Source organism: Grampus griseus, assembly GCF_964374135.1.
Source record: "Grampus griseus genome assembly, chromosome: 20".
Lineage (NCBI taxonomy): Eukaryota > Metazoa > Chordata > Mammalia > Artiodactyla > Delphinidae > Grampus > Grampus griseus.
This window is the reverse complement of record NC_139014.1, coordinates 50782597-50852443: the sequence shown is the minus strand read 5'-3', so window position 1 is coordinate 50852443 and position 69847 is coordinate 50782597. Positions and strand designations below refer to the sequence as shown.

At 51.5% G+C, this 69847-nt stretch overlaps 3 protein-coding genes across 7 annotated transcripts in view; all 3 read right to left on the bottom strand.

Annotated features, from left to right (window-relative positions):
- MYO1C (myosin IC) overlaps positions 1-6179 on the bottom strand; it is a 24018-nt gene extending 17839 nt beyond the window's left edge. The window contains exon 1 of one of the 3 annotated variants that reach the window (XM_082678579.1): positions 6047-6179. In XM_082678579.1, coding sequence (XP_082534705.1) covers positions 6047-6121 — 75 coding nt within the window. In that variant the 5' untranslated portion in view covers positions 6122-6179. Of the gene's footprint in view, positions 1-5; positions 93-5128; positions 5258-6046 lie in introns of those variants that run through there. The other 2 variants (XM_082678581.1, XM_082678580.1) reach the window with 2 other exon arrangements.
- A 3422-nt stretch (positions 6180-9601) lies between these two features.
- INPP5K (inositol polyphosphate-5-phosphatase K) lies at positions 9602-27475 on the bottom strand (the record flags this gene model as incomplete). Of its 3 annotated transcripts, XM_082678459.1 has the most annotated exons (12): positions 9602-9866; positions 10058-10162; positions 10332-10415; positions 10684-10821; positions 11690-11876; positions 19680-19789; positions 20494-20605; positions 21180-21355; positions 21706-21822; positions 24971-25079; positions 25411-25518; positions 27320-27475. In XM_082678459.1, 12 exons carry the CDS (start codon positions 27364-27366, stop codon positions 9807-9809), a joined length of 1353 nt encoding a protein of 450 aa, XP_082534585.1. In that variant the 3' UTR covers positions 9602-9806. The 3 variants fall into 3 exon arrangements, with proteins under 3 accessions (XP_082534585.1, XP_082534584.1, XP_082534586.1); XM_082678458.1 differs by lacking the exon at positions 27320-27475 and having other exon boundaries at positions 25411-25643; XM_082678460.1 differs by lacking the exon at positions 9602-9866 and having other exon boundaries at positions 10113-10250.
- Positions 27476-31106: 3631 nt separating this feature from the next.
- On the bottom strand, positions 31107-69331 carry PITPNA (phosphatidylinositol transfer protein alpha). The gene is made up of 12 exons (XM_082679661.1): positions 69159-69331; positions 65041-65071; positions 59898-60043; positions 55432-55523; positions 50123-50130; positions 48949-49023; positions 46337-46420; positions 44181-44258; positions 43907-44017; positions 42676-42798; positions 32292-32360; positions 31107-31241 (listed from the first exon to the last, which is right to left on the bottom strand). Exons 1-11 carry the CDS (start codon positions 69257-69259, stop codon positions 32316-32318), a joined length of 894 nt encoding a protein of 297 aa, XP_082535787.1. The 5' UTR covers positions 69260-69331; the 3' UTR covers positions 31107-31241; positions 32292-32315.
- Positions 69332-69847: the final 516 nt, after the last annotated feature.

The window sequence follows — 69847 nt, the reverse complement described above, 5'->3', positions numbered from 1 at the left end:
CTCACCGACGCTCGGTAGCGCATCCTGCCCCGTCGGCCTGGCGCCCCGCTCCGCTGCCCGAGCTCTCGCCTCGGGGCTCGGCGGCGGCGGCGGCGGCGGCGGCGGCGGCGTCACGAGGGAGGGGCCGACCCGCCCCCCGTTCCGCCCCCTCCGTGAGCCTCGGAGGCGCGGGACTCCCCGGACGCCCCCGCCTCCTTCGGTGCTTGGACTCGGGGGTCCCTCCCCAGCTGGTAGGGGTGGGGCAGGAACTAAGGGGGATCTCGCGGCGTGGGTGGGTACAAGGGTGGGGGTGGGGGCGGGGGCGGGGGCGGAGCTCCCCGCCGGGCAGGGGCTCCGCCTGAGTCAGGTTTTCCAGGAGGGACTTCGTTGGTTCCAGGGTGGGGCCCGGAACCCGCGCGGCCGCCGCGTCTACACTGACCCGGAACTCACTTCCGGGCTTGTATCTACACTACGCACTAGGCCAGGCGCGGGACTCACTAGGCAGAGGCCCGTGGGTCCCGGAGGAAGCAGGATTCCCACCCCCACACTCCAACCTCGAGTCCCGGGAAAGTTAAAAATAGAACGAAATGTCCAAATACGGCCGGCGCGCCCGGGCGGGCGGAGCCTCCGTGCGGGACACTGTCCACCCCCGTACACTCTCTGGAGGGTGGATCCCGTGTCTTTAAGTCTCTAGGAAATCTCTTTAGTTTCCCGCGTCAGCACAGAGCGCGTACCCCAGGGACGAAGGCAGCCAGAGCACCTTTGCCGAGCGCGGTGCGTGCCCGGCCTCCATGGAGGGCTCAGCTTTCCATCTGGGGAATCCACGTCCGACTTCCAGCATTTGGGGCAATACCTTTCTCCCCTATCGAGGACATCCCGACTAGGGCCCCTGTGCCCAGGGGCTCTTCACCTCTCTCCTTCCTCTGGAGAGGGTCTCCCTCTATTGTCCCTCTGGATCCCTCCATACTTTCTGCCCAGGACATCCTCCCTCTACCCAAACCAGCCCCCCAGCAGCCCCGCCCTCGCTGGGCTCTCAGTGGGCAGCAGCCTGGGGGGCAAGCTCTAGCTCAGATCCCAGCGCTGGTGGGGGTGTGATGGCTAGTGCTTCTTCCAAAAGGCTGGGCTGCTTCTCACAAGCTGTATGACTGCCAGCAGGTCAGTTAATTTCTGGGAGCCTCTCCTTCAGCCTTAAAACGAGGCTAATACCTGTCTCAAAGGGCTGTTGAGAAGGCTAAGATAAGCCGCCAAGGCACCTCCCAGGCCTTCAGTAAACACCACTTCCCTCTCGGACAGACACTCTTTGCACACACGCTTGGAGCAGACCTACTAAGAGCCAGGTCCTGGGCCAGACAGGTCACACTTCTTCTATAGCGGGGAAAGCCCCTCAGGCGTGTCTGCCTGCCAGTTAACAAAGAGCTCTCGAACTTTACTTGTGCCCCACCTGACACATAAGGAACCCGAGGCGCAATCGCCGGATGCTGACTTGACCTAGGGGGCAAAAGGGCAGGGCTGGCACCCAAAGCCTCAGTGTGCCCCTCTCTCAGACCTGGGCTCCCGGGAGAGGGAGGGAGGTTGCGGCAGGTGCGGGTTGTAGCCTCGTGGGGAAGGCTCATTACCTCGAGAACAACAGCCCGGCCGGAGCCGCGGCCCTGGGGACCCCGCGGCGGGGGCGCCAGCTGGGAGATGGGGCCCTCTGGAGGGAGCGAGGGGACTGGGTGCCACCGCGCGCAGCTGGGAGATGGGTGGGAGCGGAGGGGGCGGGGGCCTTAAATGCCACCAGCTTCGGGCTAAGGGCGGGAGGAGGCCCCCTCCGCGAGGGGCCTCAGCCTCCCGCTCACCCGGAGTGGGAAGGGCCTTGGAAGACTGGAGGAAGGGGGTCCAGCCGGTCCCCACCAGGAGCACGGCTCCGGGGCGGTACAAGGACTAGGCTGGCTCGGCTGGCGGCCGCCCGCGTGCCCGAGGCGAGGAGCTGGCAGAGGGGCGGGGCCTCGCGGCCGCAGTGCCCGCTCCGGCCGCCGCCGCGTCAAGCGGCAGGAATGAGGGGAATCCGCGTGCGGAGGGGTACGGCCGGCCACCCCCGCCCGAGCCCCGCCGCTGCATTCCCCGGATGCCCGCTGACTCCCTTACAGCCGCCGCCCGGCGGCGGAAGGAGGGGGCGTCTCCGCTGCCAGGCGGGCCAGAGGGCCTGCTCCCCGACCACAGCCCCTGGCCACCGCCACCGGCCGCCTCGCCTCACTGGACGGAAGCGCCCGCCCGGGAGAGGGGGTAGGGAGGCGGGGGACAGAGCGTGTGAGAGACACCGCGGCCAAGACTGCAGCGCCGGGCGCTTCCTGCGTTCGGAGCGCTGTCCTCTGGTACTGTACTCCTTTCAATGCCCTCAGCCGAGCCATGAGGTCTGTATTATTACCCCCATTCTACAGACGGGGAAATTGAGGCTGGGCAGGCGAATGACGTGTTCAAGATCCCAGGACTAGTAAAAGGAGGGGTGGGATTGGAACCGGGAAGTCTACCACTGTCTACTCCTGCAGGGCTGCCCTGAGGGAAAGACGCCTGCCTAGCGGCTGGAGGATTTCCCAGCTTCTCTGTCAGGGTTAACATGCTACCGCCAGGCCATGACCTTCCTTAGCGAACCCATGACCGCAGTGCCCAGTACCCACCCTTGGCGGTGTTGTGTGATTATTGACATGTAGGCCTTAGGAACGGCAGCTAGGGAGTGGGCCATGACCTGTGCCCCCAGCATGGCCCTGGACCTAGGGGCTGGCCGCAGGCTGGGGTGCAGCTGTGACCCCTGAGTGACCCAGGACTTATTTCCCAAGGATGCCTCTGAGTCTCCTCCCACCTGGGGAGGTGTTTCCCATAAAGGTGGCGCAGGCCCAGCAGACCTGGGTCATCCAGTGCCCGTTACCTAGTATGGGCCAGGTGCCCCCAAGCCTGCCCTCTGGAGGAGTGGGGAGGGCAGTGGGCAGCCTCAGTTGTTCCCCTGGCTCAGGTCTATGCGAGTCTGGAGAGGGTGTTCTGAGGACCCCCAGATTGCTAACAGAAACTGATTTCCACTGAGGCAGCCTCATGGCCTGTTGGGGCAGCGGAAAAAACCATAGCCTAGAGCTTCCCTGGTGGCGCAGTGGTTGGGGGTCCGCCTGCCGATGTAGGGGACACGGGTTCGTGCCCCGGTCCGGGAAGATCCCACATGCCGCGGAGCGGCTGGGCCCGTGAGCCATGGCCGCTGGTCCTGCGCGTCCGGAGCCTCTGCTCCGCAACGGGAGAGGCCGCAGCAGTGAGAGGCCCGCGTACCGCAAAAAAAAAAAAAAAAAAAAAAAAAAAACCATAGCCTATCTCACCCACAGCACATGCTGGGCACAGAACTGGTGTTCAGCTTTTCTATTATCAAACATATCTTAGGTCTGGGCCCAGGCTGCCCCACCAAGGACTGTTCCAGACTGAAGGGAACTGTTGCGAGGGGGAATGGAAAGAAAAGTTGGAGACTTAGGGGTTCTACCTGATATCTCACTGGGCCCCAGTCAAGGGCTGTATACTCTGGCTCCAGAACCATGGGCCTTTTGCCTGCCAGACACCTCTGCCTGAGGGTCCAGCAGAAGTAAACAAAGCGCCTTGCCCACTAACCCATCCTCCTTGTTCAGTATCCTGTAAGATGAGAGGAGGCGGGCCTCCAGCTAGTCATCACCGCCTGGCATCAAAAGGCCCGCCCGGGCTTCCCTGGTGGCGCAGGGGTTGAGAGTCCGCCTGCCGATGCAGGGGACGCGGGTTCATGCCCCGGCCTGGGAGGATCCCACACGCCGCGGAGCGGCTGGGCCCGTGAGCCATGGCCACTGAGCCTGTGCGTCTGGAGCCTGTGCTCCGCAACGGGAGAGGCCACAACAGTGAGAGGGGGAAAAAAAAAAGGCCCGCCCTCCTCGCTCCACTCCTCACACCAAGGAGTCACTACCTGCTAAAACCTCCCCTTGGCTCCTGCATCACTGCTCTGCCCCTGGACCAAGCAAGCAGCCTCCAAACTGGCCTCTCTGCCTTCCTCCCGCCAATCCATTTTCCCACAGCCGCCTGTAGTATTTACAAATGCAAATCCGATCAATTAACATCTCATGTTAATAGAGTGAAGGTTTATAGGGCACCTGTCCATATGCCAAGCACACCCACTGCTTCTCGCCAGGCCCCTGTATGTGGACTCCAGAAGCCCCCTGTGTCCTCAGTTTACCCCACTGCTCCTGTGCTCCTATGTGGCTACAGGGGCAGCCGTCTCCAGTCCCTTCTCTCCCCATGTCTCCCTCACCACCACAAACAGCCAGGAGGAGCTGCTTCCACCTTTGCCACCAGCCGCGTGGCTCTAAGCTTCAAGCCTTTGCACCTGCAGCTTCCTTGGCCCTCGCACCCAAACCCCTCCCCACCTGACTGACTCTTAGTCATCCTTGAAGATTCAGCTCAGGTATCACTTCCTCCAGAACCCTTCCTGACTCCCCGCAACACACAGCCCCCTCCTTATCGCATTCCGCTCTGATCGAAGGTTTCCTTGTCAGTCTCTCCCAGGAGACTGCTCCCGCTCCAGGCCGGCACACAGTGGGAGCTCAATAACCCCTCGTGGACGCCTGTGTGAATGAATGAATCACAGAGCCCGGGAGTGTGAGCAGAAGGCCGGAGCGTGCCGGGCGTTGAATAGGCCGTGGGCCAGCCATTCATTCTCTCATTCATCTCGGAGCCCCCCAGCCGCCGCACTCACACGCAGGGGCCACTGCCGCGGCTGGGCCGGGGGGCGGGGAACGGGAAGGGGCGGGGCCCGGGCGGCTTCTCCGGAACCCGGAGGCAAAGCCGGCAGCCGGAGGGCCCCAGAGGGCGCGCAGGGCGCCTGGGTCACGCGACCCCAGCCGCTCCTCTCCGCCCTCACGTTACCCGCAAGAAATCTAAGTCTCTAACAGACCGAGTCCCGGAGCCACCGGGTCCTGGGACCCCGCACGGGCCGGGCCGAGCCCACCCTCGGCCCCAGCGATCCCTGGGCCGGCGACCCCCGCCTCCCCAACCGTAGCTCCGGGCCTGGCTCGCCGCCCGGCCGCTTACCCTCTCCTCCATCCCGTCCGCCAGCGGAGCCCCCCCACCCCCGGGGCCGCGCGGCTGCGGCCCTCCCGGAGTTCCCCGTACCCACCGGCTTGGCTTCTCGGGTGCGCGGGCGGGGGCCAGGCTAGTCGGCGTGGCCGGCTCCGGAGTCGGCGGCCCAGGCACGCTCTCCCCGCCCAGGGCCCGCCCGGGGCCGGGCCGCTCCCTGTCGTCATCCCGGTCAGGGCCCAGGCCCCGGCGCGCGCGCGCACCCTCCGGCCCCGCCCAGGCCGCCCCGGTGCCGGCCCCGGCCCCGGCCCGCGTCCGTGTCCGCGGGGGCTTGGTGCAGCACACTCCGCAGCCAGCTCCCGGGGAGGAGGCGCGTCACAGTCATTCACACACATGCACACACGCACCCTCCTCTGGCTGACGACCGGGCCCACTCGCTGTAGTGCTGGGCGGCGTGTGTCTTCTGGGGTTCTCCCTTATCCTAGGGCGCCTTTGCATCACCAGAGCAAACCCGACCCTGCCCTGCGTGCCAGGCCAAGTCAGTTCTTCCCCTTTTCTGACCGCCTCGCTCCATTCACCCTCCTTCTCCACCCACGCTACTGCTCTGAGCCGGCCAGTGTCTGTTCTTCAGGCCAGACGGGAAGGCAGCGGCATTAACTGAGCCTGTACTATATGCACCTGGAGCTTTGCATGCGCTGGTCCTTAGATCTCAGAGCGGCCCTGTCACCTCGGTGTTGTTAGCCCAGTTCATAGGCCAGCCCACTGAGGATCAGGGAGCTGGAGGAGAAGGGATTCAAACCCAGATCCCCGCTTTGAAACACTCTGCTCCTGGTGGGCTTAAACCCTACACTCTTCCTTCCATTTACCCCTTGTTGTCCAGTCTGTTCCTGTCCCACCAAGGATCAGAATGCTTCCCCCACTGCTCACCTCTTTCCCGAGGGGTTTGCTTGAGAGGAAGCTGCTGGGCCCTGGCGAGACACTGCCACCCTTCCTCCCAGCCCAGAGCATCCCAGCTTACAAGCTTGCAGGGCCTGTGGGGATGAACCACACGGATGATCTCCCCGGTGGGTATCAGCTCCACTTGCAGGGCCATTCCGTCTGTGGATAGCCAGCGTGCAGAGCACTGGGGCCTCTGAGCAAAAGCCCGTCTGCCTGCCCGCCCGCTGGTTCTGGCTGCTCCCGGAACCAGGACTCTAGTCTCACGCTGGGATGGCCGCTTGGTTCAGCTTCAACTCCAGCCCCGGGGGATGTGTCTGGTCCAGTGCCTCAGGACACAGCTGGAGCAGCCCAGGTCTGATTGGGAGGCCTCTTGGCCCAGCAGGGTTGGGGCAGGAAGAGGAGGGGCTGAGGGACGGAGGAAATGCTTGTTGTCCCAGGTAACCAGAGGAGCTGATGCAGCCACCCATGGGGGACCCTGGGCTCCAGGTCAAAGGGTAGGAAGCCTTTCTCCCCAGCAGCTCCATGGCCAGGCCTCTCCAGCTGCCCTCTCGCTGGTATCAGCTGGAGAGCACAGTGACCACTCCCCAAGTCAGAATGTACCTCCTCCCTAAGCCAAGAGGATCCATGAATAGGCACAGTCCCCCCCAGCTTGTCCGCCTCCCACAGCGGCAGGTGAGCCCCTGGAGTTTGAGGCGCCAGGCTGCTGGGGACTGGCCATGTTGGGCAGAGGGGTTAGCTGGAGAGGCAGGAGGGCATTGTGAGGAGGCCCCTGTCCCACCCTCCTCTGGCGCCTCAAATGCTTGAGGTTGGTTCCTGGGTGGCTTGGCGTTGGGGAGCCTTAATCTTGTTTGCCCCTTACTTTTCCGTAGCACCCTCAGGTGCTCCCCACCCCCAAATGTTCCTGTTTTCCTATCTTTATTGTTGCTAAATCACAGCTGACACTTTCCTGGCCTGGGACTGAGCCCTCAGGTCTCCGGCCATTCCTTATAGGAAGTGCAAAGGGGGAAGTGGATGGGGAAAGCGATCTTTCCAGAGGAAGATGCTGGCAGGGGAGGGGTGGAGTCCAGTGGGCCTGCGCCGCCGGCCCCTCGGGCAGGCACTTTCCCTGGGCACCCTTCCTTCCCTCCCCTCAGCTTCCCCCGCCCAGGAAAGGCCAGCAAAGCTTCCTTCCTTCCTTCCTCTGGGAAGCACATCTATCCAAGGCAGGATCATCCCCGGCGGCCACACAATGGCCCTTATCAGCCGTGGAGCCAGGCACAGAGACCCAGCGCACACCAAGTCTCACATATTTCCTGTTTCCACCCAGCGGGTCAGGGCTGGGCCCAGAGCGGCCATATCCTGACTGGGGCCAAGAGGAGGGAGAGCACCCCCCCCTTCCCCTTCCCGCCTCTCAATCATTGCTGGACTCACCCCTCCCTGCTAACAGGAGGCAGGGGTAGGGGTGTGTGAAGACTTAAGGGCAAAGGGGAGAGGTGGGCACCTAGAAGACAAGTATGATCCAGAAACAGGAGAAACGGGGACCCCTGGAGTCAGGAGCCCTGAGGTCCAGCCCCAGGGCTACATCAATCAGAATGAAGAGCTGGATAGACTATTGTTTTTTTTTTTCTGCGGTACGTGGGCCTCTCACTGCTGTGGCCTCTCCCCTTGCGGAGCACAGGCTCTGGATGTGCAGGCTCAGCGGCCATGGCTCACGGGTCCAGCCGCTCCGCGGCATGTGGGATCTTCCCGGACCGGGGCGCGAACCCGTGTCCCCTGCATCGGCAGGCTGACTCTCAACCACTGCGCCACCAGGGAAGCCCTGTTTTTGATTTGTAATTGTTCTTTCACAATAATCTCGTGAACCGGAACACTGTATTTTACAGAAACTGAGACTCCTAGAGCAGGTGGAGGTGGAGCTGTCATTCGAACGCAGGGCTTGACCCCACTCCTGTGTTTCTGGTCTTGCCTGACACCACAGCTCCCTGGCTAAGTCCGGAGGGATCATGCCACTCCTCTGGGCTTTGGTTTCCCCGTCTACAGATGAAGGGTGCTCTGTAGCAGCACCCACGATGGTTGTGCGTGAGAAGGAAACAGGTGGCAAGTTCAAGGGTTCAGAGTCCCTCGGGTATGTGTGTGTTGGGGGCAGGGATAGAAGTTATCGTGGGGACCTCGGGGTACAGGGATCTGGGGGGAGAGGTGGGGCGGAGAGAAGAGATGGTGACATTTTTGGAGAGCTTAACCCAGGAGCAAGGCTCAAGACTAAGGTGTGAGGGAGTGCCGGGTGAGGAGGGATGAATCGGTGAGAGCAGAGTTTGCACATTTTCTGAGACTTCAGCCCCAAGAAATCCATTCTACCTGCTCAGCAGCAGAGTAAACGAAGTGCCCAACAGCATAAGAGACATGCCCCACCTGGACCAGGGACTAAGAGGGCCGCCATCCCAGAACCTCATGCCATTCCCATCTGGGCAACATCTGTCATCCTCAGACATAGTCTAGTCTGGATAACAGGGCCCTCGTCCTGGAGTCTAGCAAGGGCCCAGGAACGTGTGCCCGTTCCCACCACTATCATGAAGGAGTCACAAGTGTAAAAGCCATGTTTCTAATTATCCCCCAATGCAATAGCCGCAGAACACAGATGGCCATGGCCTGCTAGAAGCCAGAGGGATAGTTCCTGATGGCCCCCAGGGTGAAGTAGGAATGCAGAGCAACTGGAGTGTCCCCCAGTCTCAGGTCATAGGTTGGGCGTTAATAGTCACAGAGCAGGCTCCCTGAGGTGTCTTCTCCTTGGAAACAGGATGTAGCGTCAACGGCGGCTGGAGGCAAATGGTGGGAGTGGGGCTGGGCCGTGTCCACACAGCATCTGGAGAATGCTCTCTGAAGACCCCTGGGCCAGATTCTCCAGAACATCTTGATTCTGACTCTCCTCTCCGCCTGCCCCCACTTCTAGGTCCCAGAGTGGTCTAGACAAAGGGCAGGTTTCTGGCCTGTGATGGCAGGCGAGGGTAGGGGAAGACGACCTGGATGGGGCAAGGACGACCCTGGAAAAGTCTGTGGCCGTAGGTCCTCTACCACCTTCCAGCCCTTCACAAGAGGGCAGGTTGGGGGCATGGAGCCTGACCCACTAGCAGAAGCGAACCTGGGTCCAATCTTCTGCTCAGACCCTGGGACTTCCTGAGTTGGACTCCTTGGGCAGGCGGTGGGGGTGGGGGTGGGGTGTGCTGCTGGCAGAAGGACACACATCAGCCTGCCCACAACCCCTATAGAAGAGCCTGGGCGGAGGGCTCCTCCATCCTGCCTACTTAGTCACCTGCTTCTGCTGAAAGCAGGGATCCCAGATCCTCTGCCCACCCCTCAGGGGGACAGGCGATGAGATGCCAAGACTCCTGGAACCCAGTGCTATGTGGGCCAACCAGTCTCTGCAGCCTGTACAAATGGGAGCATCTCCCCCTCCCAGGCAGCCTAAGGCCCAGGGTGGCGTGACAAAGAATGCAGGCCTGTGCCAGATGGGGCATGTGCCTGGCAGGCCTGCTGGGGCGGGACTGGAAGTGTGTGGGGGGGAAATCAAGAAACGAGACGCGAGCCGGAGGGTCCTTCCCACATCCAGTGGACTGTGTAGATCTTCACTGTTGACAAACTAGCTGGTTTCACTCACACCTCAGCAACAAAAACCTGTATTTAAGGGGCCGATTCCAGAGATCTGGACTGGAGAGAGCAAAGGAGTGTGGCTAGAGGTCCCCCTGGGAGGTGGAGGATACCGCTGCCTCCTCAGGGGGCTGGGCTGGGCCCCCAGCACTCCTGGCAGTGGTAGGCAGAGCTGGCTGCCAGCTCCAGCCTCCGCCCTGGATTCACTCTATCCCGGCTCAGATCTGTGGTTGGGCTTCATCCAGGGGGCCCTCCGCCAAGAAGGAGCGAGGCTGGATCTGCAGGGGTAAAACAAGCAGTGAGCGGAAGGGGCGAGGGCAGGCTGCACTCCGTGCCTTCTGTCTCCCCCGTCCCCCAAAGGCTTCGGCTCCATGGTAGGGGTCGGCTCCTCGGCCCGTGACCTCAGGGAACCGGTGATGGGCTCAAGTCTTCTGGGCTACCCTTCCTCTTACCCACCAGCATCCATTACCTTGAAGGGTGTGCTTATCCCCACCACAGAATGTAGGTTGTTGCTATAGTAAAAAAGGAGAAACTGATCCTCAGTCTCTCGGATGTCACTAATGTCGATGTACACCTGGAGGGAAGGACAGACGGAAGTGGATCAGCTCCATGGCCCCAGGCCCCATTCAGCTCTCAGCGACTAGGTATCCAGCTCTCTGTTCCTTCCAGAAGACAGGGGAGAGGTCAGACAAGCCCCCCTGCTGGAGATGTGGAATACCTATCTCAGGAAAGGGGGCAGGTACCTGGTTCAGCCCGTCGCTGAAGGAGACCTGGTTGTCCCTGACCCAGACATACGACACGTAGTCATTAATGTGGCGCAGCCCCACCTGTGGGAGGGGGATCAGGCAGGTGGTCAGTGGTCTGGGAGGACACGGGACCCATGTCAAGTCCTACGGAGAGGATGGTCTCATTTCTAAGGCTGGCCATCATACCACCTGCCTCTTCCCCTTCACTGCTAGCCCCTCGATGGGCAAGGACCCTTGGGGTGGATGAGGGTAGCTCTGCAGTCTCTGTGCCCAACTCCCATGAGCACTCAGAATAGATAAACCGGTGGGGGGTGCGACTGATGGGCTCCCTGCCCGCCTGCCACGTCACCTTGTACAGGCCAATCCAGTCCCAGGGGCTGCTGAGGAAGTCTGCGGTCAGGGAGTAGCTGATCAGCATGTCGCTCTCCGCGGTGCACGGGCTCTCGGGCAGCAGGGTGATCAGTGGGGCAGATACCAATGGCTTCAGCTACACACAGGGGCGGGAAGGGGTTGAAGTCCCACAGCATCATTCCCTTCCCTGAGACGAATGTCCTTACTGTGCCCTTGCAACGGTCAGGGTCAGTGGGGAGGGATGGAGGGGCACCCACAGGTGAACTCTACTAGGCTGCCCTTAGAGTATCAGACCTTGGCTGGCCAGCTGGAAAGAAGGGCCAAAGGCTGATCGGGGATGGCTGGCCCTGCCAGGAGGACGAGACTGGGGGCCAGCTGGGTAATCAAGCAGAGAGCCAAGTGCTGAGCAATGTCGGGGTGGGGGAGATCAGGGGCGCCGCTGGCGGGTTGAAGAAAGAAGCCAAGGAGTTGCTCGCAGGCCCTTCACGGTTCCTGACCCAAAGGCCCAAATCCAATTTGGGGGCCTCTGGTGAGAACAGCTATAGGCATGTGAAGGGACACTGTGGTATAAAGACAGACAAACAGTAAGAGGGCAGCCAGCAGCTCAAAGGAGGTGAACACTGCCTTAGTCATGAGATGGCAAGATACAAGGATGGAGGGGGCTCCCTTTGCAACCTGAGCCCGATAGGTGTAGGACAAATGAAAGCAAGTCCTATTTCACATGGTAGGTAATAAGCATAATGGAACTCAGGAGCCCCAGGGGACAGTACTAAGAGGAAATGGAAACCTACTGACAAAGGGTTTGAACACATTTTTGACGGACAGAGCCATCAACAGCTCCTAAGAAGAGCTGGGATACCTGACCCGGGAGGAAAGGCAATCATGTCCTCCCACAGGTCTCCCCTGGGGCATCTGCTGACATGAGAGCCCAGGGCGGGAGGGTCTGGGGATGTGGCCCAGCATGGCTGCTCCTCTGCCGAGTGCTGGGCAGCCCAGAAATTTACCTCCAAGTCAAAGGTGCTGGTGACAGGCTTATGGTCACTGACGCTGTACAGCATGTGGCTGACGTAGCTCCTCAGAAACAGGGTGAAGTGGGGGGCTGACAGCGTCGGGGTGTGGATGGCGGCCTGGGGCTGCCGCTTCAGCCTCCACAGGATGCGGTCGGTCCACGCGGGCTTGCGCTTTTTCTCACTGGGGGTGGGAGGAGAGGAAGAATGGGGAGAGAAGGGGTGGCAGGTGAGCAGGAAGGGACCCACGAGCTTGCTGGATGCCCTAACACCAGGGCCTGTCAGCAGTCACGAGATCACCCTGGGCCAGAGCTGGAGACCAGCATGGCAGCAGGGTGTCCAATGGAACCAAAAGTATGCTGGCCTTTGTCAGACTTAGCCAAGGACCCTCAGTAGACTAGAGGGTCACAATCAAATCGTGCCTCAGAAACATCCCATTTAAGCCTTTCTTAGTTCTTGAACAAAAGCAGCAGAACATCAAAGAAGCTGAGGTTTGGAATTTGGAGTGAGACAGACCTGAGCTGGAATTTGGCCTCCCCCATACTAAAGACCCGACCTTAGGGAAGGAAAGGGAAGCATTTAGGGAACGCTCACTACATGCCGGCAACCAGAACTATTTATTTCACTCTTCACAAGTGGAGAAAATGAGTCTTGGAGGGGAAGTAACTTTCCCAAAGTCACACAGCCACTGAGTGGTAGAGCCAGGACTCAAGGCCAGGCAGCATGACCACAGAGCATGTGCCCTTAATCACCAGGCCAACCCCTCTTAGGCCTCAGCTTCCTCATCTGTAGAAAGGAGATAATAGCAGTTATGTCATAGGGTTGCTGAGATGATTAAATGAGATGAAACACAAAAAATGTTTAGCACCATGCTTCGTACAACATAAACTCTGCATATACTGGCTATCGTGATGCTTTGTTCTCAAGAGTCAAGACCTCCCACCCGTTCTTTACTCACCAGCTTCCCTGACGGGCATAAGAGAGACCATATAGCCTGGTCAGATGATTCGCTGCTTTAAAACCTTTAAGGAGTCTTCACTGCTTCCAAAATAAAGCTCAAGTCTCCAAATGTGGCTTTCAAGGTGCACAGGAGCCTGACACCCCTTGTGCTACCTTATCTCCCTCCTCTGCCCCAGACCCACCTCCCCATGGTGAATCTCTCGAGCCTCTGGGCCTCTACTCTTACAGCTTTTGCTATCTATAACTCCCTTTGTCACAGGGAGAGGCCCAGTTCCAGTGCTGTTTTTGTCATAAAGCTGTCACTGACCTCTCTGCTTCCAAAGCATTCTACATAAGTACATCTCCTATTACAGTATATTGTAGTTCACTGTTTCCCAGTCAGCCTGTCAGTTAGCGTGTGAGCTTGGAAGGTAAGGACGGACTCTTGGCGTCTCCTGTGTATCCTCAGCATTAGCACAGAGCCTGTCATGCAGTAGGTACTCAAGAAGTGCTCGTGAAACCCAAAGAATTAAAAAAAACAAACCCAAGCTCATTCTCTTTCCTCAAAAATGTCCACCTAGGGACTTCCCTGGTGGCGCAGTGGATAAGAATCCTCCTGCCAATGCAGGGGACACGGGTTCGATCCCTGGTCCACGAAGATCCCACATGCCGCGGAGCAGCTAAGCCCGTGTGCCACAACTACTGAGCCTGTGCTCTAGAGCCCGCGTGCCTAGAGCCTGTGCTCCGCAACAAGAGAAGCCACCCCAATGAGAAGCCCGCGCACCGCGACGAAGAGTGGCCCCCACTCGCCGCAACCAGAGAAAGCCTGCACGCAGCAACAAAGACCCAATGCAGCCAAAAATAAGTAAAATTAAATCTTAAGAAAGAAATAAAATGGTTTAAAAAAGTGAAAAATGTATTTTAAAAAAATGCCCATTTATCCCAAAAAATGTCCACTTAATCATTTTTTAAAATAATTTATTTTATTTTTATTTATTTTTGGCTGCATTGGGTCTTCGTTGCTGTGCGTGGGCTTTCTCTAGTTGCGGCGAGCGGGGGCTACTCTTTGTCGCGGTGCGCGGGCTTCTCATTGCGGTGGCTTCTCTTGTTGCGGAGCACAGGCTCTAGGCACGTGGGCTTCAGTAGTTGTGGCTCACGGGCTCTAGAGCACAGGCTCAGTAGTTGTGGCACACGGGCTTAGTTGCTCCACAGCATGTGGGATCTTCGTGGACCAGGGCTCGAACCCATGTCCCCTGCACTGGCAGGCGGATTCTTAACCACTGCGCCACCAGGGAAGCCCTGCCCACCTAATCTTAACATATACAGTTTCATATGCTTATAATCAGTTTGAAATTCTATTTTTGTCTTCTGCTTTATTCACTTACTATTTTAAACAAATCTTTCTGGTATACTTCCATCACTTCAATAGCAATATGGTTTTCCAGCAATAGAGGCAGAATGGTGCCTCGGTGGTGAACTGACTCTAGTATCAGAGACCAGTTGGGGGAAGGTTTTGCCCCTGTTAATTAAGAGCTATGCGGTTCCAGGTTAGTGAATCTGGGGAGTGGTGCCTTTGGAGAGGGCACGGAAGCTCCTTCCCCTTCCCCATACCTTGTCCTATACATCTCTTCCATCTGCCTGCTTCTGAGTTATATCCTTTTACAACAAACCAGTAACGTAGTTTAAAAAAAAGCTCTGCCCTTGGGCAAGTGACTTCATCACTCCAAACCTCAGTTTCTTCCACTCTTAAGATGGGGTGCTAACAGTGCTTACTTCAAAGAAACATTGTCGAGGGAGTGGTCAAGAAGTGGGAACTGGCTAAACCACCTCTGCTCGGGGCTCCTGGGTTGTTTGAATCCTTCACTCTTCTGAGAAGTGTTCAGGGGATAATCGGAATGTGGTATTCCCATCCCAGAGACAACAGACACTCAATCTCCAAACCAATCTTGGACATTCAGTGCCTAGCAATTCTTAAAACTTGGTAATGAACCACATGAATGTACCACTCTCCCTTTCAAAGCATCCTCCCCGCCTCCACTTCCCTATTATGGTCAAGAGCCCATACTTGCTGTCCCGTCAGGATCCTCCCCAAGTCCTGACCACAGCCTGACTCTCCTTCCCCCTCAGTACCTCAGCTTGGCTCTGCTTCCTCCTTGGGACTTCAGCCTGTCTCCCTTTCCTCCTTTTCCATGGACTGGTCCACACTCATCACTGCGCACCTGTATTGTTCATTCTTTCAGTGAGCTTTACTGAGCCCTTATTATACGCCAGGCAACTGGGGATCTGCTAAATGGGATTGTCAAAGTCGTTGACGAGCTCGTTTAACACACAAGAGGAACAAATAAGCAAAATAAATATGTACCAACTAAATATTATACATTTCCCCCAGTTCTCCATTCCTAATAATAACTAAACACGGGGTCCTTCTGTGCATCAGACTGTTCCAATCCTTCCAACACTGGAAGAATGCCACGGGTCACATTTTCCTTCTTCTCCAGGACACTGAAGTTGAGCGAGGTCACCCTATGCAGGTGGGAGCTGGGTGCCTGCCCACGTTGCTGACTAGAGAGTCAGTGCTCCTTCCACTGCACCCGTCTCCTCCAGCTTGCCAGTGGTGGCCGATTCCCACTGTGTGTCACCAGAGCCGGGTCTCACTAATGCTTTTATTTTTTAATAAATTTATTTACTTATTTATTTTATTTTTGGTCATGTTGGGCCTTCATTGCTGTGAGCAGGGGCTACTCTTCGTTGCGGAGCATGGGCTGTAGGCATAGGCGTGCGGGCTTCAGTAGTTGTGGCTCGCGGGCTCTAGAGCACAGGCTCGGTAGTTGTGGCGCACAGATTTAGTTGCTCCGTGGCACGTGGCATCTTCCTGGACCAGGGCTTGAACCTGTGTCCCCTGCATTGGCAGGCTGATACTTAACCACTGCGCCACCAGGGAAGTCCCATCACTAATGCTTTTTTTGGCTGAATGGTCGTGACTGAGTACAAGAATTGTATCTGGAGATTACAGGCACACCTCGTTTCCTTGTGTTTCGCTTTTCTTGTACTGCGCCGATATTGTGATTTTTACAAATTGAACGTTTGTGGCAACACTGCATCGAGCAAGACCATTAGCACAATTTTTCAAACAGCATTTGTTCCCTTCATGTCTCTGAGTCACATTTTGGTAGTTCTTACAATATTTCAAGCTTTTTCATTATTGTTGTAATTGTTACAGTGATCTGTGATCCTTGATGTTACTATTGCAAAAAAAATGACGACTTGCTGAAGGCTAAGATGATGGTTAGCATTTTTTTACCAATAAAGTATTTTTAAATTAAGGTATGTACATTTTTTTTAGACATAATGCTATTGCACACTCAACAGACTACAGTATAGTGTAAACATAACTTTTTTTTTTTCAAACATAACTTTTTTATGTATCAGGAAACCAAAACATTTGTGTGACTCTCTTTATTGTGATATTCGCCTTACTGCGGTGGTCTGGAACCAAACCCGCAATCTCTCTCAGGTATGCCTGTAGTATGTCTTTACTTTCTAAAAATTAAAACCAAATAGCTCTGCAGGATTCTCCTGGCTTAAGAGCCTAGAAAACTTGAGCCAGTGTACTGACCCAAAAGTAGTGATGTGTTCCATTTTTGGGTCTGAGAGCACTTTTCCTTTCGGCTCCCTATAGATGGCTTCTAAGTGTCTCGCTGAACTCTGGACTCGAGCCTTGAATAGATTGATCATAACATCCTCTGCTCACTGCCTAGCAGAGAGGTGGACTGGGTTCCTGTCGACTGTAACAAAACCACTGCAATCCCTGACTTTAATAGGATTTCCTGCCCTCAGCCCTTTCACCCTCCCGTGTAATGGAGCTGACCTCGTTTCTCATTACATCTTGGCTCCGGGACGCTGCCGAGGCTGGGCAGAGCTCCGTACCATGCCCTGCATGCAGCTCAGTCCCTCTGTGCAGCGGGTCAACTCCACTCGAGATGCCTCTCAGCAGCGCTGCTGACTGATCAGAATGCCTGCGCTCCTTTCTGCCTCCCTGACAATAACTCTCATTGACTCCTCCTGGCTTCAGCTGCCCGCCTCCTTACCATTTGCTTTACCCTCCTTCGGCACTTCCACACAGAGTTCTGGAACCTTCTATGGGCCAACTCCTGGACTTGAGAGTGTTTATTTGGCTCTCTCACTCTGGGTGGGTCCCTCTGCTCCTTAAATACCTTATCTTTTCCTTTTGTCCTCTCAGGCTCCCAGTTTAAACATATGCCAGGCACTACGCTACACACCAGGGACGGTCATAAATCAGATCCAGTCTCTGTGCACTGGGCATTCATAGCACAGCAAGAAAGGCACACTGTGTCTTAAAAGCAACACTGAAAGCATGGTGTGTGCAAGGCTTGCAGGCAGCATAAGGGAAGGAGAGAACTCTCAGTGAAATGGGCAAGGGTCAGGAAAGGCTTTTCAGATGGTTCAGATGTCTGAACTGGGCTTTCAGGATGAATAACAGACTGATCAGACAGGAATGTTTCTGTTCACTATGTGGGGCTCGGCCCTGCCCACCGCAGGAGCTCCCAGATGGGAGTATTTCAGTTACGATGTCCCCCCATAAGGCCCCCTGTTCCTGTCCAGACATTCCTTCATTTCCTGGGCTCCAGGCAAGGGGAACTGGATTCACACAGACTCCAGTTCAAATTCCTGCTCCGTCACTTACTCTGTTACTACCTTACTTAGATCTTCCGAGACACAGTTTCCTTATATGTAAAAAGTCAGTATCAATGGAGCCTCCCTAATGAAGATACAGTATGAATGAAGTGGAGTGATGCGGGCAAAGCACTCTGCACAATGCCTGGCCCATGGTCAGCACTCAATAATGTCAGTCACAATGTGGATTATACCTATTATGTGGAAATAATATCTGCCTTCTCCTTAGCAAGGCTTTGCTATCCCAATCCTGCCCTCCTTTCTGCTGCTGCTGGCAAGACTGGCTGTGAACCCAGAGGCATTGTGGGCTAGAGGAAGGCATCGTGGGCAACACAGTCCAGAGAATTGGGTCTGAGCCCCAGCTCCGCCATCGCTAGCTGAGCCACCTGGGTAAGACCTTGAACAACTCTGAGCCTCTCTAGGCCATCTCAGTAACTTCCAGTCTCCTGCTGATTTCCCTCCCATAACCAGGGGTGTGGGCACAGGGACACCTGGCCATACGGTCTGTCAGCAGCTCTCTTCCTGCTGGCAAGTGAGGTTTTGAAGTCAACTGGTAGAGGGTCCCAGCCCCCAAGGCCCCAGCCTGTCCCACTGAGGCCTGACAATTTCCACAGTGACTCCATTGGACCTTCATTTCCAATGGATGGCTGGGGAGACTGTCGGCTGTGGACCCGGCCAGCAGGCCAGCTGGAGCCTGACCTCCTCCCTTCTTTCTGGCTTATACTGTAGCTCAGGCTGGACCCTGTTTCCAGCGTTCGTGCCCTCTTCTTGTGTGCACTGCCCTGGCTGTGACCCGACTCTGTCTTGCTCCACACACCTGAAATGGCTCATGCTCTCCCCCTTGCTTGGTGGGGACATCGTGGCTCTGCCACACGGCTTCCAGCACTGGGCCAGCAGCTCTTCCTCTCACCCCAGGCTGGCTGTGGACATACCTACTCACCTGCTAAATCCCAGAGGCCTGCGCCGCCCTGGAGGCGCCTCCTACCTCCCTCATAAGACAGTGTTGCTAGGGGAATACGTGAAGGAGCTGCTCCAGCTGAAACAAAGAGCCTCATAACATGTAGGGGGTTCTTTTTCTTCAAAGAGATGAGGATCCTTGCCCTAAATTGGGCCAGGGACCTCTTGCCAGAGCTACTTTTGCCCCTCTGCCTAAGCCTAAGGTTTTGGTGGTCACTTAGTCCTTTCTCAGCTTCTGAGAAAAGTTTTCAGTAAAACTGCCACCTAAAGACACGAATCTAAAAATAACAATAGGGACTTCCCTGGTGGCGCAGTGGTTAAGAATACGCCTGCCAATGCAGGGCACATGGGTTCGAGCCCTGGTCCGGGAAGATCCCACATACTGCGGAGCAACTAAGCCCGTGCGCCAGAACTACTGAGCCTATGCTCTAGAGCCCACGAGCCACAGCTACTGAGCCCACGTGCCACAACTACTGAGCCCGAGCGCCTAGAGCCCGTGCTCCGCAACAAGAGATGCCACCACAATGAGAAGCCCATGCAGCGCAACAAAGAGTAGCCCCCCGCTCGCCGCAACTAGAGAAAGCCCGCTTGCAGCAACGAAGACCCAACACAGCCAAAGATAAATAATAAATAAATTTATAAAAAAATAAATGATAAAATAAAATAAAAATAACAACAGCAGTTATCACAGTGCTTACCGGGTGCCAGGCACTGGTCTGGGCACATGCAAGGTCTCATTTAATCTTCAGTCTCATGAAATAGGTATTGTTATCATCCCCGTTTTATAGATGACAAAATTTAGACTTAAATACCGTGTCCAAGGTCATACAGTTGATGAAGGGCAGAGCTGTGCTTCTAACTACCAGATGCACTATCTCTACATCGTTCCCCATTAACTGCTCCCCTGACAACTACTACTTCACCTTCCTAAATAGTACCCGACCCACTCACAGCTGGGGCAGGGCTATGTAATACCAGTAATTGGCTGAGCCAAGCTTTCTGCCCCCTGTCTGGGTAGGATCAGAAAGTCCTGGGGAGCGGGGACAACAGGGACAACATTCTGGGGCAGGGGTTCCCAGAATGCTGAAGTACAGTCCCCTCAAGTCAGCAATCAACTGTCTTCCCTCCCCTTTGGCTCTACCTGCCCTGACCCCAACCCCTATTCCTAGTCTCCCCTTCCTGCTCTCTCTGCGGACAATCTGGGTCAGCTCCCACGGTCAGCATCTCACGAGGGGGGCGGGTGGTGCCACTCCTGAGAGGTGATGGCTGGATCTATTCCTGCTTCCCCGACACTTCTATTCGGAGGCAGCTCCCACTGCCACTAGGGCCAGCACGATCTGACTTCCCAGGCCCAGATCTGCGACAGGCTGATCCTCTCCTGGTGGAGCCCCCTCACCTGGTGTCATAGTTGCTGGAGTTCTTATCAAACTTGTAGGTGGGCGGGAAGAGCAGGGGGCCCTCCTGGAACTCCCGGAGCAGCGGGTCGTGTCTCTTGGCAATGCTGAGCTGGAGGGAAAGGCACAGTCCCATCTCCCAGCAGTCCTGCCCCAACAGTCTGGCACCACGCTCCAGTCAAGGGCTGGCACATGCCATCGCAGTGGGGCAAGAGTCAAACCCGGCCACTCCACCTCCTCACTGCCCCAGCGGCAGCCTCGGCACCCCAGCCCCCGGCGCCCTCACCCCCGGGAGATCAGCTGGATCCTTTTGCAAACATTACCCCACGGTCCCAGGGGAGGCAGCTGCCTGCCCTTTCCCAGTTCTTGGACTACAGGGACCAGGCTCTAAATTCCATCTCCCTGGCAGCCACCAGCAGACGTGTGTCAGAGGGGAGGCTGGGGTAGCCAGGGTACCCCAAAGGGGTGGTATCTCATCCTCTAGGAGGCAAGCCAGGCTGGGGGTGGGAAAGACAACAGGGACACAAGAGGGCTGGCGATGGTGCAGGGCCACAGCAGGCCGAAGCCCTTCTCGCTCCCTAATCTCATGCACACCCTGCGTCCTCGCTTCTCCAGCTGGAGACCGGGGCGGCCGGACAGGACTGGCTGCCCTACCCGCAGAGGTGAAGCCCTATTAGACCCCACCCTGCCTGGGAACAGGGACTCGGGCGGCCTGGGAAAGCAGAACAGGCACTAGAGAACCTCCCCACATCTCATGTTGACCTCCACCCACCACGGGCTCAGACCACCCTTCGCGGCCCTCCCCTCATCAGATACCTGATCCTTCTCCCACAGGTCACCGTAGCACCGATTTTTTATGGATTCCCGAACAAAGTGCAACCCAAAGTCCTCAATCCGAAAGTTCATGTCTCCAAACCAGAGAATGAGGCTTCAGAAAGAAAGGAAAGCAGGCGGTCTGAAGGTTTGTGACGAGGTCAGAAAAGGCAGGACCACAGGGGTTCTGGCCACTCACTGCAGGGCTGCGGGAGAGCAGAAAGCTCGAGAGGTGGGTGAGAAGATCAGGTGAAGACAAGAGCAGGGCCCAACGGGACTGTTCTCATGGCCCCCACCCCGCCACCATTTAAGCTGAAGAGATGAGCCCCAAGGGGCACGCGGCAAATATGGAGCAGGCTCTAGCCCTCCCTCCTCAACTGGGCACCAGGCAAGGCTGAGAACCAGCCCTTCCGGGGACCTCAGGAACCACGAGGTTCTTGACCTGGGATGTTTGGAAGTGCCCAGAGTTTCCAGGCAGGGCAGAGGGGCCAGGGAAAGGGAAGGTGTTCCAGACCTCAGGGAGGCAAAGCTGCATAGGAGAGCAGATGGGGTGTCAGGAAAGAGGCTGGGAGAGGGTGGGAGATGGGGCGGACTGCCTCCGGCTGGGGAGCAGTGACCGGGCAGAGCGTGCTTGCCTGGGCTGGCCTGGGGGAGAGGGCAGGGGCTGCAGTTCACAACGGCATGCTCACTCGTGGTCCAGGATGTTGGGGACATCCTGTGCCTCAAAATTCTGCATCTCCAGGATCCGGTCAAAGTGCTCCAGCCGCTGGTCATTGTTGGCCACGTGGGGGGGCAGGTGGCAGTTGACGATGCTGACATAGTAGCCGTAAAACTTCAGGAAGATTTTGACACCCCCTTTGTTCCCCTGGTAGGTGGGCAAAAGGGTGGGAAGCCATTCTAGGGGGGATACACCTCTCTTTCCCCATCCTAGACCTGAGGGCAGATGGTCTCACCTCCTGTAGGATCTCCCAGAGTCAGACACTCAGCTCCCAGAGTGGCCTCTCCATCCACAGAGCCCAGCTCATCCACCTGCCATCCTAGGGATGCTAAGCCCCCCTGAGGCGGGAAGGTGGCTATGCAGGGCACTGGCCTGGACAGAGTGCCAAGATTCATTTCACCCCCTTTTTCATTTGCCCAGCTCTAAAGCCCCCAGCCCTGCCCATCCCAGTGAGACGGCCCCCCAGCTCTTGACTCACACAACAGCTCAGTCCTTACCCAGTACCCGAAGAGGCCAGTGGGGGTGGATTTAGTAGAGAGGATCTGGATAAAGGGCAAATGCTGATACTTGGCAAAGATCAGTAAGAGAAGCCCCTGCATGCGGACACTGGAGACCTGCAGGACAGAGGGGCAATGGTCATTTGTGTCCCTCCAGGCCCTGTGCTGGGCGCTCTAGAGAGCCCTGATCCACATGGATGTCCTGCCCCAGGGGTCTATGGGATCTCTGCAGATGGAGTCTCAGCTACCAAATGATGCATTCTGGAAGCTAAGCAAGTTCCAGTTTCTGCTCCTGGGCTTGGGGGTGGAGGGCAGAGAAGACAAGGCTGCCAGGGACCCACTGCCATCAGGAAGTCACCGACTCCTCGGCCCTGGCCCAGGCACGGTCAGGTGCTCTTCTCCTCAGTGTCCTCCTGAGTTTCCATTGGGTACTGTGCGCCGGGGCTCAAAGAACTTCAAAGATGCTCTATGGGACAGTGGCTAAGGGCCAGATCTGGGTTCAAATCCCAGCTCGGGCTCTTAGTATTTGATACTGGGCAAGTCTCAGCCTATCTTCTCATTAATAAAGCAGGACTCTATCTCAAAGATGCTGGATTAACTGGCAGCTATTATTTTTTTGGTTTAGGGATTCTTGAAAGTAAACGCAGGGAAGAAGCATGAGAGAGCCTTCTAGGGTGCTGAAAATGTTCTGTATCTTGATTTGACCAGTGGTAACATGTTCTGCGTATACATATAAAAATCCACCTGGGGACTTCCCTGGTGGTCCAGTGGTTAAGACTCTGAGCTTCCACTGCAGGGGGCACGGGTTCCAACCCTGGTCAAGGAACTAAGATTCCACATGCTGTGTGGCGTGGCCAAAAAAAAAAAAAAAGAAAATCCATCAAACTGTAGACTTAATTTCTGTATACATTATAGCTCAGTGGAAAAAAATTAAGAAAATGCTACTGAAAAATAATATAGACTGTGGGCAGTTGGTGTGTACGAAGGCCACGCAGAGGGGATGAGAGCGAGCACAGAGGACGTGTGTTCACAGATTGGGGAGAGTAGCTACCGTCCACTGACACACTGCCTTGCTCATTTAATCTTCTAGCCAACCCTTCAAGGCAGCACCGAAGGACCGAGGCTCAAGGAGACTAAGGAACCAGTAGGACTACCTGGATATTCAAAGGACCAGGACTGCCAAAATCCCTGCTCTCTGTGGCCGCGGAGGTGGGGTGGGAATGGGCCAGTGACCCTCTCTCTCAGCTGCAGGCTGTCTACACCCACCACCCGAGTAGCTATTTCCGGAGCATGAGGTGCAGAGGCCAAGGAGGAAATCCCCGGGTGGGGAGTGTGTACTGGGGCCTTCCAGGAATTATGAAACTTGATCCCACAGGCCAGGAGCTCTGGGACGGTGGAGGAGTCAAAGCAGGGGGAACCCCAAATCCAAGACCGAGGAAGGGAGGTGTGAGAAACTAGGGTTCGGCAGAGGTTGCTACAGATGTGTCCCCTGCCTCACTCTCCATCCCCGGTCTCGGTCTCTCCCCTTCGCATGCAAATATGACAATGGAAGTGGGCGAAGGGCTGGACTAAGAGGGACTGACTCCCAGGGAGCTGATAAAGATTCAGGAAGAGTTTCAAGCTGAATCTGAACCCATAGAGTGGGTTGGGGCGATGGGCTCTACCACAAAGGCACCAGCTCGCTTTGAGAAGCCGCAGGGAAGGGGGCGTGGTGCAGGGAGGATGGAGGTGGGGGTGGGGCTGTGGGGAAAGGCAGGAGGCTCGAGGGGAAGTTCCAGTGGAGGAAATGAAGTAGGAGGAGCTAAGGAAGGGACTAGAGGGAGGTGGCTGGGAGCCTAGGAGCCGGCCAAGGGGGTCAGCCCCAGGCTTCTCAACCCGTGGCTGGCAACTTCTGGCTAAGGAATAGGCTGCAGGCAGGGCTCGCCCTTCACCTCCACTCTCGGCCTGGGGAAGAAAGGTCATTTGCTTTGGGTGCCAGGCCCTCAGGCTGCTCTCCCAACCTTGGGAGGCCGCATGGATAGAATGAGCTGTGTCCATGCCGCAAGATGAGCTCACTTCCTTGGCTCAATTCCATCCTGCCAATCCCTTGCCAGTTAGCCAAGGTACAAGGAGGCCGCCAGGCTTGGAAAGGGAGTGGGTGGTGAGAGAGAAGCAGTTCTGCCCTCCGAGAAGGTCCAGCTCCAAGTCTGCAGCAAGAGGCCCGAGTGTGATGTGGAGGGAGCCAAGGGCTTGGGGGCTAGCATTTTTTAGCCTCAGCAGCAGGACCAAAACCTTGTCTGCCGTCCTCCTGGCTCTGCCCTCCTCGGGAGGACTCACAGCTCTTGCTTCAGCACCCTTAGGCAAACTAGGGTAACAGAATTAATTCTGAAGAAATCCAGTCACCCAGGGAAGGGAAGAAAGGAATTCTGGTATTTCCAGGAAGCATTGCTTCTTGGAGGTATTTTGAGTGGGAGTGTGTTTCATCCCTTGGCTGTGCAGGGCAGAAGGGTGAGATCCAGCAATCTAGAGCCTTCCTGTAGATGCTCCTATGGTCTAAAGATTCCCCAAAGAATACTGGCCCTACAGACTGAGAACCTTTTCCCTCCACACCTGTGTCCCCTCTCCTAACCTCTTCGCCCCTGAGAATTTGAGGTGCATATCCCTTATGATCAGAGGATACCCTCTGATACCAGCAGGCGAGTCGTGGGATACCTGTCAGCCTTAGAGATCATCAGTACAGCAATAAAGTGCAGAAGCCAAGAACATGGGTTATTAAGTTTGAAAGATCTGGATCTGAACCCCAGATATCCTGTGAAACCTCTGAGTCTTGGTTTTACCTGTATAATACCCATATTTCAAAAGAGTTAAGATTTTTAAATAACGCATATAAAGAGTTTGCTTATAATGCTTAACACCAAGTAAGCACTCGATAGATGGTGGCAGGTATTATGCTCTGAGATTTCAGGCTGGGCCTGAGAGTAGAGATTGGAGGCAGGGGGTGGGGTAGGCACTGAGGTGTTACTAAGCCCTGCTGCACCTCCCCAAGGAATTCTCCTAACCTGAAAAATATCAAGGTCTTAAACTAGCCCCTGGGGTTCCAGCTCAGCTCCAGCTACCTCTGAACACACAAGGCAGGCAGGAGCCCCAGGGAGCCACGTGCAACTGAGGTTTGGGCCTTTAAATAAAAGGGAAACAGCATGAAAGCTGGAGTGGGAGACCAAAGGACTAGGGATTAGTGATACGAGGTGAGACACATTTCCCAATGGCCCATGAACTTGTAAGTTACCTTGACGAAGCTCAGAGGGGAAAGCACATCCATGAAGAAACTGCTCCATGGGTCTTCAAAGGCAGTGTCAGAAAGGAGGCTCATGATCCCACAGTTCATTTCCTGCAAACTGCCCATCCCAGGTCAGAGGCTTCCCCCTGGCCCGGAGGGCGCTGCCTATGCCGCAGACATTTAGCACTGCCCTCAGCCGACTTTCCAGCCTTGGGCTCTCATGACCATGGTCTCTCCCTCCCCTGGCTGTTGACTGCCAACCCCTTGCCATTGCTGATCCAGGACAACAGACACTGCCTGGCCCTGATGCAGGCTGAAAGCTCCTGGCCTTCAGACTCCAGAGTGAGGGCGTACAGGTTACAGCGGTTCCCCACAGGGACAACTTGGGACTGGTCAGGCTTACCTGATCTCAGATATAGGGATGCGTGACGGGCCCTGCAGACACCTACCCAATGACATACACGTCCAGATTCAGGTTCAGGTTGTTCAGCTGAAGCAGATCACTGAGGTCTGGAGGGGGTGCTGCAGAGGCCACGTTCCATGTCACGACATGTATGCTGAGAAGGGAAGCCATGGAGGAAGGAGGATGAGCCCTCATCCAGGTAACAGACAGGGGGCTGCGCCTGCTAACGGCTGCACCACAATCCGCTGTAGTCTGAATGGGAAACGTGTGTTTCTGCATCTGGTGGAGGGAATAGGGCCACTGAACTACAAGCCCTTCATCTTCACCTCTGTCCCCAAAGCAGTAAATTCCCACCCTGGATTGGCTCCTCCGTGCAGGCGTACAGTTCCCTACACCTGGCAGCACTGGTGCTGCTGACACTAGGAGAGCTGCCAAAGTGGGGCTGAAGGTTTCGGAGTCAGGCAAGGGAAGGGGTGTGGATGGGGTGGACCGTCAGGAATTTATTAATTCCACCAGCCCTTCATCTATGGCTCAGTAAGCAACTTTCCGCCCCCACTCTTCAATCCACGGGATCCTACAACCACCAGAAAGATTCTGGAGGTTCAGTTTTCACCTTGTGAGAGGCCTTAGTACTGCAAGACGGGAATTTCAAAAATAACAGAGATAACAGCACCACATTTCCTTCCTCACTCATCTCTGGAGCACAACCAATTCTGCCAAGCATTTCAGAAGAGCCTAAGAAGATTCTAAATAACAGGTTTCTCAACATCTCTCTCAAGACTCTACCCTCTTTTGGGAAAAGTCATCAGTTAGATAACATCCACCTCAGCTTCACATAAACCCTAGGGAAACAACAGATCTAATCAGCAGCTCAGGGGATGGACAGACTTGCAAATCTCTTCATTTGAATAGTTACAGTAATGCTCCCAGGAAGCCCCCAGATTGTGCTGAGTACAGAACAGGCAGGGGCTACAAACCCTGCAGAGACCAAGAAGAACCACCAAGCCTCAGGTGAGTCCTAGGCACACCGTAAGGAGGAGGACCTGTAACAGTGGAAGATGCAGAATGGGGGCAGAGGGCGGAAGGAAAGGTTAGGATGTCCTTAAACATCTTTTCTCCACCAGACCCTGTTCTTAGAGGTCCATGTTCTAAAGAGCACAAATTGAAGAAATTCTTGGCCAGCTTAAAGCAACTTCCTGCCCCTCCATATGAACATCAACAAAACAATACAATAACCACCTTCCCAGGCACTCAGCCAGAGGTTCCGTGCTTCGTTTGCTTACGGTCTCCCCCTGCTGTCCAACGGAGGATTAAGAGGCAGCTCTTTTACTCTAAGGCTCCTTGTTTTCCCAGGGACCTGCTCTAAGTGGATGGAGAGCCAAAGCCGGGATTTCTTGTTCCCACTTTTAGGTCCCACGATTAGCAGCAAATCCTTGCATCGTGACCGGCACTAAGTTGGTGATTAGCGTTGTACCTCGTTAAAGAACAAGCATGAGACCAGGCTATTATCACTTCACTAAAGGATCTTATCTAAATCTGATTTTGGGTTTCAGGAGGTCACAACGGGGTCAGGCAGACCCCATGATGTATGTGCTGATCCAAAGTAAGAACAAGGTTTCTACTCTAGAGCTAAGGGGAGAGTGCTTCGTTGTTTTTAACTTCTAACAGCCCAACACTGCTGCCTCCTCCAGAACCCAACTGGGCCACCTGCTTGGGGCGTCCAAGTGGGCAAGAACTTGGTGGCCTGAGTTTGGAGGGGGCGCGGGGTTCGACCCAACACAGCCCTCTCGATACTGGCCTGGGAGAATGTGGGAGGCCTCAGAACCAGAAGCAGCCCTGTAGGTCTGGCCCTTTCTCTCCCAGTCTGGTTCTGCCCCAGACCCGCAGCCCCGATTGGGTCGGAGGCAGTGATCCCGCCCCGAGCAGGCCGGCCTGCCCGCAGTCGCCTTCCTCACCTGAGCGTCCTGACTCTCAGCTCGGTCTGTGGGTTCATGGCCGCCATCGTCCCCACGCGGTGGCCCGGCCGGCTCGCGTCTCCCCGCCGCAGCCTGTCCTGGCCCAATCTGCCCCCCTCTGGCAGCAGGTGCCGCCGGCCAGCTCCCTCTCCCGATTGTTTTTCTTCCGGATTTAGGCCCTCCGCTTCGGCTTCCGTAAGAGGCGGGGTCTGAGGGCACGGAGGGCTCTGGGTGGCGGGCTCGGGGAGAAGAGGCGGAACTCTTCAAGGAGCGCGAAACGGTGAAAGGCTGAGGGGAAAGGGGCCGAGGGGACGGGGACGTAAGAGAGGCGTGTCCTCGTGTCACCAGACCCCGATACAACACTGCCCCGCCCAGGGGCCGGGGCGCGCCGTGGCCCAGACACCGCCCAGGCGGCTCCCAGCGTGCCTCGCGCGAGGTCGGCCTGGAGGGGCCGTCTTCCGGCGGAAGCTGCCGCCTCGCCCCGCCCCGGCGCGTCGCGTTTCACTAGCACAGAACGTGAGGTCTCGGCCCTCGGCGTCGTCTCCCTCCAGGTTCCCAACGTCCCGAGGGGCAGAAGGCGAGGGGAGGCGGCGCAGCCACCCACTGTCCGGCCTGTAATCCAGTCTCTTTCCCAACTACAGGTAATCTCTCTCCTCTTGGTCAGTGAGCGCCTCCATTCTCCACTCTCACGTTCAAGTGTTTTCCGCTCTTCAAACTCATGCAAGCTATTACACATTGGACGTTTGGGGGCTCCTGGACTCAGAAGGCTATACATCAGTGAACGAAAAATAAGTCACTGCCTCTATTTACGACCAAACATGAAATGAAGATTATTTATTGTGCCAAAGACTAACTATAATTTCCTTCAATCACTGGTTCTTAATTTTTTTGGGGGGGGCGGGGGCAGGACAGTGCATGGGATTCCTTTGAAGAACTGATGAGAGCCATGACTCTCCCCAGAAAAATGCACAACTTTACAAACAAGCTTCATGAGGTTTACAGACTCGGAAGCCAGGGTTAAGAACAACCTTAAATAAATGTTTTCCTTGGTAGGATGGGTAAAAGAGGGGGATGTGGAGAGGAGGGAAGACAAAAACAAAAAGGAAATACTGCCAGCAGAAGATGGCCAAATTACTTTCAGAAATGTGATATTTGCATAAGTAAAATGATAAGGGGATTGTTTTAGTTTACAGAAATCAACATGCAACAATTTTCAGAGATATCCTGTATCTTTCTAATCCTTCTCTGGTAAAACTGGGGAGATCAGCAAGAGTTTGAGGATACCTAAGTTGTAAAATGGACATAAGGACATCACCAATAAGCTGGACTCCAGAAAGCTCTGTCTAGGATTTTATTAGACTGCTTTTTCCCCCAATATAACCCATATTGGAAGATTGAGACAAAAAGGCACAAACTCACATTAAATAAACAAGGTAATCTAATCAGTTCTACAAAGTGTATTTTGTAAAAGAAGTAGCACTAGGAACCAACCAAAATATGTCAGGGAGTCCCAGCAGGGACTGTAAGAGAATTTGGGAAGATATACACATGTCCACAATACTGACCCTGTCCCCAACCTCTCTCCATGAGAAGGCCAGAGCCCAGCACCCCTCCTATAGAGGCACTGCTGCTTCCAACTGGGACAGCGGCCCTGAAAGCAGCTGGTCTGAAGGGGCGTGGCACATCCTAAGGTACTACCCCAGGAGCTGAGCCTTGCATCATAAGCCCCTCTGAGTGCTAGTCAGTTTGGGGGGTGGGTAAGGAGGGAAGGGGGATACTTAAAAGAAGCCAACACTGCTGCCCAGCAGCGACACTATCCATGGGGACGGAACAGACCAGGCACGTCCCTTCTTATGTTGATGTGGGCTGGAGCCCCAAATCCAGCTGACCTCAGGAAACACCAGTTCAGCTCTTGTGGAAGCTGAACTGGGGCAACAGGTGGAGGTGGGAGGAGCCAGAGAAAAGGCCGACAAGGAGCGAGCCCTGCCCCTAGAATTGGAGTGATATGTGTGGATCTCAGAGAAGAGCTGAAGGGAGGAGACTGACAACTGCTGACCCTCAAACCACATAAACAATAGTCTGCCTAGAATATCACCGTTTGTTTCTCCCAGGCTAACCCACATCTGGACTTAACTTAGTTGATGAATGTTAAGAAGGGAAAAAGCTTTAAGCACAAATATAATTATAGCTAATACAGAGCTTGTAGGAAAACATTTATATTTTTCTCCAGTAGGAATGTCTATTCAACTTTCCCAGTCAAATAAATGCTACCAGCAGTTGGGATGCTAATAACCAACTGAATTGCCCCAGATCCACTACTATAGACCCCACAAGGTGAGGAGACTGTGACAGGATATCTCCCGGCCCCAGAGGTGGCCTCAGTGAAGGTGGGAGCTAACCACGCTGAGTCTGTCCACCCTTACCCCAGGAGGGCCACAGGAAAGCAGCCATCAGGAAGTCACAGGTTTCATCCTGTGTGACACTCCCTTATTGCACTTAGAAATGAGTAAGGCAAAACAAACTGACAAAAACCTAAGGACATATCATCCCATCCTACTTCTCACTCCCCAAACAGAGATTTGGTCTCGCATTAGCAGTTGCACCCAGGCTAGCATGGGCTTGAGTCACTGCACACTCGGCCAACAAACTTCACAAGGTTTGGGAAATGTCAGGTGACACCACAGCTATCTCAGATTCTCCCACTGGGAAGGCATACTCGGGCTCTGCCAAGTCACAGGGAACCGTGAAGCACTCGGCAGCTTCTGTTCCCCGGAGCCTGGACTTTCTCACCAGCCAGCTTTGGGAGAGCTCCGTACTATGATCGCTACTTGCTTTTGATTGTCCAGGGCAGAACTCAGCATGGGGGCAGGACAAGCTGAGTTCTTGATCCCCAAATTCCTTTCCAGCAACTGGAGACGTGGGGGAACATGTTCTGGGAAGAAGCTTTTTGCATGCTTGTTTTGTGCAGCATGAAAAGATCAAGACCCATTGCGTCCTGACCAGCCTCAGACAGAGGACAGGAATCTAAGAAAGCACAGAGAAAAGGGGATTATTGCTGAGTGGCAGCACCAGCCCAAAAGGAAAGAGGAGCGTGGACATACAGAGCTCCTCGGGGGGCAGACTAGTAGGTAGGTATGGGGCAGACTCAATTCTAAGGGCCACACGGGACAGTTCCCTCCAGGTAGAGTTGACCCGGGCACATTACGGGCTCTGCGGAGATACACAGTGGGCAACAGGAGGGCCAAGAAACCATAGGTATTTCTAAGACTAGTGACCAGAGATGCAATGCCTGGGGCAGGGGTTATTTGTATTTGTTTAATTTTCAAAACAGGCTGGCTGGGCCTTGGGTACTTCCATGGTGCCTAGAGCACTCTAACGGTGGGTTACTGGGAGCAGAGGTCAGAGTTATGAAGCCACATTGCTGTTCTGTGGAACTGGAAGGGAAAAAAATATGTATTTCTAACTCATCCCTTCTCCCCAGGTGAGCACTCAAAATTGCAAAGATCTGCCCAGGAAGCAAAATACCTCAAGTTTATCCCAAGGTTGAAAACTAACAAAGTAAATCATTTAAAATCACCACATCACAAAAGGCAGCTATTTTGAAAGACTAAAAATGTCACTTAGAAGTAAAGGGGGCGGGGGCACACAGAAATGGGTCAAGAACACAATGGTTGGAGAGGGAGGAGCTGTAAATACAGCCACCTACACGCCACATATCTCAGAGGGGCAGGCTCCCGCACACACGGGCTTCGTAATACCAGACAGTCTATTTGTTCACAATGTTAAAGGGCATCTAGAATTAACTACAGTAAGGGATCAAAGTTGCCTGAAGAATGGGCACAGAAAGGCTGCGTCCGAAGATGGCCTGTCACTCAGGAGGGTGGAGCTGCTGGGCCTTCCTGTTGACCACTGTCTTGCAAAACTAGAAGAGAAATACAATTATTAAGGAAGCAACAAAGGAAAATAGAAACGCACTGCAAATCATTCATGGGGGAATTGCAAAAGGAGGAAGGATGCCAGGCGGTGTAGTGAGGGGCTGTGGGGGGGAGAGGAAACTAAGGTCCAAGCAGTGATGAGAAGCTGGCATCTCCTCAATCCACTTTATCCTACCGTTTTATCTCCCAGAAGTTCTCCTCAAGCACACAGGGCAGGGAGAGCGCGCAGTGGTTTGCTTCACTGCTGGTGAAAGCCCAGGCCTCCTTAGCACCGTAGTGCTAGAGGACAACTGGGCTGTATTTGATAACATAATTTTCCCTCAGAGCCTGATGGGAGCAGGACCAGGCTTCTCATTCCATGCCTAATCCCCTCTGAGCTGCTGGAATAACAGCAAGTGTGGAGGTGTGCAGGACACTGGGTGCTAATACAATGTAGGGTCTTGGGAAGGAGTGACCACGTGAAACAAGAGACATCCCATCCTGGTCCTATGACCTGGGCAGAAACACTCTCCAAGTATCTGAAAGATGCTGCCTCTGAACTACTTTGTCTGGGATCAGAGGGTATAGAGAGAAAGGAAATGAAGCACCAGACCCAACAAGGACCACTAGGAAAAGCTCTCTGGACGGCAAATTTTCCAAGGGAGAGGTAGGGAACAGCTCTGGCACAGGGGGGTACAGGGAGCACCCAGAATGCCAGCTTCAACTTGAAATGGCTCAAGTTACGAGAGGAAGAGTAATTAGGTGCAGATAAGCTTTGATTCTCATCCACTGCCCCCACCCCAGCCACACTTCCCACCACCCTGTCCTTGTCTCTGAGTGGTTCTTTGTACAATCACACAGATCCCTAAAATCTCTTAACAGTCATAACCTCTTTTTCCGAAGCCTGAGAGCTATTAAACATCGCGATCATCATTAATACTAGAGGGCAGGACGAGGAAAGAAGCAGGCTTTCTGCCTCCAGAGTGAGCTGCTGAGCCTTGAGGACCCAAACCGATTCTGGCGTCTATGTCATGCTCAGTGAGAAATGAGGTACATACAGTGCAGAAGGGGGAGGAGTGGCTTTAGTCATCCGCTGTCATTCCTTTCACTGGGTCCTTCTGTCTCATCTGGAACAGAAAAAACAGGAAAAATTGAAGGCTTTTGCTGTTGATGGAACTCTACAACAAATACATGCCTCCTCAATCCTGCCAGTGGATAGGGTAGAGCATTTGTTTTGTGCACAAAGCCCATCAGAAGAACAGAATTCTGTGTACACACAGCCAAAGTCATACTATTTATAGCTCTGTCATTGGTCCCACCATCCATGATTTCCATTTCTCTCCCCTGCATCCCATTGTTGGGGTTTAGTTCTTAAGCTCCTCTCTTTCTTTCATTCATTCAACAAATATTTATGAAGCATTTTTTTTTGTGCAAGGAACTGCTCCAGGCCTGAACCAGCCTGAATTCAGCCGTGAACCAAAACAGACCAAGTCTCTCCTCAAGGAGCTTACACTCTGGGACAAGGTGGGGGGAGAACGAACAAACTATGCCGGGTGGGGCTGCGGGCTGCTGGGACGGAGAGACTGTGGGAAAGTGCTATTTTACGAGCAGGCTGTGGAGGGCCTCTCTGATAAGTGACATTTGAGTAAAGACCAGAAGGAAGTGAGGGGGGAAATCCCGTGGGCTCCCTGGGGGGTGGGGGGCAGGGAGCATTCCAGGTGGAGGGAAGAGCAATTCCCTCTCCTGAGCTCTGCCTAGAGGCTTTGCCTAGTCAGCCAGGTGGGCAGAGTTTGGCACCAGAGTTCGGCATCAGAACACAGGGATCGAGAATGCAGGGAGTGGATCTCAGCTTGGCAGAAGTGCGAGGCTGCTGGAAAACAGGGTGGGATCTTCTCTGGAAGCACTGAGTGGTCCCTGCCCTGGCACCTTCCAAGCAGCAGAGGACACAACTTCTTGTTGGGGATACTGTGGTGGCCATCTCTCTCAAATCCTTTCCAACTTGAAAATTCTGTTCTAATTGCAGGATGTCTATAACATGTATATTTTAACTTCCCATTAGATATGTCTTCGTTATCTGTGAGTTTTCTGCTCAACTTTCTTTCTTTACTCATTCAACAGCTTTTGAGCACATAGAGCATAAGCGCTGGAATAAAACTGCCTGGATCATATTCTGGCTCCATCACTAAATTGTGTGACCTTGAACAAATGACTTCACTGCTAAGCCTCAATTACGGTAATAATAAAATAGAGATAATAGTACACATGTCATGGGGTTGTGGTGAAGATTAAGATATTCACGTGGAGTACTTAGCACAGCAGAGTGCTTGGCACTCTGTACATGTTATCTGTGTTGTTAATGTCTTTATTCCAAACAGCGTAGTGAAGGCGATGTGTGTGTACACAGCTCTCAAGAACCTGCACTTTTAAGCTACAGCCTCCTCAGTTTTTGTTTTATTCACTTGACTTTAATACTGCCACTGTGCAGAGATCCTATCTCAGCAGTGGTAGTTCTCCACTGGGAAACATCTTCAAATACACTCTCTGCTACGTTTCAAACCCGTGTCTATTGTTTGCACCCCCTTGCCCCACCAACTATTATAATCAGTAAGTCCATGTGGAACCTGGACATGAGAAAAACATTCTCCTGGTCCTCCCCAAAGGTTCCCATAGTCACTCCTTACTGACAACAATTACTGTAATTACACCTAAGGTCTTAGCTTAGCCTTTTAGGCTAGAGTTTCCTCAGACTTGATCAAGATTATTGCCTGGGGCACTTGTAGGTTCTTGGGCTCCAGACCTGATGAATCAGAACCTACAGGAGATGGACCCTAAATGAGTCATAAAATCAATCAGTCTCACAAGCCTCACTTTTCATCGTCCCCAGCAAAGATCCTCTGCTCCAAACAGAAAAGTCTGTTTTCTGACACCAAGCCAGTATGTGCTTATTCCTAGCTTCCCCTGGAATGCCTCTCCCTGTAGAGTTTGCTCAAAACTCACTTTCCTGAATGATATCTTTAATAGTGCTCCTATAACTTCAGTTATTCATATTAATATCTGTTAATATACTACTTTATAAGGGTTCAACAAATTCAAGATTTTTCAACATGACAAATCTGTTAAGGATAAGGGCACTGTCATATTTTTTAAAAGATAAGTTAACCTTGTGGTGTTAGGTTGGAATGGGAAGGTATCTGTGTGATCATAATGTGTCAGCTAGATATAGAAATAACTACAGATGTTAAAGTCCCCCAGCTCCATCCTATGAGAAAGTCTGGAAGCAGCAACACCCCAACAGTAATGAGCACATTCAGCACCCAAACACCATCCTCCAGTAAAGGAACCAGGGCTCCTTGGTGATACAGCTGATTCTAGGGCTGGTCATAGAAAGAGCAAGATGAGCCTGGAACACCTTGCTGTGCTTCAGGTGAACAAAGGTAACTTCACCAGAACTGGACAGAAAGACAGAATACAATGAAAAGAACACCGAAGTCTGTGACATTTCGGCCTAAAATACAGAAACTGGATCTAATCATGCAGAATCATTGGACAAACCCAAATTGAAAGACATTCTACAAAGTGACTAGCCTGTAACTTCCACAAATGTCAAGGTCATAGAAGTCCCAGAAAACTGAGCAGCTGCACCAGACTGAGACTAGAAGGGTGCAGTGTGTGATCCCGGGTCGTACCCTTTCCTTTAAAGGAATGGGTTCTCTGGGTTCAAGAGTATACAGGAGTTCTCAGTATTCTTCTTGTCATTTTTAGTAAGTTTGAAACTCTTTCAAAATAAAATTTTTTAAAAGACAGAAAAGCACTCTTTAAATGTCTGCTCACTAATGACCATTCATGTAAATTTTCAATTATCAGGGAGGCTAAGATTTAGTATCATGGGACCAAAGCTCCTTGGGCCTCAAGCAGATCCTTGTATACCCTGAGAGTCCACCACCTGGCTTTAATTTACTAACGCAAAGCCAGGTCCTGTTTTCCTACTGCTTGAAATAAGATGCAACTTCCTATCAGGAAACAGGATAGCTTCCTTTACTCTCAGAGACAAGGTCCTCCCCATAGAGGGTGCCACTGAAATAAAAATGCATTATTTCATTCTTATAATGAAATGCTCTAAGAATGCTTATTTCCTGTTTCCTGGGGCCTAAATGACACAAGAGATTTTATCTGATGTTTGTAGTGTTCCTTGGATCAAACCACTGCAGGCTATATATATACATATAGTCGAGGAACATGAAAATAGAAGCTCCAGTCCTGGTTTGTTTGTTTTTAGCAGTGGTTTCCTCTAGGGAATGAGGCCGAAGGCTGGAAGAAAGGGACTTTTTTTCATCTACTTATTTTCTTTATTTATTTGGACTTCTATTTTTTAACATTTTTCTCTATCTTTTGAAAACTTTTTACTATAAGTATGAAATACTCCTTTACTTAAAGAAACTTGTATAAGTATCAATGTCAATTTCCTGGGTGTGATATTGTACTACTGTTTTGCAAGATGTCACTGGGAGAAAGGGATCTCCTCTCTGTATTGTTTCTTATACCTGCATGTGAATCTTATAATCATCTCAAAATAAAAAGTTCAATAAAAAAATAAAGCTAGTAAAAAAAAAAACAAAAAACAATCAGTTTAAGACACTGAAAAGTAACCACAAACCAGTTAGTTCTGAAAGTGCACAGATATGAGGCAAATGTGGAATTGTTTTTAGAACCTCTCTAGGGATTTCCCTGGCAGTCCAATGGTTAAGACTTCGCCTTCCAATGGAGGGGGTGTGGGGTTCGATCCCTGGTCTGGGAGCTAAGATCCCACCACATGCCTCATGGCCAAAAAACCAAAACATAAAACAGACACAATATTGTAACAAATTCAATAAAGACTTTAAAAATGGTCCACATCGGGCTTCCCTGGTGGCGCAGTGGTTGAGAGTCCGCCTGCCGATGCAGGGGACACGGGTTCGTGCCCAGGTCTGGGAAGATCCCACATGCCGCGGAGCGGCTAGGCCCGTGAGCCATGGCCGCTGAGCCTGCGCGTCTGGCCACAACAGTGAGAGGCCCGCGTAACGCAAAAAAAAAAAAAAAAAAAAAAAAAGGTCCACATCAAAAAAAATCTTAAAAAAAAAAGAACCTCTAGAAAGCCACTCTATAAACAGATTCAGCCTTTGGGGGAAGATATTTGGCAATAGGTAACAAGAGTCTTAAATTCTCTAATTCCACTTGCAGGAATTTATTCTAAGTAAATAATCCTAATTACCCAAAAAACTGAGTGCATAAAAAATTTTCATCACAGCATTATTTAAAAACAGTGAGAACCTACAACAACATGAAGGAAAATCCAACACAGGGTGATGACAGAGTACACAGCAATATGTACACTGTTGTTAGAAACATGTATGTGAAGAAACTTTTTTTTAGCAGGAAATGCTTTGTTACAATGTTCAGAGAAAAAAGTGAGAAAACCACCCAGGCACATGGAATACCATCATAGCTAAGTAAAAGTGTGTACGAATTCTTAAAATGGTTATCTTTAAATAGAGTACTTATCTTTAAATAGAGTACAAGTGTTTTTTTTCCTTCTACTTTTTACGCTTTTCCAAAAAATGTTTGATGCTTATATATTACCTTAATATTGAAAAATGAAACCATTTTAAAAGAAAAGAAAGCTGCTCCTATATTTCAAGATGCTGGTCAATGCTGCAGGTGGTCTGCCCTGGGGTCAGTCACTTGTGGGCAGGGCGGAAGGAATTAAGACTCCACAGACAGGGATCCCTCGGCCTCAAAAGACCTAGCTTTGCCCTCTGCAGGCGCTATGGGAATCTCAGATTCCAATCTCCCACAGCCCAGCAGGTGAGCTAGGCACTGAGTGATTTCTCTTTATCCTCAGACCTTCTGTCTACCACAAACCCAAACGGGAAACTAGGATGTAGTGTCCTGCCAGGCACTCCACTGCACAGGGACACTTATACAATTGCTGCGTAACCGGTCCAGAGTTTAAGACTTAAAATCTAAAACTGATGGTGATCCATCAGTCAAAAAGCCATAGGATGGAGGAAAGGCCCTCCTCATCAAAGTTCAGGTGATGAGAAAGGGACAGGCACATTCACACACAAGCAAACAGACAGGAAGGCCGGCTACACGGAGGCTCAATGACAGCTCCCAGGGTGGGCCAGCAGAGCAAGAGCGCCATGCAGCCTCTGAGCTCCAACCCAAAGTACAAAGTCCAGAAGGAATGGGCTATGGAGGGATCAGAGAAGCCAACAGATTTAGAGAGGAAAACCCACAAGGGAAGGCTGGGGAAGAAAATGCGGCAGGATCTTAATTGTGTGTTCTTTGCTGTTTCTCAGCAAATGTTCTAGAGAGTCCAGTAAGTAGGGAAACAAGTTTTCTTAAAACTTTTAAAATGAGTCCTCTTCTCCCAGTCTCATTATCTAGAGTTAATGACCAAGGCCCAGGAGGTCCCTATTCTCTGAACTAGAAGGTATCCTTAACTTCTCTGAAAGTAATACCTATGGCACAGGTAGCCATGATCATTTCATGACCATACATGTCAAATGTTTACCACACATGACAGGCACATGGTAAGACCTCAATGTTAGCTTCTCTTAATAATAGATATGTTATTATAAATCAACTGTACTTCAATTTAAAAAAATAATATAGATATGTTTATTACCACCATGTTCATAAGACAGTGAGTTCCCCATTACAGGAGGTGGTCAAGCACAAGCTGGTGGGAAAGCTTCAGAGAGGACTCAAGCACTGGCCATATAATTGGACTAAATGACCTTTAAGGTACCCTCTTCCACTTCTGAGATTGAGTTTCTTAAGATCAGGAGCGAGGGAAGGAGGGAGAGCCACTGGTCCCCTACAGGCACACATTTCCTGACATTTTTGTTTTTAGGGAAAGGGACTAATCTTTTTTTTTAAATTAATTAATTAATTTTTGGCTGCGTTGGATCTTCGTTGCTGCATGTAGGCTTTCTCTAGTTGCGGTAAGCCAGGGCTACTCTTCGTTGCAGTGCGCGGGCTTCTCATTGTAGTGGCTTCTCTTGTTGTGGAGCACAGGCTCTGGGTGCGTGGGCTTCGGAAGTTGTGGCACGTGGGCTCGGTAGCTGTGGCACACGGGCTTAGCTGCTCCGCGGCATGTGGGATCTTCCCGGACCAGGGCTCGAACCCGTGTCCCCTGCATTGGCAGGCAGATTCTTAACCACTGCGCCACTAGAGAAGTCCCAGGACTAATCTCTTGATCTCATTTCTCAAATCCTTGAGCCTCAATCCAAGAATGGTGGGTCCACCCCCACAGAGGGACAAGAGTTATGGCAGTGGTGACTGTGGCCTTATAGTGACCTCTCATAACTCACAAAACAACCCACCCACTCCAGACTACTATGCATTGGTTTAAAGAGTAACAGTCATAATTTCTCTGATTTTTTTTTTTTTTTTTTTTGGCCATGCCACGCAGCTTGCAGGATCTCAGTTCCCCGACCAGGGACTGAACCCAGGCCACGGCGGTGAAAGCCTGGAATCCTAACCACTAGGCCACCAGGGAACTCCCTAACAGTCATATCTTCTATCACAAACTTGCAGTTAATCATGGCAGATTGAATACATGCATTTGTTGCTATTCCTCCTCAAAACCCTACCACAATGACAGTAAAGGAATAAAAAAGATAGAAAACTATAAAGACAACAAGAACAGAGGAGACAACTACAGATAAGAGATGGAAATGGCATTCTGGAAGATGAAAAAGGATGGATGAGCAATGACTGATCTGCAGAGCAGCAGGGGCTGCCGGTGAGGAGGGGACCCACTGGTGCTGCAGGTCACCCAGAGGCCTGGGAACTGGCAGCATCAGGTGCCTCTAAAAGTGGGAGTGCAGCTAGGGGTGAAAACAGGTGACTTCACTGAAAGTGGGAATAAAGAACCATTTGGGCCTGGCGTGCCCTGGTGTTCCCTCCCCCAGTTTTCACAGTCAAGTAACGCCCCCTTCCTGCAAAGCCCAGGGATTCACTCTCTGGAGGCACTGAGGTCTTGAACTCAGGACCCCAGGCTCAGCTAGGGGTGAAGTGGGCACGATGCAGAATACAATGGGATTAAGTTAGAGCCACCCCATGGCATAGTGAGCCCACCAGGACCTTTCTTCAGCTCAGCTCCCAGAATGCTGGCCCTGACCATCCCCATGAGCTAAAGACTGGGGAGTCCTCTCAAAGCAAAATGAGCAGCCCAAGAAAAATAGACTCAGGATCCTGAATTGGGGGACCCCAATGGAACCAGCTGATTACCCTTCAATAAGCCCAGCCACTGACTCAGAGAGCTTCCAACCGCTTTTTGGAGCTTCACTCTTCACTTTGAACGGACAGCCAAGGACCCCCAACCCCCAATCATTTGAGGGAAGCCCCTAACAGAAAACACAGAGTCCCATAGGAAAAAGGAGCTCAGAGAAAACAAAGAATGTTCAGGTGGCAGAGATATCTCAAAGCCAAACAAGAACCAAAACCCGGAGCTTCAGAAAAGGAAAATGATGCAAGCAGAAAAAAAGAAAAAATACTTAAAAAAAGAACACAGCACAAGAAATGCTTTAAAATGTCTTAAGTTCAACAGAGAAGAGAAAAGTTAACTTCGGAAAACCTCCCCTAGGAAGGAGACGAAAAAGGAGACACAACAAGAAAAGTAGAAGGTCAATTCATGAGGTCCAACTTCTAACTGAAAAAAAATCCAGAAAGAGAACAAAGAGAACAGAGGGGAGAAAATGATGAAACAGGTAACACAAAAACATTTCCCAGAACTAAAGAGATCTTTAGCTCAAAGTGCCCACTGAGTGGGAGCAAAATGAACGAGAATGAACCAAAGTCAACTACATTATTGTGCAAACAACCCAACCAACCACCCTGTTGAGACTCAAAAACTTAATGATACAGAGAACTAAGCTAACAAAAAGAAGGAACGTGGTTATGAACTTCCTAACAAAACAAGAAAACTATCCAAGGAAGGAATGAAGATCAGAGTAGATGAAAGGGTTCAGTTGGGAAAAAGAACGACAAAGGTATAATAATGATAAATGCTGAATGACCAGTTAACCCCAAATTGTGACACTGAAGGATGGAGAGGAGGAGCGTGTGAGTGGTGGGTGGAGTAAAAGAGCTAAACCTTCCACAGGAAGAAGCGAGCAATTAACAGCTAAAGTTGAAAAACTGTGAATTAAGAGGATAAACCTATTATTTAGAAACTCGGAGGTAACTAACAAAAGAAACAACTGTGAGAACTGCAAGGGGCTACTTCTGGGGGCAGGACCGCAGGGACAGGGCAGAGGAGGACGGCATCTTCCTCATACGCCTAGGGTACTTGTGGAGGTGATGGATATGCTTTGGACACTGACTGTGGTGATGGTCTCACGGATGTCTATTTATCTGCAAGCTCATCAGGATGTACACATTAAATGGGTGCAGCTCTTTGTATGTCAATCAGACTTCAATAAAGTGTCTTTTTAATTAAAAATGAAAAAAGTAAAACTCTGAAAATAAAACTTGGATAAAAATATTTTTAGAAAGAGGAAAAATAAAGAAGAAAGAGAAGTGAGCCAGCGGTACAGTCAGCACACAAAGGTCCCATACAGTTGCTAAAGGGGTCAGAACACGTCCCCCAGTGGCTTTGCTTTCTCTTCCACTGCCAACTATTTAAAAAATTCCAATTCCAAAGAGGGTTTTCTGCATTTTGCAATTATCTTGGAGGACAGAGATCATCTAAGCTTTTGGCACAGTTATCCACAGAATGGAGAAACAGGCAAAGACAAGGGGTGGGGATTAAAAAAAGAACTCCCCGAGGACAAGTGCTCTCAAACTTTGGATCTGAGGCAGGCAGATCCAGTAAATGCTCAGGAGAGTTCTCCCAGCACCAAGAATGCGAATTCGACCCAAAGAGTGAAAGGCTGTCAGCAAACACTTCCATGACCCCAGTGTACTTCTGGCTGGGCTGTCAGGCAGTGGGCAGCTGAAGCTACAGGCTAAACCCCGAAAGCTCCGTGTTCTTCCATTTGGTAGCCTGTTTCTTTTCTTTTTCTCAAGAATCGGGTGACCACAGGACTCAGGCCTCCCTCTTACATTGTTAGAATCGCCAGGGACCTGGACATTAAAATCTACCACTTCCTGAAGATCCTTAGCAGAAGAATCAGGAGTTGTGTCCAAAATCCTGCCACTTCCCTGCCAAATGTACCTGAATGAATAACTAAAACGTCTGCCTACAACAGGAACTAACTCAGCAAACCACTGTAACCAGTGAGTCAGCCCAGGAAGTGTCATCCTGGAGGGAAAATCAAGGAAGGAAGAGCTCGCAGGCCCATTCTCCACCGAGACCAGCACAGGGCAGCGGGACCACCTGTGTAGTGTGGGGCACCGTGGACCCGGGCCTGCGTCTCACCTGAGGCCCTGCTGGAGTGCCAGACAAGGCTGTGCAAAGCTATGCCTGCCAGACACCCAGGCCCCATGCCAACCCTCCCAGGGCAAGGAGGGAGCAATGGATGGCAGTTCCTATGAAACAGAGCTTCCTGCCTTATTTTTAGCCCCGAGAGGCAGGAGGGAGCCCCAAATGGCATTTAGAGGGAGAAGAAGAGACGGAGTGATTGAGTGCTATGGCTCTTCCCCTGACTGTATCACCTGCAGGCTGTGTGACCCTGGGTATGGCCTTGAACTCTCAGAACCTCTACATCCTCATCTGAGAGTGGGGGTAACAGTGGCGCATCCTCACAGGGGTTGTGAGGATCACAGGAGATGGGACAAGACGTGGAAAAGCCCTCAGAATAGTGTCTCACACACAGTGGCTGCCTGAATGTTATTTACTGACCATCTCCTCAGAGTGAGCCTTGCAGGGAAGCAGCCCCAAATTCCCCAAATGAGGCAAGAGGAGTGTTAGGTCTTCAGGCTTCCATGGAACAGCAGATAGCTCTCCTTCTGGGATCCATGCCATGGGCAAGAAAAAAAAAAAGGCAAAGGCTCCAAACTCTAAAAATAGCTCCCAACACCATTATAGAGGGGTTAGTCCTGTGTGCCGCTGCTGTCCTCTGCGGGTGACATGCGTGGCATTCGTGGACCAGCCCAGCCTGCCTCCTTCCGAGGCCGCCTCCACCTCTGCAGCCCAGCACCATCCCCCCACCACCGGCTCTGAAGAACCACTGCAGCAACTGTATTACTCACTTGGCATTCAGCACAGCCCGCCATATTTGTCTCTCTGGATATGCCAAGACCTCGACTAGACTGCAAGTTCAAGAGCACAGGCTGCTTTCTTCCTTGTAGTTCCCATATCGCCTGGCATTAGACCTTACCCACAGTGGACGCTGACATGTTCCTAGAACCACAGGACGGTGCCCTCAGTGAACTGCCCTGGCACGACAGTCTCCATAATGTTCACGGTTATCTAGGTGACAGACCCAGAGTCTCGTCTGGCCTCCCACGTACCTCATCCAGCTGTCTCTTCGTCTCTTCTTCCATCCTTCGAATGTCATCCATAGTCAGGTCAACCCACTTATCAAGCCAACAGAACAGCTGCCTGTGGAAGTTTGTAAACAGACGCTTCTCTTGCTATAAAAAGGAGGGACCCAAGTTAGAACCGGAAGGTGCAGGCCACTGCTGCAGCCCTCCGCCCCACGACCTCTGTGCCAGTACCCACACTTCACGGGGGGGAGTGATACCTGGCTGGCTTATCTGGATCAGCCCTCCAGTCCCTGAGGTCAGTGACCTTTGCCTCCATGTGTCTGAAGGGTATGGCTTCAAGTAGGGGAAGCCCCCAGGAGAGAGTTGGTGCCTACCTCACCACGAGGCTCTGTGCCCAAAATGCTACCAAGACAGGCAGTCCACAAGTCAAGGTCCCAAAACAACTGTGCCAAGTTTCCTCCTTGTCTCTTGAGCCTAAAGCCAGGTTAAAACTGGCCAACAGCTATGAATGTTGCCCAGTTTCACCAGACTCACACATCAGAGATAAGGCTATAGAAACTCCTTAGGTGTCATTTGGGCGAGTTGCTCAGTTTTCCTGGGTCTCCCATTTTTACATGTTATTATACTTTTGTTTGAGATTCTCTTGTTAAAAAAAGAAAAAAGGAAAAAACTCCTTAGGTCTGTCTAGTTCAGTAATTCTGGGCACTGGAGAATTTGTTTCATAGTGCTTCTTGCCTTTTGGCATCAAGAAAAGATGCTGAGGGGCTTCCCTGGTAGTGCAGCGGTTAAGACGCCGCATTCCCTATGCACGGGGCTTGGGTTCGATCCCTGGTCAGGGAACTAGATCCCACATGCATGCCGCAACTAAGACTTCACATGCCACAACTAAGGAGCCCATGAGTTGCAACTAAGGAGCCCGCAAGCCACAACTAAGGAGCCCACCTGCTGCAACTAAGACCCAGCGCAACTAACTAAATAAAAAGATGCTGAATTTGTCATTTAATCACAGCAAAGCCCCTTCCTGTTTCCTTCTTTTGCCTCAGTTTCCTTACCTTTCACATGTGGTACCCTTGGATGGACAGTATTAAACTGTAAGACAGTTCAGTGCAAGGGGGAGTGGGGGTCTGGGAAATGAAACCAAAATATCAAGCCACGTGGGTTGATATATGCCACGTGGGTTGTATGATTTTCTCTTGTCGGGCAAAACACCCCCCACCAACACACACGGGGAAGGCCTCCTACCCTGGTCACTTACCTTATGTATAAAGTTTTCCACTTTGTTCTGCAGGCCCCACCACTTGAACTTGACAGTAACCAGTTTGTATGCACACATGTATGGGCAGTCTTTCTGATTTACAAGTTCTTGCTGTATTAGAAACACACCCACAGGCAAGCAGTTAACTAAGAGGGCAGACCTCTGGATCCCCCTTAGCCCAGGCGGGCCATTCCCCTCCTCCATTGGGGAGGCCCCCACACACTGGCCCCAGTCCACCCGCCACCCCACCCGGTGGTGAGGGTGTGAACTGCACCTTCCAATTGGGACCCAAGGGTCCTCGGCCTGTTTTGATAGACTTAAATTTTGCTGGGTCTTCCTCTGCCTTGTAATCCTGAGAGAAGTTGGAGTTGGAGCGGGGAGGGATAAAGAGGGGGGAGGGGAGGGGGGAGGGGAGAGAGAGAGAGAGAGAGAGAAACAGATCAGATTTTCCACCAGAGTACAGTTCATACCATTCTTGACGCTGCTGGCTCACAGAAAATCTGGGAAGGTGTTATAAACAAGATACAGAACTGTTTACATTTGCCTCAGAGGAGAGCTCTCTGTGATTTTGTCTGCCAGGGCCTGTTTTCACTTTTACCAGACTGTGTGAGCAGGCACGTATTTCCACTGTTTAAGGTGGGGATTTGCAACCTGGAGTGAACATTCATATGACCAAGGAAGGTGTTTTCAAAATACAGTTGACCCCTGAGCAAGGCAGGGGTTAGGGGTGCTGACCCTCCACGCAGTCAAAAATCCAACTGACAGTTTGCCCTCCGTACCCGCAGTTCCTCTGCATCCTCGGATTCAACCAAGCACAGATCGTGTGGAACTGTATTTAATACTGAAAAAAAAACTGCTTTTAAGTAGACCCCTGCAGTTCAAACCCATGTTGTTCAAGGGTCAACTGTACAGATTTCTGGGTCATTCCGCCTAAAACCCAGTGAATAAGAACATTTGCAGGGGAGGGTTGCATGCATTTTTTTTTTAACTCCCCAGGTGATTCTAAAACAGCAGCCTGAGCTGAGAACAACTGGCCGCAGTCATTCCTGCAATCTTCTAGTCCCATCTCCCTCTGGCTTGTTTTGTTTTTGTTTTTAAACTGCCTTGTTTTAATAAAATCATTATTGAAAATGTTCAATGTACAGACTTAATCCTCTTGTGTACTATCGTCAGTCTCCCCTCACTGATTTAAAATGCAGTCAGTGTGTTAATTTAAAATGCAGTCAGCTGTGTGTTAATTAACAGTAACAGAAGTTTACTCTTGGGCTGTTCCTCTGCATTGACTAATGTGGGCAACGAAAAGCAAACTCCTTATGGCATCTACTTAACAAAAATAACGAAGGTATCAAATCACGCACATACACACACAATCATAAAGCATTTCCCAAAGCTAAGGAGATTATTTATTAAATCTTCCCCGCCTCTGCTTCTCTCCACTCACATGAAACAGTCAACAAAATACTCAAAGCACCATACTTTTGGCTAGTATTTCTGTTTGAGAAATATCTGGCGATGTTCAGTTTGAGGAAATTCATCAAGCTGCACACTTATGATCTATTCACTTTGCTATATATGTTATACTTCAATAAAAAAAATTTTTTGAAAAATCCACTAATCTTTTGAGGGTAAGGGTGGGGATATTAGGCAAAGAAGCACAAGATGGCTTTCATATCTATTTGGGAATGCACAAAACAAAATATCTTAGGCACAAAGAGTGACTCCAGGAAAGAAATATCATACCCCTGGGGTACAGAGAGCAAACACTTATTCCCTACCAATGGGCAGAGTCAAGTTCCTGTGCCCAGATTCCAATAGGCCTCTGTCAAATAGGAAGAGTACTGCATGGGGGAAACCTAGTCCTTTACTTCCTTAAACCAATACCTCCTGGGCAGTGAGCAGGACAGACCTGGTCCCCAATTTCTCCAACTTTATGGTCTAGCAGTGGACTGTCCTTTCCAGGTGGCTGCTGCCATGTCTGTTACTCTGAGAAGTGACCACCAATGTCTTGAGGGCAGGGGACTTGTCTTTTCATGTAACTGGCAACCCCCCAACCTGGAACCCACAGAACAGAGTATTCTAAACACAAAATAGGCAGGCAATATATATTTTTGATCACAAGGTTAGAAAGAGAACTAGTTTCAGGCTAAGTGTCACTTCAGCAGGGCAAATCAACCCCAGGGCTACCGACAGTACCTGCGTCATCCAGTGACAATTTCCAGAGGCCAAGCAGGACACATACATCTGGGCCACTATTTTCCTGGTGGTATCCCCGAGTCAAGGCGAGGCAATTCTTAACACTCATTTAAAAAATAAAATACCCAAGAGAGAACTTCCCTTTGAGTCAAGTTGGGTATGGTTCCTTGGTTTCTCTGACACTTAGAAGTCATTTCTGCATCTCAAAGGCCACCCATATCACTGAACAGTTCCTACCTTGCTAAGTACTTGGCTTCGATCTGCAATGTCTATATATATAGCTTCCACATGTTTCCAGGCCTCAGGCTCCAGTTTATGCACCTGCAGGAACAAGGAGGACCACCGTGTAGTTTTTATCATCTACGAAGCACCCTTTACCCAAAATGGACACCTAGCAGCAGCTGTTCCCATAGCCAGAGATGTGAGATTCCTACTGGTACATACAAAACTATCCAAAGGAGTGGGAGGATGGATTTTAAGTGGACATACATTTGAGAACTAATGCTTTGATTTTTCAAGCTAAGTACAACTGCAACAGCCCAAGACACTCTCAGGACTCCCCTAGCACCTATTTTGTTTCCATATGTTCCCCCTTTGTAAAGACTATACACTTGTCTCATGGGGATGTTGCCTGGTTAGCCATATACTGCTTATTTTGATGCTCTTAAAAATTAACTAACTCAAGGGCTTCCCTGGTGGCGCAGTGGTTGAGAGTCCGCCTGCCGATGCAGGGGACACGGGTTCGTGCCCTGGTCTGGGAAGGTCCCACATGCCGCGGAGCGGCTGGGCCCGTGAGCCATGGCCGCTGAGCCTGCGCGTCCGGAGCCTGTGCTCCGCAACGGGAGAGGCCACAACAGTGAGAAGCCCGCGTACCGCAAAAAAAAAAAAAAAAAATTAACTAACTCAAAATAGGTGGTACCAGATACAAAATCATGCTACGAAATTCTGATACAAATTCAAAATGTACAAAAGGGGCTTCCCTGGTGGCACAGTGGCTGAGAATCCTCCTGCCAATGCAGGGGACACGGGTTTGAGCCCTGGTCTGGGAAGATCCCACAAGCTGCGAAGCAACTAAGCCCGTGTGTCACAACTACTGAAGCCCGCACGCCTAGAGCCTGTGCTCTGCAACAGGAGAAGCCACTGCAACGAGAAGCCCGTGCACCACAACAAAGAGTAGCCCCTGCTCTCCGCAACTAGAGAAAAGCCCACGAGCAGCAACGAAGACCTAATGCGGCCAAAAATAAATAAATTTACAAAATGCACAAAAGGATATGATAAAGCGTATAACTCTTTCTCTTGTCTTCAAGTCCACTCCCAAGTACCACCACTGCTAAACATTCAAGTGTAGAGATTTTTCTTTTAATACAGATGGTAGCATGTATACACACTGTTTCACATCGTGCTTTTTCCACTGAACAGTGTATGTTGAAGACTGTTCCCTACTGGTTCTTTTTAATGGCTGCATAATATAGCACTATATGGCTGCACAACAATTTATTTAACAGGGTCCTACTGATAGGCTTTTATGTTGTTTTTAACCTTTGGGTACACAAAGAATGCTGAGATGAATCTCCTTGTATATAAGCTATTTCATACATGTGAAAACATAACTGTAGTATAAATTCCTAGGTGTGGAATTGCTGGGATAAAGGATAGGTGTATTTTATTTTATTTATTATAAATTTATTTTGTTGATTTATTTTTGGCTGCGTTGGGTCTTCGTTGCTCCAAGCGGGCTTTCTCTAGCTGCAGTGAGCAGCTACTCTTTGTTGCAGAGCGCGGGCTTCTCATTGTGGTGGCTTCCCATTGCAGAGCACGGGGTCCAGTAGTTTCGGCACACAGGCTCAGTAGTTGTGGCTTGTGGGCTCTAAAGTGCAGGCTCAGTAGTTGTGGCACATGGGCTCAGTAGTTGTGGCGCACGGGCTTAGCTGCTCCGTGGCATGTGGGATCTTCCCGGACCAGGGCTTGAACCTGTGTCCCCTGCACTGGCAGGCGGATTCTTAACCACTGCGCCACCAGGGAAGCCTCTGTATTTTAAATTTAAAGAGTACTGGCAAATTGTGCTCTACAGAGGCTGTAATTTTCTTTCTTTTTTTTTTCTTGGCCACTCCACATGGTTTACAGGATCTTATTTTTTTTTTAATAAATTTATTTATTTTACTTATTTATCATTTTTGGCTGCATTGGGTCTTTGTTGCTGTGCACGGGCTTTCTCTAGTTGCGGCGAGCGGGGGCTACTCTTTGTCACGGTCCACGGGCTTCTCATTGCAGTGGCTTCTCTTGTTGTGGAGCACGGGCTCTAGGCACGCAGGCTTCAGTAGTTGCGGCTTGCAGGCTCTAGAGCACAGGCTCAGTAGTTGTGGGGCAGGGGCTTAGTTGCTCCACGGCATATGGGATCTTCCTGGACCAGGGCTCGAACCCGTGTCCACTGCATTGGCAGGCGGATTCTTAATCACTGCGCCACCAGGGAAGCCCAGCTTATGGGATCTTAGTTCCCCAACCAGGGATTGAACCCCGGCCCCGGCAGTGAAAGCACCAAGTCCTAACCACTGGACTGCCAGGGAATTCCCTAATTTTGATGGTTTAAAAATTCACCTCCTCTGTGCCAGGAGTTACATTTTTAGACCAATGCCAGCACTAAGAGAGGTCCTATAAAGAGTCTTGGAGATCATATTTTTCAGATTAGAGACAGAGCAATCCCACCCTGGTAGGACAGATCTGGGCACAGGCTACTGCCTGCCTGGCCAGGAAAAAGGGGACCATGGATCAGACCCCTTGGCATGGATGGAGCCTCAACACCCCGTCCTGGGGCCTGGAAGTCCTTGGGGCTCCTGGGAAGTGCTACTTACATTCTCCTGGGTGCCAAGATCTGGTTTGTGCCAGGTTTCAATTTTAATCAGAAAGTCTTCTTTCATGTATTCATTCTGGAAGGGGAAAAAAAATACCTTACAGTCACCAGGCTCAAAGTTGGAGAGTAACCATCCCCCCTACTTGCTCATGGGCAGTCGAGAGACCCCAGCCTCTGCCTTATAGTAACAGCTAACTGTACCAGGAGCCCACAGTATGCTGGGTGAGTGTTATCTCGTTCAATCCTCACCCCAGCCTGCGATGGCTGTAGTAATACCACCCTCGTCTTATAGTCAAGGAAAGTTACTTTCAAAGGCGTGAGGGGACTTGTCCAATGGCAGAGAGATAACGACAGAGCTGGGCCTCAAACTCAGTTGTGTCTGGCTTCAAAATCCATGTATTTAATCCGTGTATCTCTCCTATTTGCCTCATGCACAGGGCATAACGGCTGACTGGCAGCGTGGGAAGAGCATGGGGAGACTTCCCAGCCAACCAAATGTGTTCCCCACCCGCACCCGTTCTCCCCAGCCAGCCTTCTGCTAATTTAACCCTTCATGCTAATTATCAGCCTCCTCCCTTAGTGCCTTTAAAAAGTTGGAACTACTCAAAGGAGGAACACGTTAACCCCCTAACTCCTCAGTGGGAATTAGGTTCCCAGAAACTTCTTACATTTACCAGCAGGGACAAGGCACCTGGATGAGGATGCTGAAGGGTGGAGAGAAGGGGCACTGACAGAGGGGCTGGGCCTGGAAAAGAAACCTTGCTGATTTCTCAATTTTGCCAAGGGTCAGTGCTCACTGGGGTCAACAAACGCCCCAATGGGAAAGTCACAATCGGGTCAGCTGAACCGAAGCTTCTTGTACAACCCTGGGAAGGCCAAACCTGGGGCAAGCAGGGCACAGGCTTGCATCATTCTGTACACGTGAGACCTGGGGCTAGTATGCCACAGTCCTGACTGCTGCACGTACAAAGCCACCTGCCAATGTAACTTCAAGCAAGAAGCCATTTTGCCAATTAACAAGTTCCTCATTAGGACTGAAAGGATTAAGCCTCAAAAGCTCCAAAAGTCACCCAAGAGAAAGAGAGGAATACCCAGGAGTCTCCGGGGCAGTTCCATTTTTATTTTTCCCTTTCTTATAAATCATCTACAGTTCCAACCCCCCTGAAAATACTTACTGTAATAACTGCTCCAAGGCAAGGACATGGAAAAAAGAAAGAAAAAGATTAATGAGGATAAATAAAATATCCAGCCCTCACCCCCAGGGAGCACGGAAGCAAAGAATTCTCCACTCCCTGGGGCACTCCACAGTCACTCTCCAAGCCCCAGCGAGTACATCTGGTACCTCAAATGCAGCAACTCTCAAGTTGCACTCATACAAAGTCCCCAAAGACCAAATATGGAATTTAATTAAAGCGATGCCACTACAGGCTCCTCAGGACTCTTCCCAGTTGGGCAAAGACAGGGAGCAGTTCTGATGAGCTGAAGCGCGGAGACCCGCTGCTCTGCCGTCGGAGTGTCACCTGGTGTCCCCCCACCCCCACTTCCCGGGACACAGAGCAGGGCACTGTAGGCCAGGCACTGTCTATCTGCCCTCTGCATCCTTCCTCTCACTGTAACCAAACCTCTCACCCTCCACACTCTTGATCATTGTAATGAGACCCCCTCGGAAAGCACCGTTCAATTATTTATCAGAGAAAATGACTGCAGCTCTAATGTCACTGGGGAATAGACTAGCCTTCCTCCTGACCACAGCCCAGATCATTTTGTACCCTCTGACTTTGGCAGTTACCGCAATTTCAGATGGATGCCACACTGCCCCATCTGACAGTACATGGGGCTAACAGTCAAATTCCATAACTCTAAAACTGAAACTAAGGTTACCTCTGAGATTGAGATGAGGAGAATTTGAAATATAAGGGATAAGATCCACCTTGTATAGAAACAACCCAAGAGACTATCAGTAATTTCCCTGAATCCAACGAAAGATACTTGCAAGAAAGCATCAGATCAAGATTATAACTAAAAGGGCTATTGAAATAACTGCCCTGTTATTAGTTTAACAAAAAAGGAAATGAAGGGTATAATATCCATCGAGGGCGAGTCCAAAGAGACCAGTTTGGCAGAAATTCTCCAGCACTGTTCTGGGAGCAAGAGCCCTGGGCTGTGTACGTGGCACATCTAGCAGCCCCATCCTGAGTGTCAGGTTGGCCTGGTTTGATGACACTAGGCCCCAAGGTTCTCCCACTAACCACCTGATTCGGAGTCTATGCTCTCCGAGCAACTTTCTCCTAGTTTGGCCTCTGTTGGGACAGAAAGTGCTAATCAACAGACACAAGGTGGGACTTCCCTGGTGGCGCAGTGGTTCAGAAGCCGCCTGCCAGTGCAGGCGACACGGGTTTGAGCCCTGGTCTGGGAAGATCCCACATGCTGTAGAGCAACTAAGCCCGCGTGCCACAACTACTGAGCTCGCGTGCCACAACTACTGAAGCCCATGCACCTAGAGCCCGTGCTCCACAACAAGAGAAGCCACCGCAATGAAATGCCCGTGCACCACGAGGAGTGGCCCCCGCTCACTGCAACTAGAGAAAGCCCGCGTGCAGCAACAAGACCCAATGCAGCCAAAAATAAATAAATAAATTTGTTTAAAAAAACAAAACAAAACACCACAGACACAAGGGTCTGATCACTTAAGCAAGTGGATGTTTTCACTACATGTTGGCTTTCTGATTATAATTTGGTTTTCTATGCAGAAGAGTCCACAAGGAAAGAATGCCCTACTTAGCAAACAGGAATATCTTGGTTTTCATTAGTAATTTTGTATTTCAATATAACTTAATATATTGGCATTTGGGGGGTCTCGTATATAGGTCTTTCTGAGATCCTGAGAAACAGATCCATTTAGTTCTGACAAATTAGGTCTGTGAACCTACGAGGGTGAACGCCCTCCCTGGCCTTTAATGCCAATGTGGGTGACCAAACAATCTTTCCCAATCTTCTCTAGCCTCAAGGCCTCCAAACATCTCTCTAGCCTCCAAACACCTCTGCATTCGGAGCCTTCCCTTTTCTTCAAACTGCAACCCTATGTACACTGGAAAGGTCTCAGGAAACCGTCTGCAGTTGGAAAACAGGGCTCTCCAATGAGATCAGTAAGGTACTTTTTAAAAACTATGGCTTTGGGACTTCCCTGGTGGTCCAGTGGTTAAGACTCCGTGCTTCCAATGGAGGGGGCGAGGGTTCGATCCCCGGCTGGGAAACTGAGATTCCACATGCCATGTGGCACTGCTATAAACAAACAAACAAACTATGGCTTTATTGAGACTGTATTCAGCCCAGGGTTAAGGTTACAGGAAGAGGAAGGAGGAGAAACATTTATTTTCTTCTTCCTACTTTCTTTCTTTTTTTTAATGGAACGCTTCATGAATTTGCGTGTCATCCACGCACAGGGGCCATGCTAATCTTCTCTGTATCGTTCCGGTTTTAGTACATGTGCTGCTAAAGCAAGTGTCTCTTCCTACTTTCACTCACAGACCCAGTCCCATCTTACCCCCTCCTCATGTCCCAAGTCATGAGCATCAGGGGAAAAGAAACAGAGAGAAATAAGGTAAGAGGATAGAAAGAGCTGATAATAAGTAGAGTTTTCCACAGCCAACTTCATTCCACTGAGAACAAGGTGAGAGCCTTCCAAAAGGCATGTGGAGTTTCACTCCACACTCCTTTATCCATCTCACCTCAAACTCTGATCTACTTAGGCCAACCTAAGAGTTTGCATTGATAATCTTTCTCCCACCAGCGCCCAGAGGGAACTGGACATAGCCTTCCTTGTTTATATCTCTTTTTAAAAGAGCAATGGCTAACTGAACAGATCTAAGATTCAAGACATTCATTCTGGGCTTCCCTGGTGGCGCAGTGGTTAAGAATCCACCTGCCAGTGCAGGGGACATGGGTTCGATCCCTCATCCGGGAAGATCCCACATGCTGTGGAGCAACTAAGCCCGTGCGCCACAACTACTGAGACTGCGCTCTAGAGGCTGCCAGCCACAACTACTGAAGCCTGTGCACCTAGAGCCCGTGCTCTGCAACAAGAGAAGCCACTGCAGTGAGAAGCCCGTGCACCGCAACAAAGAGTACCCCCCCTCACCGCAGCTAGAGAAAGCCCGCATGCAGCAACGAAGACCCAATGCAGCCAAAAATAAAATAAATCAATTTATATATAAAAAAGAAGACATTCATTCTGTAATGAAGCTGGGGTGTGACTGTAAAGTCAGCACCCGTTGAAGAAGCCAACCTCCTCTCCCCTGCTCCTTGCCTCTCCTCTTCACGGAGTATTTAGAAATCACATTTTTCTTCTTTTGGCCAAGGATCAGAAGATGCGAATGAACATGTGGTGTCTAGAAAAATGCCCATGTCAGCTGCAGCACACTCTCCCCAGAATTACAGAGGACAGTGGCATCTCTCAGTTGGCACAAGCTGTGTACCCAGAACCCCGCCCCAGGCGTGCAGCAGTCCACCCTATCCATTTGCCTCCTTCATGCCAAGTTGGCTAAGGTTCTTACGACACAAGCTCAATGCAATTCTCTTACACATCAAGAAAATTCATCTTTGGCCCTAGACCAGACACACCCAGCCACTGTGCACACTTTTTTTTTTTTTTTTTTTTTGTGGTACGCGGGCCTCTCACTGTTGTGGCCTCTCCCATTGCGGAGCACAGGCTCTGGACGTGCAGGCTCAGCGGCCATGGCTCACGGGCCCAGCCGCTCCGCGGCATGTGGGATCTTCCCGGACCGGGGCACGAACCCGTGTCCCCTGCATCGGCAGGTGGACTCTCAACCACTGTGCCACCAGGGAAGCCCCCACAGTGTCTTTTAAGAAAGTGTGTATGTGCCTCTTTTCCAAGAATTGAACAGCTTCCTGCCTGCTGATTAGGGAATAGTGATGTTTGCATTTTCAGCTACAGCAATAAAACTCTAAGCATTACACATCCCAGGTCCCACCAATGACTGTGCATGTCCTGATACAAAATGTTCTTGAACCTGTGCAGGACTGAAGAGAGCAATGACCCTGTGATCTAGACTTTAGTCATTCCCAAAGTCAACGGGATAACGACCACATGTATCTTCCTCATCAGATACAATCTAGGGAGTGCCAGGTCCCAACAAGTAAGAGAAGTGTAAGCAGAGGCTGGCAGGCAGACTGTCTGTGCCAACAAATGTAGACTGGCTGGGGGAAAAGCCACTTAACTCACAGTCGACTTCCAGGGGACCTCTAGAGACCCCCCGCTAGAATCCCAGAATGTCTAGAATAGAAAGTTCTCTGTGAAGGTTCAAATCTTTCCTTTCTAGAAACTCCAGATAGGAGACTAGGGAAGATTAAGAGAATAATTCCAGTCCTAATCCCACCTTCAACTATAGAACATGCTGGTCTAGGAAGTTCCCTAGTGGTCTGCTAATTAGGACTCAGCGCTTTCACTGCCAAGGTCTGGGTTCAATCCCTGGTCAAGGAACTGAGATCCCACAATCAACATGGTGCAGCCAAAAAAAACACCAAACCATGCACCATGCTGGTCTAGTGGAAGCCACTGATTCAGGGCTCGGACTGCAGGTGTTATACAACATACTCGGGGGCTAGCTGTTTCTAAATCCTTTGTCATCAAACATTGGGCTTATTTCAACTTTTCCCCAACAACATCAGGGTTTTCTTTGCTATGTTTCCTTGGTGTCTAGGTCTGGCCCTTCTCCAGCGCAGGAAGGTCACCCTGCAAGGCCCCTTCTTATGACTGCCTCTCTCAAAAGTCCCTGGGCCTCACTGCTGCTTTTCAAACCAAACATGAATACACCCTATTAAAACTGGAAATTTCAGTATCTAACAATAAGGGAGTAGCTTAAAAAGATCCCAGTACATTCATACAATGGAATACTATGCAACTATTAATAAATTTTAAACAATAGACTATATGTAGTGACAGAGAAAAGGTTTCCCATTTACTAACTAAAAATGAACAATTTAATAATTAGTATGATTTGACCCAAAATTTGGCTGAAAAACGTGTCTGGAGACTTTATATACACGTGTATATGAAAGCATTTTAAAAAAGGATTAGAAAGACACTAAAATGTTAACAGTGACTAGAAATGAAAGGATCATGGGTGATTATTTTCTTGTTTATATGTATTCTCCAAGACAGAGGACATTACTTTTGTAATCAGTAAAAACCAAAATTATCATAGCATCCCCAAATAGGAGGGATTGGTTCTATGCCATCTTGGGCCATGGCTACTTGGTGGTTCCCACCCAGCTGGCTGCCAAATTGCACTAGACAACACTGGCACTCACCACCGGCCTGAAGGGAGGCCCCAAGCTCATCCTTCCACTGGCTTAATCTGGAAAATGAAGGTGGGACACAAAACCCCAATTCACTGCCACCCCTGGGCCTACTTGACCACACCCTCCATCCACCCTGGGGCCCAAATTCCAGCTCTGCACTCACCTGTTCTGCAATAAGGGTAGGCATTCCACGCTTTTTCATGTATATTCAGGGCTCCCTCCGGGGCCAGCATTCGAACAAATGTGGGCACTTTGCTGTAGTGAGAAAAGGGTTATGAAGAGAAACAGAGGAGAGAGTTAGAAGACAATGGGCTAAGGACTTCCCTGGTGGCACAGAGGTTAAGAATCTGCCTGTCAAGGCAGGGGAGATGGGTTCGAGCCCCGGTCCGGGAAGATCCCACATGCCGTGGAGCAACTAAGCCCGTGCGCCACAACTACTGAGCCTGATCACCTAGAGCCCGTGCTCTGCAATAAGAGAAGCCACCACAATGAGAACCCCGCGCACCACGACGAAGAGTAGCCCCCGCTCGCCACAACTAGAGAAAGCCCGTGTGCAGCAACAAAGACCCAACACAAAAAAAAAAAAAAAAAAAAAAAAAAAAAAAAAAAAAGACCCAACACAGCCAAAAATAAATAAATAAATAATAATAATAATAAAAAAGAAGACAATGGGCTTCTACTGCACATTCTCCAGGCTGCAGCTCCAGCTTCTTTGTGGGGAGTTGACACGCAAGTTCCCCTGAGAACAGCAGGTTACTCTGTGTGTGAAAAGCCACCTGTCAGAGCCTGACACCCCAGCTCAGCTGGCTACTAACATCCAGCCGCAACTTGGCCCCCTACCCTCCAGGAACAGGACAGCAGGTGAGGCCCTGGGCTACCGGCCACGGCTTATCAGTCCTTACGCTATCATTACGCACTCTTCCAGAGCTCACTGGGCCCAGGGCATGGTACTACACGTTGCAAGGATGAGATGTCTTCAAGAGTGGACCAGAGTGACTGGCTGACTAACCTGGAATATGGGATCCAAGATGACTTGATCTCCTAGGGTCAGTTCTGGGCAGCCAGGAGGGCCTCAGGGCCATCTGCCTCCCAGGACAAAATATTTTCTTCCATTCAATTCTTATCTCAGGTTACAGAGCAGCAGGTACCCTATGAGCTCTTTTTGTTTCTTTTATTTAAAAAAAGGTATGTGTATTCCTCTGCCTCAGCTTTTAACTGGTAATCTACGCAGTCTTAGCAGGCTCCAACAACCTCATCAGCTTAGTGCCTGACGCCTAAGAAAAAGAGCTACCTCCAGGACACAGCTAACTCAGAACACACAGAGCAGTCCACTGAGATCCACTCACTCTTGGCCACACTCATTCAGGTACGTACTTCTATGAGTTAGGCACCACGATGCATGTAGGAATCACACAGACATGGCTCCTGCCCTCAGGGAGCTTCCGTTCTAGTGAGGAGTGGAACTAACCAGGCAGAGCACTGTGAGAACACGGTGCATGGGGAGGCTCCCCAGGGAAAGGAAGGTTTACACCGAGTAGCGAGTGGGTAGGACTGAGCTAGACAAGAGGACGGAAGTGGGGTGGGAAAAGCTGGGGGGAAGAGAGAAGTTCAGAGTAGCTGGTGTAAGGTATGAGGTGAGGAATACAGGAGAACAAGCAGAGGCTGGGTCATAAAAGATCTTGTAGCTGCAACAAAGAGGATGGACTTTATCCCGAAGGCAAAGGGCCATCTATAGCTTCTAAGCTAGGGAGCAACAGATCTTCTGGACAGAACGCTTGGAGCTGTGCAGAGAAGTGGAAAGCATGGAGACCAGTTAGGAGATGCTGTGGTAATCCAGACAAGAGATGATGGAAGGAAATGGAAACGCTGGAGATAACCAAGGAGATGGACTCAAAAGGACTTGATGAGGGACTTCCCTGGTGGTCCAGTGCTAAAGAATCCGCCTTACAATACAGGGGACACAGGTTCGACCTGTGGTCAGGGAACTAAGATCCCACATGCCGTGGGGCAACTAAGCCCACGCACCACAACTACTGAGCTCCTGAGCCTCAAATAGAGAGTCCGTGTGCGGCAAACTACAGAGCCCACATGCTCTGGAACCCATGCGCCACAACTAGAGAGAGAAAAACCTGCACACTGCAACTAGAGAGAAGTTCGTGTGCCGCAGTAAGAGATCCCGCATGCCTCAATAAAGATCCCGCGTGACGCAACTAAGACCCAATGCAGCCAAAAATAAAATAAAATAAATAAATAATAAATAAATCTTTAAAAAAAAAAAAGGACTTGATAAGACGAATAAGGAAGAGGGTGTTGTGAATCCATGGTTTCCGATTTGGGACAACTAACGGCTTTGGTCCTCATGAGGGGAGGTGGTCATGGCATTCAACACTGTTGGTTTTCTTTTCTTTACTGTTGGTTTTCTTTTCTTTTCTTGGCAACTGGGTGTTTTGGGGTTAAGAGTAGTGGTAGGTAGCAGTTCAAAGTTTCCACCCTCTCCATAAGGGAGAAGGTGAGACATGTCCCACCCTCCATATGTACAGACCTCCTCTCTGCCACTTTGGCTGGACCAGCTGAGTCTTGAGGAACCAACTGGCCCCTACTACCAGCCTCACTATCTCTTTTCAAAGTTCTCTTTAAAAAATACAAATGTGCTGTGGGGAAAGTGTGTCTTTTTTAAATTAATTAATTAATTTTTGTTTGCGCTGGGTCTTCGTTGCTGCGCGCAGGCTTTCTCTAGCTGCGGTGAGCGGGGGCAACTCTTTGTTGTGGTGCGCGGGCTTCTCATTGCAGTGGCTTCTCCTGTTGCGGAGCACGGGCTCTAGGTTCGCAGGCTTCAGTAGCTGTGGCACAAGGGCTTCAGTAGTTGTGGCCTGCGCGTTCTAGAGTGCAGGCTCAGTAGTTGTGGCACAGGGTTTAGTCGCTCCACGGCAATGTGGGATCTCCCCAGCCCAGGGCTCGAACCCATGTTCCCTGCAATTAGCAGGCGGATTCTTAACCACTGCGCCACAGGGGAAGCCCCAGAAGGTGTGTCTTAAGCCTTATTCTAATCAACAGTTAATGGCTCAGTAAGTATTGGTTGGCAGTCAACTCAGAGGAGGACGAGGAGAAGGCATGGAGGGAAAAGAGCACAATGTCAAGGAAATGCGATCCTGGTGAGTTTTTTTGTTTTGTTTTGTTTTTTTAACTTTTTGACCACACCACGCAGCATGTGGGATCTTAGTTCCCCGACCAGGGATCAAACCCGTGCCCCCTGCAGTGGAAGAAGGGAGTCTTAATCATTGGACCACCAGGAAGTCCTTTGATGAGATTTTTTTCCCCACTTCAGTGTTGTTCTCTTCCTGGCTCTGGCACTCACAAAATCCTGGACCCCTCTGGGCTGGCACTTTTACATCCCTAGATCAGCAGACTACATTAAATCAGCCAGTTTACCAAATGAAAATGAAACTGCTTTGCTCAGTTTAACTGACTAGAGATTAAGGTTCAGGTTTAAGTTGCACAACAATGTGAATGTTACTTAATGCCACTGAACTTAAAAATGGTGGGACTTCCCTGGTGGCACAATGGATAAGACTCTGTGCTCCCAATGCAGGGGGCCCAGGTTCGAGCCCTGGTCCGGGAACCAAATCCCACATGCATGCCACAACTAAGGAGCCTGCCTGCCGCAACTAAGATCCAGTGCAACCAGATAAATAAATAAAAAAGTAAATATTTTTTAAGAAATGGTAAGAATGGTGAATTTTGTGTTATGTACAATTTACCACAATTAAAAAAAATAGCAGGTTTATTTTTTCCAGTACTGGGTAGTTTCTAAAACTAGATTGATTCAATTTCCATTCAAGCTGGTGTATGTTTACCATGGCTTTCAATGTCCTTTGGGCCAGCTTACAGTTTACTGAAACATTACTGTCTTGGTTAGGGATTCAGCAATTGTATGGTTTGCAATGGATTTTGGTACACCATACTCTTAAATACAAGCCATACTCTTAAATACTTATGCCTTTGATCCAAAGAGAGGTACCAAAATTTCTCCAGTAGCTGATTTCACAATATCAGAATTTAAAATATTACCTGACCCCACAATTCTACTTGTAGGAACATTTACTATAGATTTACACACATTGGGTACATCAAAAGATTTGTGCAGAAGGAGTTTTAGTGGAGTACTGTATGTAAACATCTGGAAATGACTGTAAATATACGTCAAGAGAAGACTGGTGAAACAACTTCTAGCACATTTGTTTAAAGATACGACGTGTGGGCTTCCCTGGTGGCGCAGTGGTTGAGAGTCCACCTGCCGATGCAGGGGACACGGGTTTGTGCCCCGGTCCAGGAAGACCCCACATGCCGCGGAGCGGCTGGGCCCATGAGCCATGGCCGCTGAGCCTGTACATCCACGGGAGAGGCCACAACAGTGAGAGGCCCGCGTACCGCAAAAAATAAATAAAATAAAAATAAAGAATAATAATAAAAACAAACAACCCTTTAAATGAGCAAAGAAGAACTACCTCTACCTACTCTCACAGGTGAAGCAACTTGATCAACCAGCTAACAACTCAGAAAACACCCCGAATGATCCGCTGTCTCCACTTTGATACCAGGACGCCTTCGCTCTGCCGCGCAGCCACCTACCTCTGTAAGTGGTAGATCTTGTGCGTGTACTGGCCTTTCTCGCCGTCCTTTTCATAGGGCTCATTCACCAGGACCTCCACACCTTCACCACCACCCGTTTCATTTTTGCTGGCCTCAGCCACAGAGTACAGCTGCCCTACTTGATACTGAAGAAACAGAGAGACGGGAGTTACTGCCAACGCAGAATCTTCTCGATGGCTGCACACAGTCCAGTTGCCAGAACTGTCCAATTAGATCGCTCTGGGACCCCCTGATCCGGGAGCTTATCCCGCAGTTTCTCATGTGGCCTTGCCCAAATCCACCGAAAGACACTAAGAAAAGCTGCTCCGTGGCCTCTCTTTAGCCATCAGGTGTGTTTAATTTCATCTTTCCCATTTTCACATCCTACTTCAAGGCTTCAGGAGGCAGGTGAATATGCTTAATCTCACACCACTATCCAGAAAATAGAGTCCAAGGTAGTTTTTGCCCTGGACCTGCCTTTGGTCCCAGATCCCCAAACAAGATCTGGGTTGGTTGTTAGAAATCTCTTTATCCCATTCATTTAAACAGGTCCTAAGACATGACTTCTTGTAAAGAAAGGTACCCAGTGCACTGTGAAATCCACAACCCCTGCTATAAAACTGGCTCATCGGGACTTTGCTGGTGGCGCAGTGGTTGAGAGTCCGCCTGCCGATGCAGGGGACACGGGTTCATGCCCTGGTCCAGGAAGATCCCATGTGCCGCAGAGCGGCTGGGCCCGTGAGCCATGGCCGCTGAGCCTGCACGTCCGGAGCCTGTGCTCCTCAATGGGAGAGGCCACAACAGTGAGAGGCCTGCGTACTGGAAAAAAAAAAAAAAAAAAAAACTGGCTCATCTACTTGTTTCTTCTCCAGCGTTGGGCCCCTCCTCACCCTGCCAGCAGCTCCCAGAGCAGTCCTGCAGGCAACCAAACCTCCTGAGGCTTTCCTGCTTCCTGGGGCTGAAGCAGGCACCCTGCTTCCCGTATTAGACAGCACAGATTCCTACCCCACAGTGCTGGCTGGGCGCACCCTCTATGTTGGCACTTACTAGATGGCCAAAGCCTAGTTTTCCTTTATTTGGGTCACATGCCACCCTATCAAGTCACCAGTCAAGATCACTGGCCTCCTCTGATCCCTCAAGACAACTCAGTATTAGGGCCAATGACCTGGGCAGTGCCCAGGCCTGGCCCTTCTGCTCCCTTCTCTCTGAGGGAAGCTGTCTAGAGGGAAAAATGAGGTGAAAAGAGAATGAACGCAATCATTAAGAAGGGAAGTTACGCCTATACCAAAGGATGCATCTTCCCTATCACGGCCAATGCCACCAGGCACAACAGTTTAGGGAGTATGAGAAAAAGAAACTGGATTATAGTTTGGGGAGGGGTGGGGATCGATTTTCCTCACCCTCCATGCCCCTTCCCCAAGCTCCTGGTACTCTCAGGAGTGAAAGACAAAGGTTGTTTTCCCTTTGAGGCCTGCTCTACCCGGCAGCCTCCTAAGCACCACAGAGACGTTTCTGGGCAAACATGGAAGGAGGTGAGGCAGCTCACCAGGACAATTCACTGCTCACCACGAAGCTGAAAGAGCCCTAACTTCCAAAGCAAAAACGCAGTGCAGGATGCCAAGGAAAGGCCCAGGCAAACCGTCAAGGCTGGGTTAATCCTGTAAAGAGGAACATCTGGGTGAGAGCCAGTCACCTTGACCTTGCTAATCCAGAGCAACATCAGGGCTGCCTCAATGCCCCCAGGGAGCCCCAAGCTGTCCCTCTGCCTTTCCAAGTCCACCCCCTAACAGAGGCACACATGAAATCCCCTATCAAGTGGGTCAGGGTTTGGCTGAGCCAGGGGTTCCTAGGAGGCAGCAGTAATTCTGTTTCAGAGAAAAGTCATAAGAACATCTAACCACTGACTCAGCAGTCCTAAAGGGAAGGGGAGGCCGGTTTTACCAGGCCGGTGGAGGGGACTGGGGGGCCGGCTGGTGGTGCTGCTTGGGGAGGGGCCCCGGCAGAGACTAATCCCCTTCATTTGGTTCCTCTTCAGCTGCAGGAATCAGAGGGCAGGCTCTAAGAGGATCAGTGTGTTGGGCTGGCATCTTCCCCTTTTAATCTCTCTTGATATTCTGATCCTTTAATCCCAATGAGACATGTAAGGCAGTTTTGTTAATCCTAAGGGGTGAATAAGACTAGCCTCCACAAGCTACAAGTGAGGGACACTCTTCATGTCAGAGGGTTCCCTTTGGCACCATGGCTCTGCACCCTGGGAAAGCAGAAAGCAGCCAGACTAGATGGGGTAGAGATGGGGGATGGGGATCAGAACATTAAATCAGATAAAGAGCCCCAAGGAGACGAGGATTCCAGCCTCCTCTGGCCCAGGACAGTGCTCCCTGCCCTGGAGATCTGCTCCCTTGTTCCCAAGAAAGAAGACAGCTAAGGAAAACAGAGACTCCACCACTTTGGCAATCTGGGAGTGGGAGCCCAGGAAGATGTAGTGGGTGCGCCTGAAACATGTCATGAAAAACAGCACAGCTGTTGGTCCCACCCCCGTGGACCTGCCAGCCCAGGCACCAAAGGGGCCTGGTGCCATGCATCTCTGGAAATGAGAAGTAAAACAGCCCTACCCACGGTAGGGGGAAAAGGCGGCCCGAACTGAGCAAGGAACCACTGGCGGACACACCACGTTAAACAGCCAGGGCTCTCTTGCTTTGCTGCAGAACGTCCAGAAACCCTGCACAGTGAGTATTAGGCCAAAGGCTCTGGCCAGCCAGAAGCTGATTTTACCCCAAAACATTGATTCAAGCCATCAGGATGGTCATAAAGACAGGGGCTTCTCTATTCTCTTTTCATTCCCCTTCCAAATCAGAAAGCTCTGAGGGCCTCCAATTGGGAAGTGAATCCAACAGCCACATGACACTGGGCTGTTCCCATGGGAACCGTTAGTCAGGATGGGTTATCGATAAAGACTCTGAGAAGGCTGGTCATTACTTATCTCTTCTTTGGCTTCCGCATTCAAGATTTTCTGATCTCTTGGAACCAAGGTTCAAGCCATCAAAAGAGCAGCTCCTGCTTCAACCCTGCACAGGCCAAGCACTGCTTTCTCATCAGTGGTTTATGGCTGAGAATGCGTTGACCATCACCAGGCTTACAGGTGAATCGTAACCAGTGCTGACTTCCCAAGCTTCTGCTTTCAGGCTCAGTTCACCCCACAATTTCCTCAATGCTCCAAAAACAAACAACCACAAACTGAAAACGCCAATTGTGGACGCTCTCAAGGTGAGTTCCCCTTTCCCTCCATGCTTGGCTCCACCATAAGCAATCAGCCAAGAGGTGCCCCCGGACAGTGCTGGCCCTACTGGGTCTGCCACACCTCCCAGAGACACTCCCACCTGTCATTCCATCAAGAAACTCCCTGCAGGGGCTTCCCTGGTGGCGCAGTGGTTGAGAATCCGCCTGCCAATGCAGGGGACACAGGTTCGAGCCCTGGTCCAGGAAGATCCCACATGCCACGGAGCAACTAAGCCCACGTGCCACAACTACTGAAGCCCACACGCCTAGAGCCCATAGTCCGCAACAAGAGAAGCCACCACAATGAGAAGCCCACGCACAACGAAGAGTAGCCCCTGCTCGCCGCAACTAGAGAAAGCCGGCGCGCAGCAGCGAAGACCCAACACAGCCATAAATAAATTAATTAATTAATTAAAAAAAAAAGAAACTCCCTGTAAAAATGATCCACTTCACCCCTAAACACCACTTTGAGGTACTCCTGAACTCCTGGGGAACATCTTCCTCTCTGGGGTGTGGGATCCTCCTGTACAGCAGAGAGAGAGGCATAGGACCCCCAAGTTTCAGGGCAAGTAATGTGCTGGGCCTTCCTGCTTGGCCTCCTGGTTTGGAAAATCATCACTTGCTGTTTTTTCATAAAGAGAGCAAGGACCCCAAAGGAGATGGGTTAGCAGGGCTCCCCCAAGCCAACAGCTCTCAGCCCAAGCCCGTGGTTCCCAGGCCCCATATACATCTCAGGGGCCTCCAGGGATCGCAGCATCTACCCAGCTATCCCCTCCCCCAGCTTCCCCAGTCTCATTTCTCTTATCCTCCTTTCCCAGAACTCCCACATCACGTTCGAGGCCCATCCTGACCCCTCCCCCAGGTCTCCACAGCTCTTAACAGACGTACAGCCCACCACCAGAGACAATTCTCTGGGGGGCCAATGCCTGCCGACCCTCTTTGGGCGCCAAGAAGCCATTTGTCTCATCTCAAGTGTGCTGCGGGCTCTGTTGGCCTGATCTCAGTTTTCAAAGGTCCATTTCATATTTGGAACAGGGTGGAAGTTATCACAAGAGCTGACACTGCAGGAAAGAGGGCGACTGAGGGCACCATACTGGCTGAGCAGCTTCACCCAAAGTCAAGCTTAACTGAAAGCTGAGGGGCCTGTGGATTCCAAAGGGAGCAAAGAACAAGGCTGAACTGGGAGAGGAGAGTGAAGGAAGTTCAGAGAAAGGGCGGGACAAGGGCGGCTCTGTGACAGTCTTCTGCTGTCCCAGAGACCAACTCTGAGTCAGCACGGCCTATGAACCTTCTTGTGGCAAATCCTGCCAGATCCCTATACACAGGAACGTCAGGCCCAAGAACCATAAAAGGACAGAGGGCAAGCCAAGCCCATCTGTCATTCCCTGCCCTCCGTGAAAGAAGGGTTCTGGGCCTCGGTCTTCCTAGCAGTCACCTAGAGTATGGCTAGGAAGGGCCTCAGAGATTTCCAGTCCTGCTGGTTTGTCACACAACCAGAGAGAGCCAGGCACACTTCCCTGTTGAGTCACAGAGGTCCCAGAAATGCACGTACTTCATCCCCTCAGTAACATGTCCCCAAACAGGCTGAGTTCTAGCAGGTAACAGGGGCTGGTTTAGTGTCTATTCAAAGTTATCTCGCTGGTCAACAGCTTGAGGCAGGTTGCACATAGTTGGTCAGATACATAAGCGCCCTCCTTCAACAGAAAATTGCACCAGGAAAATTCACATCGAGTACTGGTTATCTCTATGCTAGAACAAACATGAAAACCACAAGAAGATACTAGCGTGGGCCGCCAGGAGCCCGACTGAGCTAAGGGTCACAAGCAAGTATATCCAACTATGAATAAAAAGAAGAAAAAGGACTTACCTCTTCTACAGACACAGGTAGGATGACTCGACTGCAAGAGAGGGAAAAGAGTATCAACTTCAGGCTCTGAAACCTGCTCTGAAAGCATCATCTTAGAATGGTATTAAATGTTTTGTTGCACGTGACGCTACACTCGCTGTCAAAAACCCAGCAGAGAATGGCCCCGAGTGCTTCAAGGCTACGACCCTCTGTCCCTTCTGGCACTTCATTTAGAGCCCTGTGATTCGGTGCAAACCTGTCCCCTCACCAGCTACTTCCCAGGCCTCTGACTCACATTTGGAGCTGTCTTCTTCTCCCTCTCTCCCACTCATATCTTCCCCAACAAAACTCGCCAATGGGTCTACCTCTCTCTGTTAACATAGGAGGTTGATACAGGAGGACTCACCCCTGCAAACTCCGAAGCCAAGATGAGGATTCAGACCCAAAGAAGCAGGTCCTGGGGATTTACTTCTGTGGACCCAACCTCCCAACAACAGCCCTCAAGGTGAAAGGCTAGGGAGGGGCCAAGCTCCTTGGAGGATTAATCACCCTAAGAGCATGCACCAACCATCTCTGCTCTGGGGCCACATATTACAGTACAAGCTACTACCACAAAGTCATCAGGAGAGGACACCTAACTTATGTCCTGACCTCCAGAAGCTGTCCAAAGACACCCCAACTGATCACTTTCTTTTCCTTCTCCATTTCAATGACTACCAATTGTTGGAGGTACCACCAATCAATCACCTGATGGAGAAGCCATGGCCAGCAAAGTCCCACACTGGTCAGAACTCCACACACAGAGGTGTGAGGGCCAGCGGCCCTTCTCTGGGTGGCTTGCATTTGTAATGCAGAGCAACGGCCAACCCCCAGCTCAAAACTGTGAGGTCAGAGAGCTGAGACAAAAACGCTTGGTTGGGGCTTCCCTGGTGGCACAGTGGTTGAAGGTCCGCCTGCCGATGCAGGGGACACGGGTTCGTGCCCCGGTCCGGGAAGATCCCACATGCCGCGGAGCAGCTGGGCCCGTGAGCCATGGCCGCTGAGCCTGCGCGTCCGGAGCCTGTGCTCCGCGACAGGAGAGGCCGCAGCGGTGAGAGGCCCGCATACCGCAAAAACAAAAAACAAAAAACAAAAAAACGCTTAGTTGTATTCCTATGAATCAAGTCAGCTCCCAAGCTTAGATTCTCAGTTCCCAGACCCTAGGTGGAACCCCCTGGAGCCTCCTGCATCTTGCATGCTTGGTGAAGCACGTGCTGCTATGCTCTCCTTTCTATGCAGTGGTCCTGCCAATTGGGATCCTTGCTCCAGGCTGGTAAAGAGCCTGCTCACTAGTTTCTAGTCCCACAAAGGTCCCCAGATAGCAAGAGACACCCAGAGGGATCTGAGAAAAACTTCACACTCAAGGCAAGGCACAGAGCAGAAAAGTAGCAGGAAAAACAAAATGGGCTCCAAGTCTCTACTGCCTGCTAACTCCCCTTCCTCCAGAATGACTCAAATACTGTAAATCCTGCAGGTTACTGGATGCTGCCACTAATGTTGTCCTCCCATTAGAGAAAGCCAACAGTGCAGAAAAATACTTCCAACTTGGAGGCCACAATTTCTGTACCCTCAGGAGAAACTTCCTAGAAAACAATAAGCCTTTTATCTTCAAGAACAGCAGTAAAAATCACATCCAAGAATTTGCAGAAATCAAATCAAGGAGAATCCTGTTACAGGAAGTGTCAGAAAAATCAACAGGGACAAACTTCAGACCCTGGGCAGGCAGTAAGTCTCCCCCAAAAAGAGATGGGCATCAGCCAGTTCCTGACAGGATGCCCTGAGGCTGCTATAGGACAGCTGCACACCCAGACATTTCTCCCTGGCTCCTTGGGAGCAAAACCACTTCAGCAGCAATAGGGTGCAATTCCAAAGGACAGGGCCACAGAGGCAGTGCGGGGCTGGGCCTGGAGCTGTGCTCACTTCAGTGTGACCTTCACTTGCACTCTCCAGAGCTGCAGCGCTGCAGCCACAGCCAGGTGTCTCCGATGCCCCCCTCTTGGTCCCCCGCCCAGGGGTGCACACACACGCCCAAGCACACACAGGGCACAAGTTGGGCAGAAAGGAAACGCAGATGACAGGCAGGCTCTGCACACCTGGCACCTTGGACCTTTCCCTGGCAGGCTTCAAGGGGTGGAGAACAAAGACTGAGAAGGGAGGACCTCTCTTCAAAACTCACTCAGATCTCTTCTGAAGGTCCCTTCCTTTCCCTGCCTGACCCTCTTTACAAAACCTACAGGTTTCTACAGATTCTAGGATTCAACTGGGAATAGAAAAAAAAGAATCAGGAGAATGGGAAAAGTCTGTCATCTGTACAGTCAAGATTAAAATCCAAAGTGCACCATGCCCTCCTCTTGTTGGATTCCCAAGATTCTTCCTCCTCACCACACAAAACTCTGTACTCTGGCTGGATCAGCATCAGATCGGATGTCAAGAAATAGAGGTGGGGGGACTTCCCTGGCGGTCCAGTGGTTAAGACTCCGTGCTTCTACTGCAGGGGGCATGGGTCCGATCCCTGGTCGGGGAACTAAGATCCCGCATGCCGCTCAGTGTGGCCAAAAAAAAAAGAAATAGAGGTGGAGGGGCTTTGAAATAACACTCTTCAGATGAGGTGTCAAGCTGGGATGACACCTGGGTCTCTTCCCTTTGCTATCCAAAGCTCCACACTATGTCCAAAAGTCCTAAACACCTCCAAGGAGCAAACCAGATGGGATGGGGCAAAGTCCCTTCACTGACAAAATGGAAACAGCTCTCAGCACACCTGCCTGGCTACCAAGTGAATTCCACCAGATGCTCTCTACCTGGACACCTCCCACTTCCGGACCTTCTGGGCTTCTGGCTGAATGCTGCCCACTTGCCCTCCCCTCCAGGGAAGCACAGTTTCACTGAAAGTTCTGCACGTACACATCCAATCTCTCCTCTCCCCCCACCCCCAATCTTTCCTCTTTGAAGAAGAAAAAAAAAAAAGTCCTAAGATGTTTACTTGGAACCATGAGCTTCAGGAATGGGTCATCTCATATTTGAAAGATTAGCAATCCGAACATCCCCACCTGTCATCCAGTCCCGTGGATTTCACGAGCAAGCCCATCTCCCTGCAACTCCTACCAGAAGTCACTCATCTCCACCGCCCATTAACTACTCAGAAACTCCCTCACTCTTCACCATTTTTCCTCAGTCAATGGCTTTATGAAAATATCAATGCCTCCGAGCAATTTCCCCATCTCTTTGCACCAAGACTGAGAATCCCCCAGAGACACGTTGGCCCTGTCCCCCACCCCAACTCCAATAACATGTATATTTACTCACAAACATACTCTTTTTCCAAACTGTTCTCCTCCCTTTCTAACATCCTAGCTCTCTCCATCACCATAACTCCCTCATATCACTTCAGCCCCTGCCCAGTATTTTTTGGACTCCTCACCCAAGTGTCTCCAAGTCCCAAGCAATCAGCCTAAGCCTTTTTTCCCAAATACCTCGTCCTCTGCCCCCACCACGTGGGCACCATGTCACACCATCTGTCCCCTCTGCTATCTCCTTATACCCTTCCCCTGTCGCTCAGCCTGACGCTGACTCCCTAGTCCTTTTCCTGTGTCTACTTATCACAATCCTTCCCCTGATGCCTAAGGCAGCCACTCCTCACACCCCAGGTTGCCCTCAACACTCGGCCCCATCATCCCAACTCCATTCTTGAAGCTGTCTTATCTGATCTCCCAGGGCCCCTTGGTATTGTTCAGCCCCAAACCCCTCTCCACTCTGGCTGGCTCCCCGGCTCCCCAGCCCTGTCTGCCCTTGTCTAACCGTTCCTCAGCCACTCAGACAACTCCTCCCTCTCCGGCGGGTCCTCTCAGCCAGTCCTGCAGCTCTGGCTGGCCCCTTCCTCCCTTAGCCTCCACTCTAGGACCACCGCACATCTCATCCAGCACCCTCGATCCCCTCAGCCCCTCCTCATGCCCTGTCCGGCTCTCACTGTCCCCTTGACCTCATCTCAGGCCTGCCCGGCCCTCTTTGTCCCCTCAGCCTCTCCTCAGGCCTCTTCGGCCCTCACTGCCCCTTGGGCCCCACCTCAGGTGCTGTCCCTCCCGCTTTATCCCCGTTCGGCCCACCTCGGGCCCTGTCCGGCCCTCGCTGTCCCCTCAGCCCCTGCTGGGCCGCCCATCCAGCGCTCTCCATCCCGTCGGGCCCCGTCCGTCCTCCGCCAGGCCATCACCCTCCCTGCTCGTCATCCTCGACTCTCCCTCCCTCCTCGCTTCCGCACGGCCGGCTGGACACTCACTACTCCTTGAGCAGCACCATGTCGCTTCGCGGCTCGGCGGCTGCCCGCTGCCCGCCCAGCCTCCCGCCCGCTTCCCGGCGGCCGCTCTCCCCGTGGCCCGGCCCGGCTGCCTGTGCGCCTTCGTTGTTGTCTGCTCTGTCCCCGCCGCTCTCGCTGCGGTCGCCGCGCCGGCTCCTGCCGCCCCTGCCTCGCCGCCTTCCGCGCCGCTGCCGACGCCGCCCGGAGCTCCAGTTCCGCAGCGCCGCGCGGGGGCGGGGCGTCTCTGCGGCAACCAGAGCGTCACGCGCAGCGCTGCGCGCTGACCTAAGCGCGGAGGCAGAGCCTTCCCGGGCCCGCCCCCTCCCGTCCTTAAGTGGGCCGCGGCGCTGATATCCGCGTCGGAGGTGGGTCCCAGGCGTGCGCAAGACCCGGGCAGTAGGTGGGGCCGACACCGAGGTGTGCTGCAGGGTCCTAGGGGTGACTGATTATCTGCAGGCGGAACAGATGTCCCAGTACGGCTGGGCCTCCCCGGTGGTGTGG

Bases quoted from the DNA above. Each gene is read 5' to 3' on its own strand.
- PITPNA (XM_082679661.1), bottom strand. From the start codon at position 69,259: ATGGCCTGGCGGAGGACGGACGGGGCCCGACGGGATGGAGAGCGCTGG. The intron at 55,524-59,897 runs GTAGGTGGCTGC...TTCTCACTACAG, and splicing joins AAGATCTACCACTTACAGAG to CAAAGTGCCCACATTTGTTC. The intron at 44,018-44,180 runs GTGCAGTTCACA...TTTCTAATACAG, and splicing joins CCTTGGGTCCCAATTGGAAG to CAAGAACTTGTAAATCAGAA.